Source organism: Phascolarctos cinereus, unplaced genomic scaffold, assembly GCF_003287225.1.
Source record: "Phascolarctos cinereus isolate Bilbo 61053 unplaced genomic scaffold, phaCin_HiC Scaffold_1;HRSCAF=81, whole genome shotgun sequence".
Lineage (NCBI taxonomy): Eukaryota > Metazoa > Chordata > Mammalia > Diprotodontia > Phascolarctidae > Phascolarctos > Phascolarctos cinereus.
The window spans coordinates 93,229,489-93,301,577 of NW_027555514.1; the positions used below are offsets into that span (position 1 = coordinate 93,229,489).

The 72,089-nt window shown below is 39.8% G+C and overlaps 1 protein-coding gene across 2 annotated transcripts; it reads left to right on the top strand.

Annotated features, from left to right (window-relative positions):
- The first annotated feature begins 3,134 nt into the window (after positions 1-3,134).
- Positions 3,135-40,809, top strand: PDIA4 (protein disulfide isomerase family A member 4). Of its 2 annotated transcripts, none has more exons than XM_020977504.2 (10): positions 3,135-3,646; positions 16,174-16,351; positions 22,381-22,586; positions 24,241-24,379; positions 25,643-25,848; positions 26,058-26,216; positions 28,222-28,373; positions 34,332-34,488; positions 38,026-38,259; positions 40,017-40,170. In XM_020977504.2, exons 1-10 carry the CDS (start codon positions 3,559-3,561, stop codon positions 40,073-40,075), a joined length of 1,578 nt encoding a protein of 525 aa, XP_020833163.1. In that variant the 5' UTR covers positions 3,135-3,558; the 3' UTR covers positions 40,076-40,170. The 2 variants fall into 2 exon arrangements, with proteins under 2 accessions (XP_020833163.1, XP_078009163.1); XM_078153037.1 differs by having other exon boundaries at positions 3,145-3,646; positions 40,028-40,809.
- The last annotated feature ends 31,280 nt before the right edge of the window (positions 40,810-72,089 follow it).

The window sequence follows — 72,089 nt, forward strand, 5'->3', positions numbered from 1 at the left end:
ATTGTTCATATTTGTTTGAGATGCCTCCCTTCCTTCTTCCTCACTGAAAGAGTTTCTGGCTACATAGTATTTTATGCAGACTTGAGCCTTTTGAGCCATCATCTCAGAATCATATCAAGCCTATCATTTCTCTGAACTTTTTGAAATCTGCTTCCCTAAAGTCTAAGGTAGGAGTTCTTAATCTAGAGTCAATGAAATTTAAAAAAAAAAATTAACTATTTCAGTATCATTGGTTTCCATTGCAATTCTATGTATTTAAAAAGTTAAAAAGTTAACTGCTGGTCTAATGTATGTGCATGACAATGCTCAGCCTTCCAACAAAACTTTTCTAAGATGACATTAATTTTGAAGTTCTATGATTATACTGTTAATTTTCCCAAAGGTTCCTATATCGCCAACCAGTTGTTGTTTTTCAAAATTTAGCCTATTTACTTCCTCAGTCTTCTGTAAGTGAGCTATGTATACCAGGAATTTAACACATCCTATTTGTTTTTTTAGCACACTAAGATTTCCTGCAGCTGTCAAGATAGCTGAAGGCCTCTCAGGGTTCCAATAGCTTGCCCTCTGTAACAGTATTGTGATTTATACTGGAATAATTCCTCTTATTTCTCTTGGCAAAGTTGGATAAAATAGAGGGAAACATTTCAGAACTTCACACATCTTAAAGATGGCTTTATAATATATTGATTCACAAGTCATCATGGGGAGAGGAGAGGACTAGGGGATCCTATTAAAGTTTATTCTTTAAAGAGTAACACTTGACAGAGCTTTCCTCCCACAATATTATCTGAGGTGTCTTTCCCTTCTCACAGCCAATTAATAAGCACTGTCATTCTTCCTTGGCGATGTCTCATCTTCCAATCTTCCAATTCCTTTAAATTCCCACTGTACTATCTTTGTTTAAGCCTGTATCACCTCACACAAGGACAAATGAAATAGCTTCATATAGTTTTCCTGCTTATGGTCCTTTCCCCCTGTAATCTACCAGGAACACCACCACCAGTTTTATCTTCCTGAGATTGACTTCATCACTTCACTCCCAGTGTCTTATCAAATAAAATCCTAACTCCTGAATTTCCATCTCAAGCTATCTTCTAGCTTAAAAAAAAAAATCCTCATGTTCCCATAAACCTTTGCTCCAAACTAGTTTCTTATAGTGCTAGGAATATGCCTTGCCCTTGTCCTCCCTAAAATGCTGTTCCCCACCCCCCCTTCTCAATCCAACTTCCTCCTTGATACTTTTCCCCCAGGCAGCCCTCCTGCCCTTCTTCATCCTTTTAACAGCTACAGCCCTCAGTGTCTATATCACTTTAGCATATCTCTCCTTGGCCAGAGAGGCTGCACTAGATTCATCTTATTATTCTTTCCCCAGCATCTAGCATAATTCTTTATCTATTATTGGTGCTCAATAAACATGTTGATTGCTTTATTTCTTAGCTGTCCTTAGGTTCCCTCCAGAGACTTGATGTTCTGTTCCAAAAATGCAAACTCCAAATGCTGCCTTGACGTCATGTGGGCTTCTCTACACAAGCTCGCTTTTTCAGTCATGTTCGATATTCTATAGTATTATGGCCCTAGTTGGTGACATTTTCAGGTTGTCTTAAGACTTAGCATTGGAGTCAGAGGACCAGGGTTCAAAAATTGTGGTTGTTACTACCTAACTTTGGACAAGTCACTTAACTTTTCTGGGTACCAGTTTCTTTATCCTTTAAATGAGGTGTTTGGACCAGATCTTTCTCCAAAATCCATGCCAGCTCTAAGTTCTTTGGGATCTGGGGATCTTCAGGGTACAGTACAAGCTCCAACCTTTAAACTGATCTTCCTTGATGAAATATTAAGACAACCAAATTTTAAATTTCCTTGGAGAAAAAAAATAATCTACATTTGGAAAATTAACCATCTCCCACTAGTTGCACTGAAAAATATGGTTAAAAATTCTCTAAAGGAGATCCATCTAAATAAGCTAAAGTAGTACAAATACCTCAGGTTAGAACCCAGACAATTCTAGAAGCTAATGCTGATTATTTCCTTCCTCTTACTTAGTACTTGGCACAAAATGCCTTTATTTGTTTGTAATCCAGTTCTTAGCCTTGGTATATTACACAGCTCCTTGGGACCAAGAATCCTCACTATCAGATTCCTTCAGCTAATGCATGCCTGAGCAGTATGTTCACTTCACTCACTCAACTAGCTACCATTTATTAATCTCCTATTATTTGGAGGCACTTCAGGAAGAGCTGAAGATACAAAGGCAGGCCAAAAAACTAAAAAACAAAAAAACCCACTCCAAACCCAACCACGGGTCCCAGCTCTCATGGAATTCATTAACTAACAGCACTATGACATTCAAGACAACGTTTCCCGCAGTCTTTCTACCAAGGGATTTAAACCATTAGTTAGTGCTCAAACTAGTTTGCCCTGGGAGCAGGTAACTCGAATTGGCCTCAGAGTCCCTTTAAACCATGCGGGCTTGGCTTGACCAAAGTTAAGTGGTTTTGGTCTTTTCAGAAATCCTGTTTCGCTGACTCCTTCTCCGCTCCACGTTCACCTCTATGCATCCTTCCTCCTGCCCAGGAACAGCCTTCTCCCCTCGCCACCACTGTGAGGCCGCTGTAATGGTCCCCTGCGCCCGCCCCGCGGCTTCATTTCCCTAATGCCTCAGGGTGTCAGTTATCTGGCCAGCACCCCGAGGCCGAGGAAGGACGCTTGATCAGCGTATCCTGGCGCAGGGACACGCGTTACTCGGGCATAGGGTACGGCCTCGGGCGGGGAGGCCCCGCGATCCGGCAGCCCGGCCCCCAGCCCTCCCCCCCAGCCCGGCCAATGGCCACCCGGGGAGTAGCCCAGTCCCGTGCGGCCCGGGGCAAGCGGAAGCAACCGCCGTGGCCGCTGTCGTCGCCGTCACCCCACCCCCAGCGCCCCTACTCCCGCTTTGTTCTCTCCCCACTCCTCGCGGACTCTCGGAGAGAACCGAGTGGCAGCCGCTGATTGGTAGCCACCAGGCAGCCAATCAGAGAGAGGCACCTCAGAGCAGGCTCGGGGCTTTTAAATGCCCTCGTTCAGCCCCGGGATAGAGACGAGGGGAGGGGTTAGTGCAAAACAGGAAAAGGAGGTGGGTCCGAGGGGCGGGGAGAGGAAAGAAGGAAGGAAACCCCGAAAGCCGCTCTGTAAAGTGGTGGCGCAAGTGCTGATGAAGCGGATTCGTGGAGTTGCGGGGTTGGCTCCTCCGAGTGGCTGAACTGAAAGGAGGGGGGGGAAGGTGGGCGTGGACCTTTTAAAAGAACTCCGCCACGCGCCGTTTCAGCGGACGCCTGCCTGGGATTGGCTGAGCTGCCAGAGCTTCCTTCCCTGGCTGGCCAATCCCCGAGGAGAACTTCCTGGAGGCTTTTTCTCTTTCTCCTCCACGCTGTTGTCTCTCCAGTAGGGTAGGCGAGAGGCGGGGACGCGTCTGAGCCAAAATACTCCGGAGCCAGAAACTGCAGGGCCAGGAAGAGAGCAAGAAGGAGGAGCAGTCGGGAGAAGTGACCGCACCTGGGCTGGTTGGCAGCAGCTTCCCCAATGAGGCTCCACAAACCCTGCCTTCTGGTCCTCCTCTTGGGACTGGCCCAGCTGCTGGTGCTGGCGAGCGCCCACGAAGCGGGCGAGGGTGAGTGTGCGGCGGGGACCCGAGGCCTGCCAGCCCTGTTGCGTGGGACGGGGCCTCGTCCAGGGGGGGCGGGTTGGAACCCAGGTAAGCGGCGGTTCCTCGGAGTCGATTCCGAGCTGCTCCTAGCTTGGTGCTGAGGGGAAGGGAGCAGTTTGTCGGGAGCTACAGCCTCCTTTCTTTTCCGACCGTGGCCTCTGACCCCCCCCCCTTTTCCATCTCTGTGGATCCTGGGGCGGACCAGGGAAGGGGGAGGCATCCTAGGACTTTCAGGCATCTTATCTCTTGAAGATGGAGTAACTAAATGATCCCCTAAGAGGCTGAGAAGAAAGATTCGGACATTTTTCTTCTCTCATGAGCTGCTGCCTTCCCCTACAGCAGGCATAAGGGACATGAAAGTTGGAGGAAATTCCCGTCCCTTGTTCTTCTCACCTGCCCTGTACCTGTCAGTGCCCCTCCTGAGTCCCTGAGAAGCTGCCTTAAGATTTCTTTTGCAGGGAGAGGGAGGGAATCGCTGTGTTTAAAAAAAAAAAAGCCATGGTTTTAAAGAGGATGAGCAAGGGAAAGCTGGACAAAAGAAGCAGGAATTACTAACAGGAGAAAGGTGAACGGAAGAGAAATGAGAGTTATTTGTCTATTAGATGTGCGAATGATTAACCCATTAAAGTGAGAATTGGGGACTGGTTTTTTTTTTTGGAAGGAAGGTAACTAGAGTTCTGTTAATTGAATAAGACAGACAGGTGGAAGTACTTTTTCAAATAAAAACGTTGTATAAATGTAAGAACACAAGTATTGCTTGCAATAATAATTGTTAGGTAAAATCAAAGTCTTTACCAGCACTCTCTGCAAAACCTTTTCCATCTAGACGCTTAGTTTATTCGCAGTGGAGGTTGCTGCAGTACAAATGAAAATCCTAGCATTCTACTCACTGTTAGCCATGTAGTGGAATTGGTGTACTTCACTTTCTTTCAGACATATCTTGATCACAGACTCAAGGTAGTCTTTGTCTAAATTGAAAATGATCTTAAAATGGACTTTTTAAGCGTGAAATTATGTAGTACTTTTTTAAGCTTAAGAGATATGTATCATCTTTGTGAGATTTTAAGTTGCATTTTTGGGGAGAAGTTAAGCTTAGCCCTGGATGGACCGACCATCTTACAGTCTGATGGGCCTGCTGACTACTGGGTTATGTAAATAATACAGATGGAGTATGTCTGACCATCCGCTTTGGTTCAGTGAGAGAATTAAGATAATTTGTCGAATGAAAAACAGGTAAATTAAAATAGGTGTCCAAATACCAGAAACAGTTCTTATCTGGCTTTGCAGAAATCGGGGTCATACAACATACAGTGTCTCGGAGAAGCAGGTAGCCCAGAATACTCTACTTTCACCTGATTCCTATGATCTAAATTTTAGTAGAGGAGATTAATGGAGTTAACAACTTTTGGGTAGTTCTCAAGGTAAGTGTTCACTCTAGAGCATGGGTTCTTAACTTTTTGTGTTGAAGACTCCTCTATAATGTCCTGGTGACAGGTGAAGCCTGTGGACTCCATCTCAGAATAAGGTTTTTAAGTACACAGAATGACACAGGAAGCCAGTTATATTGAAAGAGTTATCCAAAATTTTTTTTTAAGTTCATAGGCCCCAGGGTAAGAATCCCTGTTCAGTGTTAGCTTAGTCTCTTACTACTTATAATGAATTCACTCCATTTCAGAAAGTAGTGCTGCTCTTTGTTTTTCAAACTCCAATCTCAGGGAATTTAAGTTTTTATTCTAAATGCTTTCTTTTCCCTAGACCTCCTTTCCCCTGGCCAGGGTGGAGCAAAGTGTTTATTTTCCCCATTAATCTTTATTTTTAGGTCTAATATATCTTGAGATCCAGATAATTTAAATGCCTCCAAAGTATAATCACCAAATTTCGGCTTTATGCTCTGCTAACAGTTATGTATTAAGTGTCTTAGATTAGAAGGTAACCATCACTTAGTACTTTTTTTCATTCTGCAAGACAAATAGAAAAGGGGAAAAAAACCCTAAGCCCTTGTTAAAGTTGGACAAATACTTTGTTTTATTTGGTATTTAAAAGTACAGAGGTCTTGAAACTGCCAAGAGAACATTAAATGCTTTTTTTTCCTTTGAAGTGATACCTTTAGCAGCCAAAAAAAGTGGATGTCCAAGCATATACAACAAATAAGGCACCTACTATTTATTTGAAAGGAGCTGCTAGGCATGGAGGATACAGAAACAAAAGCATAACATCCACCTTGACCTTAAAATAGGTAATATTCTACATGAAACTGAACTTTTCATGGTTATGAGTAATACCTGATTTGCATTTGGCCTAAGAATGAACTAGAGAATATTCAGCTTCATCAAGTTAACAGTTTTTCCTTTCATGTGTTTGAATTTAAATTTTCAGGCATTGCTGTAAGACAATAATACATTCATCTCACAAATGGATGTATAATCTGGGAAACAGATTCAAATTATTTAGATTCATTTTTGAGAACTTCAGAATGATTATCTATTCCAAAAAGACCCCTTCCCAGCCCCAGAAGGCTGAGTAGTATAGGTGGAAGAACCCTGCACCTATGATTGTAAAGACCTGGATGCTTAACCTTTTCAGAACCCAGGTTTCTTCACTTGTTGAATAGGGATAATATCACACCACCTATCTCAGGATTGTTGTGAAGACAGTGCTTTTTAAAGCTGTAAGGGCTTTATATCTAATTATATAAGCTAATCCTAAAGAGGTTTACATTCTAAAAAGAGCTGCAGTGGTTGGTTGGGTTGATAGATGAGCAATCAAAGTAGAGAGAAAGTACTATGTTTGACTGGGAAAGCTGTAGAATTCAACAAGTTGCTTCCTTGGCCCTGTATGCCCTCTGTTAAAGTATAAGAAACGGTTTCTAACATCAGGGAGTTTACTGTCTCTTTAGGGGGTATTGCTTACCTCTTTGTTTTATAAGCTGCCTATTTCCTAGCTATGCCTCCTTCTCTGTGCTACCTCCTTGCTGGAACACCCCACGGAAACTTTTATACTTATAATTTTCTGGAATATAAACTTCTAGTTTTGAATATGATTGGAATTCTTCCTGCCTGTGACCTCAGGGGTTGGAAACCAAAAAGACTTATCTCACCCCAGGACCTTTCCCCATCCTGGAGTTGATCTAACTGTGGAAATGCCAGCTTCCCTGACTCCTCGTGGAACTAATTGCCTGAGTTCCTCTGAAGCATGGACTCTAGTCCGTCCAGCTGTGGTCTGAAGACCACTTTGCCGTTGAATCCTTGACAGTATCCCTATTGGTGTCCCTTCCCTTTACCTTCCAGTCTCCTTTTGGAGGTCCTCTTTGTTGGGAGGTACCATTGTCAGCCATTGTGAGGGAGTTGATGAGAAACCCTTAAATCAGAGGTGTAAGTTCTGGCTCCAGTTCAGCACTTCTTTGGGGATCTTCCTTTAAATACGAAAATAAAAAGGACCTATTCCTTTTTAACTTTTATTGGTTTCGCTAATTCTTCTGCAAAGCTCTTTTAGTGCCAGCACTATATCATGATACAGAGTTAAGACATACTTGTGTCTTCTTCCAAGCTCTATGTGTACTGTGGGAAGGGTACACAAACAATATATTCTTGTGTTGTTATTATCAGACTGTGATTTAGATGGTAGGTGCTGTATTCCAGTGGAACAGAGCCACCAAGAACTGGAGTAACGAGAGAAGAATTAGGACTTAAGCTGTGTCCTAAAGAATTGATCAAACTTAGAAAAGAAAATATCCTTAGTTTTTTTTTTTAAGAGGGAATGGACTTTGGTATGTTTGGAAGGAAAGGAATAAATAAATATAGACATATACATATATATATATATATATATATAAATACACACACACACATATGTACAGATAAATGTATGGTTTGTATTAGTTAGCTTAATAATGATGGCTAACATTAATAGAGCACCTGCTATATGCCGGATACTCTGCTAGGCACTTTACAAATATTACCTCATTTGATCCTCACAACAACCTTGTGAAGTAGGCGCTGTTATTATTCCCATTTTACAGAAGAGGAAACTGAGGCAAACAAATTAAGTGACTTCCCGACTGTGAGACCAGATTTGAACTTGGGTCTTCCTTGATTGTAGATTTACCTCCGTCCACTACTCTACAAAACTGCTCCCAAGAGAGAAGGAATATCTTCCTCTAAGACTATAGGAAAGAAGGAAAACAAAGAGGGAAGGCAGTAATTCATATTTTATAAAGTGCTTTATTCATAAAGTGCTTTAATGTTTACAAAGCTTTCTTCTCATAACAACCTAGTGAAGTATTATAAGTATTATTATGTCTGTTTTATAGTCAGGAAATTAAAGATGAGACTGGTTACATGAGTAGTAGTGTTGGCCCCAAGTTTTAAACCCAGATCTCCTAACTCCAAGCCCAGTATACTTTTCACTAGCTTCTCGTGGGCAGTGACTGTCTTTTGGCTCTTTTTGTATCCCTGAGACATAGCATAGTGCCTGGCTTATTGGTGGGTGCTTAATAAATGTTATTGATTGCTACCAGACACTCTCTAAAACCCTGCTAGCTTTTATCAGTAGAGTAGGTTGTGAAATTAACTGCCAGGAGTTGGGGTTGGTAACCTGGGCATAGATACAGCTTAGAAAAGTTGCATACTAGGGAACTAACAGAGTGGTGTATTTTGTTTTTGAATTAATCAGTAGCAAAAAGGGATCTGTCAAACTGAAAAATAAAAAACCCGTTTATACCATTTTGGATCTTTCTTCAGAGACATTCAGTGGTTTGGAAGCAGGAGGGAAGAAAGTAGAGGGTAAGAGTGATTTAGGGACTTGAGGAATATGTGAGCACATTATTCAGATAGCTGATTGGGAAAGTAGACACTCATGAAAAATGCTTTCCACCTCCAGAGAAAGAACTGATGGAGTCTGAATGCAGATTGAAGCATACTGTTTTTCACTTTATTTTTTTCATGTTATTTGTGTGTGTGTGTGTTTTCTTTCACAACATGACTAATAAGGAAATATGTCTTACATGATTCCACATATATAATCTATATCAAATTGCTTGCAGTCTAGGGTTGGGGGGAGAAAGGGAAAGAAGAGAGAATTAAGAACTCAGAAAAAAAAAGAATATTAAAGTTGTTTTTACATATAATTGGAAAGAACATATAGTATTTAAAAAAACCCTCAGCAACAACAACATCTACTTTGTAAAGAAAGAGAAGGATTAAGAGATTGCAGGCCCTGGCTCTAAAGGTAAATAACAGATTCAATAAGTGTGGAAGAACTAATGGGTTAGGACAGATAGGGTGAACTTTACTCTCAAAATCTTGGAGGTAAAGTAGTGACATGAGGTCCTTGTGGTCCAAGTGGTAATTCTCTTTCTTTCTCTCTCTCTCTCTCTCTCTCTCTCTCTCTCTCTTTTTTAAATAGTATTTTGTTTTTTCCAATTAGATATAAAGACAGTTTTCAGTATTAATTTTTTATAAAATGTTGCATTCAAAATTTTTTTCTCCCCCCCAATTCCCTTCCCCAAGACGGCAAGCAATCAGGTACAGGTTATACATGTGCAATCATGTGAACATATTTCCACATTAGTCATGTGAAAGAAGAAATAGAACAAAAGGGAAAAGCTTTGGGAAAGAAAAAAGAAAATAGTATTCTTCGATCTACATTCAGATTTCATAGTTCATTCTCTGGATGTGGATAGCATTTTCCATCATGAGTCTTTTGGAACTGTCCTTTGTCCTTGATCATTGCATTGCTGAGAAGAATGTGAGGTTTTTATGCCTTAGTACATGGTCAGTTCTTGTGTAGGTGCCACATACTGCTGAGAAAAAGGCATAGTCCTTTCTATCCCCATTCAGTTTTCTCCAGAGGTCTATTATATCTAACTTTTCTGAAATTCTGTTCACCTCCTTAATCTCTTTCTTGTTTCTTTTGTGGTTAGATTTATCTAGTTCTGAGAGGGGGAAGTTGAGGTCCCCCGCTAGTATAGTTTTGCTATTTCCTCCTGTAACTCACTTAACTTTACTTTTAAAGGAGTTGTTTTCTTCAATTTTTGTGCCTTCTTTTGCAAGCTATTGACTCTTTTTTCATTATTCTCTTGCATAACTCATTTCTCTTCCCAATTTTTCTTCTACCTCTCTTACTTGATTTTTTTTTGGGGGAGGACAATGCAATCAGGGTTAAGTGACTTGCTCAAGTCACATAGCTAGTAGGTGTCAACTATCTGAGACCAGCTTTAAACTCAGGTCCTCTTGACTCCAGGGCTGGTGCTCAGTCCACTGCGCCACCTAGCTCCCTCTCTCTTACTTGATTTTTTAAAATCCTTTTTGAGCTCTTCTAAGACGAAGTCCAAGAGGACTTTTTGGGCTTGAAACCAATTCATATTCCCCTTTGAAGCTTTGCCTGTAGGCATTTTGACATTGTTGTTCTCTTCTGAGTTTGGGTTTAGATCTTTTCTGCTACCATAGTAGCTTTCTGTAATTAGGGCTCTTTTTTGTTTTTTGCTCATTTTTAAAAGTTGAGCTCTGCTCCTGGGGTACTGGGGGTACTGTCCCAAGCTTCTTGCACTAGGGGTCAGGGGCCTGGTAACTGGATTTCTGCACTGGGGCCTCTGGGGTTGGTGGCTTGCCCACTGTGCTAGGGTGGCCTGGCCTAGTGGTGCCTCTTGTGTCCAGGGTTCCAGTACTGGCAGTTTGCCTGCTGAGCTGGTTCTGGAGGCCTCATATCTGGCCTGCTGAGCCAGGACTGTGGGGCTTCAGGAGCTGCTGTTGTGCAGTGGCTAAGAGCCTCCTGCTGGCTTGCTCAGACCAACCCTGGGTTCCACTCTTCTTTTACCCAAATGAGACCTTTCCTGAAGTCCTTCTGAGTTATCTTGGGCTGAAAAATTATTTCACTCTATCTTTTTGTGGATTCTCTTGCTCCAGAATTCTTTTAGAGGCTAGATTTAATGTTGTTTCCAAGGGAAGCTGGGGAGAGTTCAGGCAACTTCCTGGCTTCTCTAGGCCATTTTGGCTCTACCCCTCCTTTTTTCCCCCCACTTATTAGATGGACCTCTAATTTAATTTTTCCCCCTGTTAATAAGCCTTTATTTTCTCTCCCTCTCATCCAGTTCCCCCTTAAAAAAAAAAAAGACAGTCCTTGTAACAAATATTTATAGTCAAGCAAAACAAATTTCCATGTTGTTCTTATTCAGAAATCCGTGTCTCATTATGCATCTTGTATCCATTGCCTTTCATTCGGGGAGGCAAGCAGCATGCTTCATCATTGGTAAAATGGAATCTTGTTTGGTCATTGTATTGATCAGAATTCAAAATTCAGTGTCTTTCAAAGTTCAGGTTCTTCTCAGTTCTTTTCCAGAGTCTTTGAAAATGTTTACAGTGTTGGATATTGTTCTGATTCTTCACTCAGTATCCATCGATACAGAACTTCCCAGATTTCCCTGAAATCATCCCTTTCATCTTTAATGGCATAATGATATTCCGTTACATTTATGTGCCTTAATTTGTTCAGCTGTACCCTGCAGTTTATGGGCACACCTTTAGTTTCCCGTTCTTTGTCACTACAAAAAGAACTGCTTATAAGTATTTTTGTACATAAAAAGTCTCTTTTTCTCTTTGACCTCTTCAGACTAGAGATCTAGGAGTAGTATCACTGTATCCAAGGGTACACCTAGTTTAGTGACTTTTTGGACATATTTCTAAATTGCATTCCAGAATGGGTAATTGTTAGAATCATTCACAACTCAATCAATGCATCCATGTGCCTGTTTTCCTGAAGTCCCTTCAGCGTTTGTCATTTTCTTTTTTTTTTTTTTTTTTGGTCAGCTTTGCCAGTCTGTTGGTTGTGAAGTAGAAACTCGAGTTCCTTTAATTTGCATTTCTTTTATTAGGGATTTGGGGCATTTTTAACATGGCTTTTGATATCTTGGATCTCTTCCTTTTGAAAATCATCAGTTCATATCCTTTGACCATTTATCAGTTGGAGAATGGTTCTTGTTCTTATTAATTTGAATTAATTCTTTGTATATAAGAAATTCAACCTTCTAAAAGAGAAACTTGCTCCAAAGATTCCCCCCCCCAATTGTTTCCTCCTCATTTTAGCAGGTTAGTTTTGGTGTGAATTCATTCTTAAATGAATAATTGTAGCAAACATTTATGTAGTGCTTTAAGGCTTCCAAGAAGCTTTTTAATTTGATCCTCACTACAACCCTGGGGTCAAGTACTATTATTCCCATTTCACAGAAAAGGTGGAAAGAAGTAATATGACATTCAAGATCTTACAGCTAAGAAGTGTCTGAGGTCAAATTTGAATTCAGTTCTTCCTTACTCCAAGTTCAATGCTATATTCATTGTGCCGCCTCCTTGCCTAAATCACAGGATATTAGAGATCATCTAGTTTGATCCTCACAGATGAGGAAACTAGAATTATGTTAATAGCTATATTAGAAAGGCTCTCTGGTTAAAATGGAACAGCTCGTATTTCTATAGTGTTTTTTCATTTTATTTAAAAAATTTTTATTTTGGGGGCAGCTAGGTTGAGCAATGAATAGAAAACAGGCCCTAGAGTCAGGAGGACCTGAGTTCAAATGTGGCAGACACTTGACACTTACTATCTGTGTGACCCTGGGCAAATCACTTAACTCCAATTGCGTCACAAAAAAAATAAAATAAAATTTTTATTTTATTTTCAGTTTCAAATTTTCATTTTCCCTTCCTCAATTGAAAAGGCAAAAAATATATTCCCTGTTATTATAGCGTGTTTTTTATTCAATATTCTCATTTGTTTCTCACTACAAAATAAATTCATAAAAATCAACAGCATTTCTATATTAATCAACAGGTATTAAATGCCTATACTGACCACTCTGCTAGGTGGGGGAGGAGGATACAAGTACACACAGAACAAAACTTCTTACTCTGAAGGAATTTCCATTCTAATGGGGAGACAAGTACATTTATACATACATAGAGTATTATAAAGTGCATAAATACAGATAACGAGAAAGTAATTTGGGCAGGAAGGCACTAACAATTGGAGGGATCTAGGAAGGGCTTTCTGCATGAGATTGGTACCTGAGCTGTGTCTTAAAAAAGAGGAGGACTCTGGGCCTCAGAGAGGTAAGCAGGGGAATGTGATCCAGGAATGTGGGGCAGCCAGTGCAGAGGAGCAGAGGCAGGAGATGGACTGCCCTGTGTAATGAATAGAAATAAATGTGTTTTGACTGGGAGAGCAATGCCCATTTTGGCTAGAAAGACAAGTTGGGGCCAGGTTGTGTAGGGCTTTAAAAAATAAAGAGGAGTTTTTGTTGTATCCTAGAAGCATTTGGAGGCCAGTAGACTGTGTTTGAATAGATTAGTGACATGATTAGATCAGTGCTTAACATTTCTTTGGCAGCGGCATGTAGGCTGGACTGGAGCAAGAAAAGACTTGAGACAAGGCGATTCATTAGGAGACTGTTATAATATTCTAGGTAAGAGGTTAAAAGGGTATGAACTAAGGTCATAGCTGTGTGAGTGATGATTCAGATTCCAGGGATGTTGTGAAGGTTGCAGCGTCAGTGACTGATTGGATATGTGGGGTGAGGAAGAGGAGGGAGTCCAGAATAATGCTGAAGTTGCAAGTAACAAAATCAAGGACTCGATAATAGTAAGGGTAACTGTAAAGTACATGAGATATCTGGAAATCAACTATCAAAGCACTTGTAATACCTGTATCAATGCAATTACAAAACCTTTTTTAAGGAAAGAAAGAGCAACTTGAGTAACTGGAGGAGTATTTAGTTGTCATGGCTGGGTTCTACCATTTAAATAAATGAAATTAATTCACAGATTTAGTGCTGTGCCAGTCAAACTACCAAGGTGATACTTTACAAAGCTATACAAAACCATAACAAAATTCATTTGCAGGGAAAAAAAATCTAGGATATCAAGGGAAAGAATAAAGAAAGGTAGAAATGAAGGGAGGAAATACCCGTCCAGATTTCAAATGATATTATAAAACAGTCATCAAAACTATTTGATACTGATTAAACAGACAAGACAAGGAAGGATCCAAAATAATTGAATTTTAAAACTCAGGGTTCAATAAACATGAAAAGATAGATTTTGTACAGGAAAGTACTTCATGTCCATAGATAAGAATTTCTAGGAACACTGGAAAGCAGTCTGACAGAAGTTGGGTTTAGAACCATTAACTTATGCCCTATACTAAAATTCAAAATGTATACTAGAATGCTAAAGTTCTTACTGCTTATTTAAAAACAAACAAATTCAAAACCTGAAAAGAACCAGATCATTTAACAGCCCTTCACAACAGCTTGAGGGTGAATTTTTAACCCATCAGGGAATGATGGTGATTATAAAAAATAAAATAAATAATTTTAATTACACAAAACTTAAAAGCTTTTGCATGAATAAGATTAATGTGGCTAAGATAAGAAGGTATCTAGTCTGCTGGGAATCTTAATCTTTAATATCCGATCTCCAAAATATACGGAGTATCCCAAAAATCATAGTGCAGCTTCAGGCTTTCCTGTATAGAGAGTTGACAGAAATATAAAACCCAAATCCATTCCCCTACAGATAAAGCAGTCACATGTTTTACTAAACAAAAAGGTGAAGGATATTAAGTGTCTTGCTAAGATTTACTATGTGAATATTTTACATGTGAATAAAATCGCATGTAAAACTCATAATTTGCTTTAAAAAAGATGACTTTGAGTAAACTTTAACAATATTTATGTGTTCTATCAGTTCCTAGTTTTTTTCCTCTGTGTACTTACTGATTTTGTTGCTGTTATTTTCATTTTATTTTGTTTGTGAATTCATTGACTCTTAATAAGAAAGCTTCCTCTACCAGTGGAGATTGTCACCTCTGCACATTGAGAGGTTGTATGACTAGCCCAGGATCATAAAAGCCCAGGATCATAAAAGGAATGTATGTCAGAGGTGAGACTTTATGTCAGGTCTTTCTGACCAGTGGAGTCCAGTTCTAAAGGCGCGGTATGCTGTGGTGTCTCTGTTAAGTCAGTTTCCCGCAGTATGCTCCAAAGGTATAGCATGTAGAGTTTGTATTGGAATCCAGAATACAGCAATAAGACACTTGATTTGAGAACGTTGTTCTTTGGTTATGCATCTGGTATTCTCTGCTCTTCAGAGCATCCCTGTTAAAAACAAGAAGCAAAACAACCAAAAAACTAAACATAGTCAAGTTTAATTTATAACAGTGTAATTCAACCTGGTTTCATTTGTCTGTGGAGCTCAAGGTGTATTTGGAAGAGTTGGTCCATTTAAGAATAATACCTATTGTTTTACTTTCTCAGCCTCTTGTTTGCTGCGTATTTTTGTGTTTTGTCACTCTAAACACAAATAGTTAACACTTCATAGGTTGACAGTTACGGCACATTATGGCACAGGGGTTCTGTGAAGTCCACTGATGTTTGGGAAGGCATATGTGGCTCCTAAAAGAGTGAAATTTGCAAAAACTAAATCTTACCTTCCCAAACACTCATGTAGCAAATATTAGCAGGGATATCGCCTTTGGAGTGAATAATAGGGACAAAGACTTTCCTATCTTCCCTTGAGTTCTTCTAATAGCTCTGGCTTCTTTATGTGGCTTATAAGTAACCTGGCAACACTCTTACTTTTTCGGGTTCATCGTGCTTATGTAGCCCAGTTAATAGTTTGAAGGAAATCAGAATTTTTGTCTCTGGTATCCCCTTTTGTTGTAGCGAAAAGAGAAGCCGCTTTCATTAATATTCCCAAAGTGGAGGGAATAGGTAGTATGGCGAAGTGGGTAGAAAGCGGACCTTGAAGCCAAGAGGATGTGGGTTCAAGTGGAGCCTCCTAACTGTGCTAGACAGGGCAAAGGGTGTTATCCCTATTTAACACTGAGGAACCTGAGCCTAAGGTTAAGTGGCTTTCCCAAGGACATGGCTTGTTTACTAAGGCCGGGGTTAGGTAAATCCTTCAGATGCCTGCTCCCATGTACCTTCCACTCCTTCACACTGTTACTCATTCTCTTGGAAGAAAACATTATTTGCTGATGGAGCATCAGGTGAAGGCATGTGGACATGTAATGTCCACTGAGATTAATCGGCCTTGCAGATTAATGATCAAGACCATGAAGATCACCAAGGTACCAAATTTAGGCATGCCTCTTTGAGTAAAGAAGAGTCTACGTCTGAGCTCAGAGTTTTTCCCTAAAGATTTGTAAACCTCTTTTGGCTACTTTTAATGAGAAACAAAATCCGTTTTCTTAAATTTAAAAAAAAATGCCTGTATTAAAAAACAGATTAAGTGCTTGTGGTGTTGCCTTCTTTTTTCAGATTCTTCTGAAATTGAAACATAGTAGACACAATAAAAATGATTATTTTTTCCCTCTTATTTCTCTTGTTGTTTCTTCTTAGAATCTATTAAATTAGTGGCTAGTGACTCTTTTTGGTTGCTAATCTTTAAATTTATAATCCATTAGGTGATTTTTGTAACTAATATGAGTGGGGTTTTGTTTTCTAGATTCTTTTATTAAAGATGATGCCGTTGATGAAGAAGAGGAGGAGGAAGATTATGATGAAGATGAAGAAGATGATTCTGAAATAAAAGAAGATAATGGGGTCCTGGTCCTGAATGATGACAACTTTGACACCTTTGTGGCTGACAAAGACACTGTGTTGCTGGAATTCTATGCTCCGTGGTTAGTATACTTTAGCATTACGTGACTGGTGATATACCGTATGTCTGTTGTCCAAGGATCCACCTACCTTCTTTTGGAGGGTAACCAGATTGGCTAAAAAGCCATGAATTTTTCAGCCATAACAACTCCTGAATATCATTTCTTAAGTATCTTAGGTTGCAGTCTATGTCTCTGGAAGACTAGATCATTTCATTATAGTCAATGTTTATTTTTAATTCTGGTGGCTATAACACATTTCTTCCGTTCATTGTCCATACTTATTGACTTGAGACCTTATATTTCTTATCAGACTACCCAAGGCCTTTTGAGCCCTTTGGGGGAGAGTGAGAACATTTCTTTTTAACCAACATTTAAAAATATTTTTAATTTTGTGCCGTGCTTTTCATGGAGCTAGGTGCTGTGAATACAGAGGTGAAAACTGACATCATCCCTGCCCTCAAGGAGTTTAAAGTCTATTAGAAGTAGACACATAGACTAATCACTCTAATATAAATTAAGAGATAGCAGCTTAAAAGGCAGTGCCTAACAGGGGCACGACTGATATGTCAAAAGGAAATAAGATCCCCTCTAATTTGGAAAAGCAGGAATCGGAGAAGGCTTTGTGGAAGAACGGCCACGTAAGTTAGAACTTGGAATGGATTTTAGTAGGAGAAGATGTTGGGAAGCCCATTCTAGGATGCCTGAGAATAGGATGAGATCAGGAATCAGACCAGTTTGACTGGAGCATTGCACATATAAATGAGAAAGACATGTAAAATAAGCCTGGAAAAGAGGACTGATGATGAACCATGTATTAATGGCCTCCTGACAGAGAAGTAATAGATTTAAGATGCAGAATAAAGTAAGAAAGCTGTGAACCAGAGCACTGGAAATTGGAAAGATGAGATTATTTCTAGAGAGAAAATTAAAAGGACTAAGAAAGAGATAGGCATATGAGAAAGTCTTTAAGCATTACTATCTGTATTTTTCACATTTGTCATCTTATAACACAACAGCAGGATTTTCACACTGTAATTTACTCTGCCACTTCCCAGTTCCTAGTCATGAATGTAGTTTTTTCACACATCTAGAGCCTTTTTCCCTTTTAGTAACCTTAAAATAGGTAACTTTTCTTAGGTTTTGGGTTTTTTTTTTGAAATGTTTTCATGGCCATTTCTACATTGGGGACTAAGGATTGCTCTTGGATTTCTTTCAGTTCCATGTAAATACTGAATGTCAAGTTTTTAATTTTTCATAATTTCCATCTAGATCCCCTTATTTTGGAAACATTGCTTTTTGTCATTCATAATCCTTTTATTTTGTCTAATCCTATAAATTCTCTAATGATTTCCCCTACAGATAAAAATATTTCTCCTCTAAATAGAAATCAAGGCATGTCAAAGTTGGAAGGGACCTTAGAGGGCATCTAGTCCAGCCCATAACTGAACTGGAAGACCTTGAGGGAGGGGGCAACTTCTGAGAGTACCTCAGACCTAAATTTGTACCTCTGCAGCTTTTACTCATGGATCCTAGTTTTGCCTTCTGAAGCCAGGCAATAAAAGTGCGACCCCTTTTCCACATGACATTCCTTCAGATACTTGGAAGACACTTACATATCCTCCAACCCCATTTCAGATTTTTCTTTTCAAGGCTAAATCCCCACAGTTTCTTCATGTGACCTTCATAGGACATGATCCTGTCTAGTTACTCTCCTCTGGGTACTCTCCAGCTTATTGCCGTCCCTAAAATGTGGCACTGAATACCATCCTCTAGGTCAGTGGTATCAAACCCAAATAGAAATGGGAGCCACCAAATGAGGGCCACTTAAAACCACATATTACCATTATCTATATTCTGTTGGTTTTTTATTTATTGGGTTAAATATTTCCCAATTCCATTTTAATCTGGTTCAGCCTGCTGTGTTTGATCCCTGCTCTAGAGATCTAACCAGGATGGCGTACAGTGGAATGGTTCTTCCCTAGTCATGGATATGATCCTTTGCTTAATGCAGCCCAAGATTGTATTAGTTTTCTTAGCTATTTCACTCCAGCTCATTGATCTCACAAGCCACTAAAACATCTTTTCCCAAGGAACTACTTCCAGTTCAAAACACCTGACTTTGAAGTTGTCCCATTTAAACCACCCATGTGTACACATCTCCCTTTTTTATATTTATGAAATTGATTTCTTTTAAAAATCTGAGTAAGGGGGTAGCTAGGTGGCACAGTGGACAGAGCACCGGCCCTGAAGTCAGGAGGACCTGAGTTCAAGTCTGGCCTCAGAACCAAACACTTGACACTTACTAGCTGTGTGACCCTGGACAAGTCACTTAACCCCAATTGCCTTAAAACAGAAAAAATCTGATTAAGACTTTACATATGTCCCTATTGCATTTCATCTTAGTAGTTTTGGCTCAGGGTTCTAACTTGTCCAGATCTTTTTGGATCTCAGCTGTTATCCAGTGTGTAGCTGTCCCTTTCCCAGCTTTGTATCATCTGGATATTTGATAAGCTTGCCAACTTTTCCTTTTATCCAAGATAAAAATGTTAACAGCACAGGGCTAAAAGCATAGATCTTTAAGTTATATTTCATTGGAGGTCAGCTTTGTGGTTGACATCAAAAAAATTAATGTTTACCCTTTGCTCTATCTAAAACCAAAAAGCAAGCATCATACGCAGTGGGGATGCTCTAGAGTCTTTCCCAGTAAAAATGGTAGTAAAACAAGGATGCCACTCTTCACACTGTTATTTGATATAGTTCTGGAAATAGTAGCAATAGCAAATAAGATGAGAAAGAAATTTAAGGCATAATAAAGATAAGCGAAGATGCAATAAAACTCCCATTTGCTGATGCTATAATGGTTTATTTAGAAAATTCTAGGGAATCTGCAAAGATAGTAATTGAGACAATAGATTCAGCAGAATTTCAGGCTGCAAAATAAACCCTCAAAAATTAAGAGCATCTCTATATAATAACAAAATCCAAGAGAACCCAGTAATAGAAAGGTGAATATCATTCCAAATTCTTGGCATCTGACTAACCTAAACTCACCTTTTCTGTAAGACTTAACATAAGAAACTTTGTCAAATTCTTTTCCAAAATCTAGATAAGCTATATAGCCTGACTTGCCAGTATAGTGTAACCCTATCACAAAAGGAAATGAGATTTATTATTGATGAAGCCGCACCAGCACTTTGTGATCATAACTGCTTTTGCTTACTAAGCCTCCATTTAATGCTATATTTTAGATGAATTCAATTTTGTTATGATACATTCAACATACTTAATTGTTTTTAATATTCTTGGCCCTTTTGGAAGGGAAGAGAGTTCTGATAGAACTGGGCAAGCAGTGATATCTTGTGTAAGTTCTGTAGAAGTGAAGTTATATTGAAATACAATTATTAGAATATTTTTCCATTCAAGTTTATTGCTCTCTTCTCCCATCACAATGCAAAATCTATCCACAGACTTAAAGCTCCTGCCCCAAAGCCTTCTATAATACTTATAAGATATTGTAAGTTAGTTGTTGAGATATTACCCTTTACCAGGTCCTAAGTTCTTTGACAGGTTTTTAATCTGTAGTCCATGAACTTGTTTTTTTAAAAAATATTTTGATAATTATATTTCAATATAATTGCTTTCCTTTTTAATCTGATGTACTTGTTTTTATGCATATAAAAACTTTACTCTGATTTGGCTTCCATAGGTTTCACCAGACAGCCGCAGGAGCCCACAACCTTAAAAATGGTTAAGGACCCCTACTGCTCCCTGAGAAAAGAGGCTTTATTTTCTCTAAATTTTCTATCTCAAAATCCCTAGCACAGTGGTGTCTCCACAGCAAGGACTTATTAAATATTCTTGACTGTTCAGTCAATAAGCAGTGAAAACTGTTGGCTAGCTTAGGAACCATCTAATCCATTTTCTTCTTTATGTCTTCTTGCCTCCTCCTTGGGAAGCAGGCTACTGTGGGTCACAAGCTGTGCTTCTCCCCCTTTTTTCCTGTGTTTTTAAAAAAATAATTATTTTTAGTTTTCAGTGTTCACTTCCATAAGATTTTGAGTTTTAAATTTTCTCTGCCTTTTCTTCCCCCTCGCCCCAAGACAGCACACAGTCTAGTATAGGCTCCACTTATACATTCATATTAAACATGTTTTCCCATTAGTCATGATGTAAAGAAGAATTAGAACTGATGGGAGGAACCACGAGAAAGAAGAAAAAAAGCCAAGACAACACACAAATGGTCCGCTTCCATGTGCGTTCGGGCTCCGCAGTTCTTTCTCTGCAGGTGGACGGCATTTTCCATCTTGAGTCTTTTGGAGATGTCTTGGTTCCTTGCATTGCTGAGAAGTGCCAAGCCTATCAAAGGCATCGCACGGTGTGGCAGTTACTGTCTGCAGCATTCTGCTGGTTCTGCTCACTTCACTCAGCATCAGTCCATACAAGTCTTTCCAGGTTTTTCCTGAAATCTACCTGCTCGTCTTTTTTTCTTTTTTTTTAGGCAGTTGGGGTTAAGTGACTTGCCCAGAGTCCTCCTGATTTCAGGGCCGGTGCTTTATCCACTGCACCACCTAGCTGCCCCTTGCTCATCATTTCTTATAGCACAATAGTATTCCATTACATTCATAGACCACAACTTGTTCAGCCATTCCCCAACGGATGGGCATCCCCTCAATTTCCAATTCTTGGCCACCACAAAAAGAGCTGCTATAAATATTTTTGTGCATGTGGGTCCTTTTCCCATTTTTGTGATCTCTTTGGGATACAGACCTAGAAGTGGTATTGCTGGGTCAAAAGGTAGGCACTATTTGATAGCCCTTTGGGCATAGTTCCAAATTGTTCTCCAGAATGGTTGGATCAGTTCACAACTCCACCAACAATGCATTAGTGTTCCAATTTTCCCACATCTCCAACATTTATCATTTTCCTATTTTGTCATGTTAGCCAATCTGATAAGCGTGATGTGGTACCTCAAAGTTATTTTGATTTGCATTTCTCTAATCAATAGTGATTTAGAGCATTTTTTCATATGACTATAGGTAGCTTTAATTTCTTCCTCTGAAAACTGCCTGTTCATATCCTTTGACCATTTGTCAATCATACGTATTCTCATAAATTTGACTCAGTTCTCTATGTATTTTAGAAATGAGGCCTTTTATTAGAGATACTGGTTGTAAAAATTCCCAGTTTTCTGCTTCCCTCCTAATCTCGGTTACATTGGCTTTGTGCAACAACTTTTCAATTTAATGTAATCAAAATATCCATTTTGCGTTTCATAATGTTCTCTATCTCTTATTTGTTCATAAATTCTTCCCTTCTCCATAGATCTGATAGTAAACCATTCCTTGCTCTCCTAGTTTGCTTGTAGTATCAGTATTTATATCTAAATTACGTACCCATTTTTATTTTATCTTGGTATAGGGTGTGAGATGTTGTTCTATGCCCAGTTTCTGCCATGCTGTTTTCCAGTTTTTGTTAAATAGTAGCTTCTTATCCTAGAAGCTGGAGTCTTTGCATTTATCAAAAAGTAGATTATTGTAGTCATTAACTGTTGGTCTAACCTATTCCACTGATCCACCACTCTTTTTCTTAGCCAGTACCAAGTAGTTTTGATGATTGCTGCTTTATAATACAATTTAAGATCTGGTACAGCTAGGCCACCTTCCCTTGCATTTCTTTTCATTAGCTCCTTTGATATTCTGGACCTTTTGTTCTTCCAGATGAATTTTGTTATTGTTTCTTCTAGCTCTATAAAGTAATTTTTTGGTAGTTTGATTGGTATGGTACTGAATAGGTAAGTTAATTTAGGTAGAATTGTCATTTTTATTATTCCTGTATTTTTAAAAAACTGCTTATACAGTTAATTCTCTCTCAGGCTCACATAGAAAGATATCTGATACAACTTTGAAAATCCTTCTTGAATCAAAAAATGAGTTGAGATTCCTGACAATTACAATTATAGTACTAAAAATATTATTTTTGCATGTTTTTTTATTTGATCAGATCTTTAAGCTTAACTGTTTTTTCCTTTCTCCCCAAATCTTATCTCCCAGGTGTGGTCACTGTAAGCAGTTTGCTCCAATATATGAAAAAATAGCTAAGACCCTTCAAGAAAATGATCCTCCTATCCCTGTTGCCAAAATTGATGCAACAGCAGCATCTACCTTAGCAAGCCGGTATGATGTGGGAGGCTATCCCACCATCAAAATCCTGAAGAAGGGGCAGGCAGTAGATTACGATGGCCCAAGAACAGAAGATGGTAAGCTACTCCTTTGGTTTGCTTAGAGCCTAAGTCTGTGACCTTGCTCTTAGCTGGGTGCTGAAATATTTGGTTGAGCGCTTGAGAGAAGCTGTTTTCAGGGATCTAGAGCTGCAGCCTCCCCCTTCCCTTTTGAGGGTCATTTAGTTGACCTAGAAATACATGTTATTTTAGGAGTCTTTGTTTCTTTTTATTAATAACTCAAGTTTGTAATTCTTTAAATCAGTGTAGTCAAACCCAAATGGATCCCTACTGGCTGCATATTGTCTTAGAAAACCACAAATTAACGTGGTTTTTTTTTGTATAAAGTTGTATAAAAACACTATAATACAAATAAAAATATTGTAAAAGTTGTATAAAACACAACTTTTATTGTACCCCTCCCTTTTTTGTTTATTTTGTTAAACATTTCCCACATATTTTAATCTGGTTCAGCTTTACTTGGGAATTTTTCTGGGAAGGGTTTGACACCTGTGCTATAAAGTATACGAAATGTTTTCCTTATAACTCTCTGAAGTAGGTAGTACAGATGTACTGTTGTCCTCATTTGATGGCTGAGGCCACTGACCTAATGAGCAAGTATCCAGTTGGGACTGGAATTCAGGTGCTTGTATTCATACTTACTCTTTTTTCATCTTTTGGATTTGTGAAAATCGAAGCCTAGAAGATGAATAGTGAATGGGACCCCTCAGCCTAAGAACTGGTGGGGGCCAAAAATGTGGTATCTTCTGTCCTCGTACAAGGGAGTAGATGTGAGATCGTGTCCACTAGTACTTGTAATAATAATAGCTAGTATTTGTCGTGCTCATACATTAATTCATTTGGTCCCCATAACAACCCTGAAAAGTTAAGTGCTGTTATTCTCTTTATACAAGTTGAGCAAACAAGTTGAGTCTAATAGAGAGGTTAAGTAAGTGTTCAAAGCAGGATTTGGATTTATCTTCTGCCACCCATCTGCTCCTACTCACATCTTAAAGAATAAGAAAATTTATTCTTTGAAACAGCTCTTTGGAAGTCCAGACGATAGTATTCCTTTATGCCATATGGCATCAAACTTGGGAGGGAGCATATCAGAGGCAGAACCAGATTTCCTAGTTCTTTGGTCTGTAATGATCCATTTGAAAAACCCATATGAGAAATGTGAATAGAAAGGATTTAAGAAATGTGATTGTATGATATTTCTGAGTCTAAGGGAATATGGTTAAGTTCCTCTTGGGGCCATGTAAGCAGGTGATTTAAGGGTCATTTAGGGACAACTAACAGAACCCAAGAGACATAACCTTCTTGGCTACCGAAAGCTGTGATTGATTAAAGTAAATAAGATGTAGAAGTTAGTAATCAAATTCAAGGCTGAGGGTAGGAAAAGATAGTCAGTAGTGGTAGCAGTACAAAGCCAGAGAATTCAAGACCACACACCAAGAAGAGAGATTTGTCTCCCATCCTTTGGCCCCCTCACATAGCAGTTTTCTAAGGCAGGAATTTCTGTTATGTCTGGCCCTGTGCTTGTCATCTCCTGCTCCCATTCTTTGGTCCTTTTCAGATGGCTCCAGACACCCCTGACATAGAACCTTCTTATTCTCCTCAAAGGGATTCTTCGCTGGTGTCAAAGAAAGGAGCTGAGAAATTTGATCATTCTCATCTGGTTTTCTTTCAGATATTGTTGCTAAAGTCAAAGAGGTTTCTCAGCCCAGCTGGACCCCTCCACCTGAAGTGACCCTGGTGCTCACTAAAGATAACTTTGATGAAGTAGTAAATGATGCCAATATCATTTTGGTGGAGTTCTATGCTCCTTGGTAAGAAGAACATCACCTTGATTAATTAGTCCTGGTTTGCTGTTAAATAATTATTAAGCACCTTCACCTTGTCTGGCCCTGAGTTAGATACAGTGGTGATCAGGCTCTGAAAGAAAGTAGCTGACAGATTCATTGGGAAAAGAAGAGGCACAATAATGAGGATGAAAAAAAAATAACTGAACAAAGCACTATAAATATTGGTCAGTATTGGGGGGGAGGTATTGTAAAGGTGGTCTAGGAAGGTGGGCATCAGCTAAGTCTTAGAATAAATTTGCAGTTTGGAGTTAAATGTAATCTTTTAAAAAATATAGTAGACTCTTCTACTTTGAAAATTCTTATTGATAGTACAAATTAATATAAACCAGAGAATGTTTTAAATACCTCAGAGAATTAATACCTATTTGCATGCAAACATTTGCTACCCGACTGATTTGAGTAGTAAGTCATCTAATGCCCTCATCTAGGCAACAAGTATTACTTATTGTATGCAATTGAAACTAATGAAATTATCTTTCTTTTAAACAATATTCTATAAGTTTTTCTGCTAATTCAGCTAATCAATTTGTGACATTTTTATCATACATTAATTCTTATGCATAAAGTAACATGATAACATATAGCAGCCTTAAATATAGGTACATCAAGCATCTTCCTCTGATGAACAGTAAATTTTTTTTTTTAACCAGATCCATAATTTTATTGGAATAGGAAGATCCTGATGAGGCAGTTACCTTTGATATAGCTAGGCAGCTGTAAAAACTAATGGATAGTCTCTAGAGACTCTGTTAACCTGAGGCATAGACTAAGTTCAGTGACTTCCAGGATCACTCAAGCAATATATGACAGAGCAGAAAATTGCCTGTTCTTAATTGTAGTTGATTAAGATAAACTCAGTATCCATTATTTCCTTGGTGCATTAATCTGAATTGCTAGGTAAAGGAGTCAGGTCTTCTTTTTGGGAAAACTGCCAGAATTTCATATGTTAAAGAAATATAAATCCTTTTCCCACCTGTCTTAACTGTGCAGCACTGAATTTTTAAATAGAGACCCCATCTTGACTTTAAGGGTCACAGTCAGGATAAATCCTAGATACATAGGTGCTGTTCATCTCTGACTTTGTCTTCTTTTTTGTTCTGTGAATGGAGGATTAGTTTTCCCATGCACTGAATTGGCTTGACTTTATGAGGTCCCTTCAGAAATTCTGTGATTCTGTACATCCTTGTTGAAGTTGTTCACCTGAAAAATATGCTTCTCCTTTGATAGGTGTGGACACTGCAAGAAACTTGCTCCAGAATATGAGAAAGCTGCGAAAGAACTCAGTAAGCGTTCTCCACCCATTCCCTTGGCTAAAGTAGATGCCATTGAAGAAACCGACCTGGCCAAGAGGTTCGATGTCACTGGATACCCAACTCTAAAGATCTTCCGCAAGGGGAAGGCTTTTGATTACAACGGCCCACGAGAAAAATACGGTATTGGCCTTTTTCCTAAGACTGTACTGGGGAGGAATAGCACCAAGATTTGGGAGTTGTCAGCAGGAGAAGCTTGAGTAAAAACCTGCTTCTAAGATACACCTGCAGCAGGGATTGGCCTGCACAGAGGCCGAATCTGTCAGTCTGGAAAGAGACAGTTGATCTGTTTGAACTGAGTTACCCTTCTTAGACCTGTTCTTTGGTTCCAGGTATTGTGGACTACATGATTGAACAATCTGAACCTCCATCCAAAGAAATTCTGGCTGTGAAACAAGTCCAGGAATTCCTGAAGGATGGAAATGATGTCATTATCATTGGCATCTTCAACAGCGCTGATGACCAAGCTTATCAGCTGTATCAGGAAACTGGTAAGTTGCATTTCCATGAGTGAGAAAGTGCTCTGAGGTTTGCTGCCCTGGGGCATTTGCCCAAATTAAGTATGTTCCTCTCCCTACCCCCCCCCAACCCTGGAACTCATTTATGTAATCATTTGAGTTTTAACAAAATGCTTTCCCCACAAAAACTCTGTGAGGCAAGAAGTACAGATAGGTCTCTTAGAAAATGATCTATTCCATACCATTTCTTTTATGATGAAGTGGTTCCCAGAGATAAAGTGACTTGTCTAAGTTCAAGCAAGTACATAGTCATAGGGTAGGAATTTGAACCCAGATCATATCACTCCAGATTCATTATTTCCATTATGACAGGCCCATTCAAATCAAATCACTATCACTGTTTTTGTTGATTTAAAATACTCCAACATAAGAAGTTAATGAGAACACTAAGCACAATTTTGTCTTTCTCCCACCTCAGTTTTGCCTCCATCTTGCCCAGAATCTTCCTTGCTCTGTGACTGATACTCTGACTACAAGGCCTTCTTCAGGCCTGCTTTCCCTGTTCCCATGAATAGAACTTCTTTGTGCTCCTCCTAAATTTCTGCTCCTTCAGTACATTTCAGATGATTTAAAAAAAAACCCGTCTGAAGTAATTCACAAAGGTCTGACTAGTGTTTCTCCTCTCCTCTGTCTAAATATCCACTGCTCTTTTTGTAGTAAAGACCCAAAATTCTGTTCATGTATGCTTAGTGCTCAGGTTGGTTGTTGTCACTGTAGGTTATCCACTCACAACCTGGAAAAAAAATTAGATCTTGATCTTGACCCTGAAGGAACCAATAATTAAAAATCTAAAGAGAAAAACACAATACTTTTATTTTGGCAGGGGGGAAGGAACTATACAGACATAAGATTTTGTCAGCATCTCTTTTCCAATTAGATTCTTAGCTGCTTAGGGGTCACTGAGGGATTAAGTCACTCGCTCGTGGTGATAATATGGCTAGTAGAGTGCACAGGTGAGAGTCAAACCCAAGAGGTCCTGACTTTAAGTCCTATCCCAAACTGCCTTTCAGATAACTCAGACTCATAGTGCTAACGAACAGATAGGTTGCAGGGGAATTTATAGACACATATAATTAAATGTGTGGATAACTTGAGTTACATATGAGTAATCTGTGTTCCAGGTAGTGCTATGAGTGGAAGCTGATATGTACCTCTTACTCCCAGGAAGCTATTCTTTGTGCTTTAAGGGGAGAAGAGCAGGGGACAGGTTTTGGCAGAAGGAAACACAAAAAGTGCCAAAACTGTGAATCTGTTTAAAGACTTGAAGGTCAAGAGGAGAGCAACATCCACACGTGTGGGTTAGGGAGACCTGTGTTAAGAAGCAACAAAGGGTGAGGTTTTTGAGGCAGCTCTGCACCTCATCATAGCAAGTAGTATTAAAGTAATTGGAGGTATCTGGAGATACGGTACATTTAATTTCCCACTGACTCAGGCGTCCATTTTAATTTCTTATAAAACTGTTAATAGAAATATTTGACGCCAAGTTTATAGAGATCTGGTAGAGTCCTATTAAAGTGAATTTCTCTGATTACTCTTCCCTGGAGTGGTCTCTGTCAGATTATGACAGGCTTTCATTTCTGGGAAATCCTCTTTAGAATAAAAAATAAATAAAAGAATGGAATAGAAGTCTAAACTGTGCTTTGAAAAAGATTCCTACCTTCACAAGATAGATGACTCAAAGCCGGAATTGTAGGCTTAACAAGTATCAGATACAGATGTTTATTTCATTTTACGTAACAGAGGTACAAGTTGCATTTAAATTACATTCCATTTTTTCACCCACTTGCTTTCTCAGTTAATTTGCTTCATCTCCATTTACCATTGATTGTTGGTAACAGCTAATACTTTTAAGTTTTTCTTACGTGGGAAAGATTCTCTTGTGTTTTACAAGTTCCAGTACTTAGGATTTAAATATTTTGGCTGACTCGAGTAATACATTTCAGATTCTTATTTTCCCCCTCCTTCCTTCATTTCCCAGCGAACAACTTGAGGGAAGATTACAAATTTCACCATACTTTCAACAGTGAAGTTGCAAAATTCCTGAAAGTCTCTTCTGGAAAGTTGGTTGTAATGCAGCCAGAAAAATTTCATTCTAAGTATGAACAAAAAATCAAAGTTTTAGACATTAAGGTGAGTGATATTTCCCAGGCATCTGAATGAGACTGAAAATTCATTCATTGTTAAGTAAAACACTGATTGTTGAGCAGTTCACTTCAATGGTCTGGCTTTTTTTCTGTTTAAAAAAGTGAAACTTCCTTCCCTGGCATGTCATCAGAGCCACATTTACTAGTCTGTGTTCCAGGAGTAAAGGCCAAAACTCCAAAACTGTCCTTGGTTTCAGATTTGCTTCAGCTTATAAAACACAAACATTGCCTATCAATTTGTTTTTTATCGTTTACTGGAAGACTAGGCATTAGGTTATTGATCTGAATTGTGTGCATGTCAGTGGCTGGCTCTGGTGGAATGCCAGAATCCCAGAGGGCAGCTCAGCCACCCTAGGGCAGCTGGCAAGACTGCAGCTAAGCCAGCCAAAATTAATAATTATTTTTTCCTGCCCTTGACACTATAGGGGAAAGTGTTGCCTTTCGTTACCCATTCTACTGTGACATTTCTTTTTAGTCCTAAACTAAGACTCGTGTACCAGCTGGACTTTGATAATGATAACTCATATTTTTGTGGTGCTGTACTTTCCAAACTACTTCCCTCATGTAGGTAGTTCTCTGTACACATCAGTGTGGATAATCCTTCCACTTGTGTCACTCATAATCCTACCATCTCCTAATAAATAAAGTCTGGGGGACTCCTTCACTGTGCCAATCTTGGGATGAATGTCTCCACTTTGAGAGAGGCCGGTCTTCATCCAGCATATTCACAGGTCACTAAAGGACCTGCCCGAACCAAGGTCATCTCCTTGCTGTAGCTAGGCATCAGAGTGGGACTTGAGTGGAGGTGGAATGGCACAATGCCAAATATAGTCATTGTGTTTTGTATGCTAAAAGGCCTTTCTGTTTGTCATCTAGCAAGTTAAGGTAAGTGAATTGTCTTCTAATTAAACTTTTTCTCACAATTGATGTATTTATTTTTGAATGAAACAAAAGTTGTAGACCTCTTATAAATCTAGATTAGCCTTGTGGCCTTGAGAATAGAGAACTGGACTTGGTATGAATCCTCCTATGTATACTTATTAGCTGTGTAATCATGATTACTTCTGGTAAAATTATGGGAGGACATGGGCAAGGGCTTTAGTAGGATGGTGAGGTTATGATCTGCTTTGTTGAAGGGCACTTCTGAATAAGATCAGGGCTTCATCTGAGTACCTACCTCAAAGGCTGAAATGAGATAATATATACATAAAAAACCCTTTTGTTGTTCAGTCATTTTTGGTTGTGTCCAATTCTTCATGACCCCATTTGGGATTTTCTTGGCAAAAATATTGGAGTGGTTTACCATTTCCTTCTCCAGCTCATTTTACAACTGAGGAAACTGAGGCAAACAGGGTGAAGTGACTTGTCCAGGGTCACATAGCTAGTAAGTGTCTGAGGCCGGATTGGAGCTCAGGTCTTCCTGACTCTGGGCATGTGTTGCTCTATCCACTGTACCACCTACCTGCCCCCATAAAAAACCTTAAGCTCTGTGTAAATGTCAGTTCTTATTATCTTATTCATCCCAGTTTTCGATGGGGCTCAAATAGAAACTGTCCTGGGACAAGTCACTTTCCTGTTATTCTCTAGATTCAGTAATCTACACATACTGCATAGGTGGATAAAATTGTTGCTTTTGATAGTTGAATAAGCATATTAAGATATAAATGCATTCTTAAAGGCTTATTTAAAAGCATCTGTATTAAAACTCTAATGTCAGATATGGCAACGAGGTTAGTAGGTTCCCAGTCCGGTTCCTGTGTTTTTCCTGTCTTTGACCAGGTGTCTTTACTTAGATCTGTGAGCATTTGGGGTCATGACATCTATTAAAAACATTGTTTTTAAGTTTTTCTGATTCGTTGGGTCATTGTGGACTATATTTCTGCCATAATGGTCCAGTTCCAATATGATTTATTGATTCAGTTCTCCAGGATATTTTGAGATCTGTATTTGTCATCTTTCAGTGATGAAAGATAGCTTTCCATAAATATATATAATTTTAGCTACCAGGTAATGCCTTACTAAGTATTTGGTAGGTACTAAATTTTTATAGCCTGAATTAGTAGATAATCTTCATTGAGCATTAAGACCAGACTTTTTCAGGATAAGCTTTCTATAGTATTTGGCAGGAGTGACCTGGGGCTGAATTCCAATGAAAAATTTCCCCCTTTCTACAAACATCTCCTTTGACTTGTCCATTTTCTTCTTTAAAAATATATTGGCGACCAACTTCTTTAGTAGTGTCACCATCCATTCCATTCTTGATCTTACTGTTAGATTTGACAAGTCCAATAGCACACACCTCTTAGCAGCCTTAACAATTGCTCCATGAAGTGATGTCTGCTTATTCCAGAAGTATTTCTGTAAATTTTTTTTACCTGCTTATCATCTTCTCTAAGAATGTCTGTCTTCCTCATTTTTGGCATGGAAGTGTTAATATTTCTTTAGCTGCCTTAGGGTGATAGAGTGATATGCTATATGTTTTATTAATATTATACAAGATTTTGCCAAGATGTCATCTAAGTATTTAATTTTACAGTTTTTATGTTTTGGAGTTCCCCAGATGTGGTAGAAGCAAAATAATATCTTAACCCTTCTCTCTCAAGCAAGTTGGGCTATTTTTCCTTAAAAGGTATTTAGACAGTCCTTTGTTCTTGATTGGCTCATTAAGTTCAGGCTATTGACATCACTTCCTGGTTGCTGAATACAAAGCAGCCATGAGGAGCTCCAGGGGCTCTTGGATGCTTGGCTGATGGATAGATCTTGATGGACAACTCAGGCAAAGGCAGCTTTGCTCAACTAAATTAAGTCACATTATCTTCACTGCCTATTCTTGTTGAAGATCTTTTTCCTGCTATGGCTTAGTAAATCTGTTTCTGTTAACTGTTCCAATAGCAAACCTAAATTAACAGGGACTAGACTGAGTTTAGTCTAGCCCCCCCCCCAAAGATGATGTACACATTAAAATTGGTATTGTGTAGGTGTTAATTGGTTTAAGCTTATTCGACTTGGATTGCAAAGTGCTACTAAGATGGTGGTGGTGGTGGTGGTGGTGGTGTTTTTTAATGTATCCAATCACTGCCTTCTTGATTTTTTTGCCCAGAGAAGACCAAGGTGTTTCTAGATAGCACCTTAAGTCTCTTATCTTTCTTTAGTGTGAGTTAAGAATTTAACACTTGTTAAGTCAAAATGACATTTTGTTTTCATTGGGAAAAAATTCCACAGGTTGAAGAAGCTATTTTCTTTTTTTTAGTGGGACCTGATAACTTGATATCATCCATATACAGTTGTTAGGAAGGTATTTTGGTTCATTTTCTTTAATTCAGGGGTCATACTTGGCTCCATTTAGGAGAGAGATAATGTATTTAAGGGTATGCAGATCTATAATGGACTTAAATGGTCTCCCTGAAAAAAATGCCACTTTAAAAAATGAATTATTTTTTAACATTGTTGTGGGCATGTGTTAAATAGATAACATTTTTTTCATGTGGGCATCAAATCCTTTATCATTCCCCATTACACTTGGGTCTTTTTTATATATTTATAGTGCATGAAAAAATCATGAGTAAGGAACTGAGCTAAAGGCTTTGCCTTATCAAAGGCAGCAAGTGTGTTATGGCATTTTCTGGGCAGCTGGTTCAGTAATTACAGAATTAGAAAGCTGTTCTTTAAACCCTTTGGACTTCTTGGTATACTCAGGGGTCTGCTGGAGCCAACTTGAAACTGCTCAGGACAGCCCATTGTTAAATTTTCAGTGTGAACAATTTATACCTAAGAAATCAACAACTGCTACAAATCCCTGCTTGATTTATTGTTTTCTTAGTTGTCTAGGCTTAAGAAAGTGTTAGTGTAGATTAAACTTTTTTTTCCCCCAAGAGAATCTGGTTCTTGAATATTTTTTAGGACATCCCCATATTGCTCTATAAACATTGCTTGAGCTCAGGAGTACAGTACAAGGGTCAGGGTATGAAGTCATCAGCAGATAGGCGGCCTGCTGAATGGAGGCTAAATAGCGATGATAACTGGCATTTCCATAACACTTTGAGGTTTGCAAGGCGCTTCATATACATTATCTCATTTGAGCCGTGCAACACTGCTGGTCACAATCCTATTGCTCCTTAGCCAGTACCTTTTTGTATCTATAGAATTCTTTTTTCATGATAGAAGTTGTGAATACTTTGTATAAAATGCACAAACACATAATTGGCCTACCTATAAGAGGTTGTAAGTTTTCTAGTCCTTTGGTAACAGATGCAGTACCTTTCTTAAGAAAAGTGCAATTGAGGGGCAGCTAGGTGGCGCAGTGGATACAGCATCGGCCATGGATTCAGGAGGACTTTAGTTCAAATCCGGCCTCAGACACAATAGTTACTAGCTCTGTGACCCGGGGCGAGTCACTTAACCCCATTGCCTAGGCCAAAAAAAAAAAAAAGTGGAATTGGTCTATATGCCTAGTACAATACCTTGCTAATAATTCATGTACCACTATCAAGCATTTAAGCTAATTCTTATGGGTCTTATCTGGCCACTTTGTAGTTCTTCAGAGAAGCTAGCAAGGCTTTTTGATCACCTCCCCGATGTAACTTTTTTCATTGATTATGTTAACGGTGTTCAAGGTTTCTGTTTCTTGTTTGACCCAACTGCATAGATGACCAGAAATGTTCCACACTCTACTTCAGGGATTCCCTCTTGCCCCTGATTTCTTTACTTCTCAAACTTCTCTAGTAAGGTTTTTGATTAATGTTAAATAGCTGATTTTGCTCTTTGTGCTGCTTTGACTTGACTTTCGTTTTCAGTTTTGCTGATTAAAGGAATCAAAGATTTCTTATTACACTTTTGTTTTCTGGATTTTCTTCTGCATGTTTATTTTTTGTTGCCTTTTATTGGACAATATGGCATTCAAATTTTCTGCTCTATGTGCTAGCTAGATAATTGATGCAATGAATTGTAGCTTTCATAATATTGCTATAATCAACCAATGTGCCTTTCCTCAGATCTTCTGTAGCTTTCTTTAAGTTGCTTCTGTCATGGTGGTTTGGTTGCCTGTCTTTGAGAGTATTTGTTGATAGTTCCACATTTCCTCCTATGGTTCTTACTCTGGCAGTAGCTGACCCATATACTGCTGTGTGCAGGACCGATAGGTTTTTGTACTGTATGTCAGATAATTGTGGAAGAATATATCTATTCATGGTGGTCATAGGTCTTTTGACATATTCTCTTGGTATAATTGGTCTACTCAAAAAGGGCTTTTTGTAATTCCAGTAAAAGTATGCCCAGCTACTTTTCAAAATAATTTTAAACTTCCATGACATTTTTGTCAACTGTTTTTCTTCTTTGGTATAATTTCTGGAATTTGTATTAATTGAATTTGTATTAAGTGAAGTATTTGTATTAAGTGAAGACTTTCAATGAACTTGGGGTCTTCAGCTTTTTCCTATTTAAAGTTTAGTAGTTCCTCTATTCAATATCTTATTTTGGATGCAAATGAATAATTATGATAGATGTCTAGTGTTATTACTAATAAAAATAATGACTTGTATCTACCCATCTAAGGGATTTTAGCCCATTCCCATAGAGTAACATCAAAATTTTAGAGCTGAAAGAGACTTTCTTTAGCCATCCTGTTTTAAAAGATAAGTTTCCTTTGCACAATCCCTTTTGTGGCTTTTCCTCTTTCAGTAAGGGCAGATGGGATCCAACTTGTTGAATCTTATTTTAACCTAATAATAGTGCTGTTGTGAGCATGGTCACTATGCTCTCTACATTGGGTAATTTTTCTGGCAGTAAAGTCTTTTGGAGTGAGCAACTTTCTATCATATCACCCCTCTCTCTGTCCTTTGTTGGCTGAGGACTCTGCTAGAGTGATGAAATCTGAGTCTTCTTTTCAAACGTAGCTCCCCTTTTCTGTTGTACTGTACTTCATATCAGTCATCTGTGTTTGAAACAGGAATCCACTGAAGGAGCTGCCATCAGGGATCACGTGGTAAAGCATGCTGTGCCATTAGTTGGTCATAGAACAACTTCCAATGATGCCAAGAGATATGCTAAACGTCCTCTGGTGGTTGTCTATTACACTGTGGACTTCAGTTTTGACTATAGAGTTGGTAAGTGAGGATATTTGTCCTGCAGCGGGTAACCCATTTAATTACTTCAAATCTTTCTTCAGAGGTCTTTGAAGGTTAATGACTTCTATGGGAGTGGGAGTGACTGAAGCCATGACTCAACTTTTGCGCCTTATATATGTTTTCTGTTGTGACATTCCACACCTTCAGTATCACTCCTTATTATGCCATTTCCATTCTGCATAACAGTTTGTTTTATTCTCCTCAGAAATCATCCAGCATAGACTAGGATTGGAATCATGTTGCCAGAAAACACCATAGGAATTTTTTGCAAATGAGGAAACTTCCCCTCTTTGAAGTGACTTGTCCAAGTGCAGGGGTATTGAGCTAGAGCTAGTGGCAGAAAGCGTGGACTAGAAGCCAGGTCCCCTGGCATCTAGCTCAGTCCTCCAGTATGGCTTTTTTAAAAATTTATTTTATTAATTTATTTTGATTTATCAACAATCACTTCATAGGCTTTTGAGTTTAAAATTTTTCTCCCGCTTCCTCCCCACCACCCTCCCCAAGACAGCGCACAGTCTGATGTAGGCTATACATTTACATCTCTATTAAGTATATTTTCACATTGTGAAGTTGTAAATAAAAATTAAAACCAATAGGAAGAACCATCAGAAAGAGGAAACAAAACTCAACAGAAGAGAAAAAAAAAAAGATAGTGATTCAACTTTCACAGTTATGATTACTACCTGTGTCTTTCTCTCCATCCTTTTTTCCCCCATTTATGTTTTTCTTTCTCCTTTCACCCCCTCACTAGTGTTTTGCTTTTGACCACCGCCTCCTTCAGTTTCTCCTCCCTTCTATTATTCCTTTCCCTTTTCTTTCCCCTTTTCCCTCCTATTGCCTATAGGGTAAGTTAGATTTCTATACCTAACTGATTATGTTATTCCCTTCTTGAGCCAAATCTGATGAGAGTAAGGTTCAAACAATGCTCACCCCTCTCTCTTCTTTCCCTTTGCTGTAATAGGATTTTCTGTTTTTTTCCTGTAATGTAATTTACCCTTGTCTGCCTCCTCCTTTCTCAGTACATTTTCTAAGTTCAGACTAATCCACTTACTTGGATCCACCACATGATTAGATTTTTTTTTTATCATTACATCAAAGTCAACTAATATCCACCTCCTTTATGTGTACTCCTTTAACATGGTGTAATAATAATACAGTTCTCGAGCTGTAAGTGTCATCTTCTCTTGTAGGGATGTAAACAGTCCACCCTTATTAACAATATTTTGTATCTTTCTGTCCCATTTACCTTTTTATGTCTTTCTTGAATCTTGTACTGGAAGATCAAATTTTTTGTTGAGTTCTGGTCTTTTTATCAGGAAGATTTGGAAGTCCCCTCTTTTGTTGAATATCCACCTCCTCCCTTGAAAAATCAGGCTCATTTTTGCAGGGTAGTTGATCCTTGGCTGCAATCCAAGCTCCTTTGCCTTACGGAATATCATGTTCCACGCCCTGCGGTCTTTAATGTAGAAGCTGCAAGGTCCTGTGTAATCCTGACTGGTTCCATGATATTTAAATTGTTTCTTTCTGGCTGCTTGCAGCACCTTCTCTTAAATCTGGTAATTTTGGAATTTTGCTATTATATTCCTTGGTGTTGTTAATTTGGGATCTCTTTCAAGTGGTGAGCGGTGGATTCTTTCTATGGTTATTTTCCCTTCTGGCTTGAGGACTTCAGGGCAGTTTTCCTTTATGATTTCCTGAAAGATGCTGTCCAGGCTCTTTTTTTCATCATGATTTTCAGGTAATCCAATGATTTTTTAAATTGTCGCTCCTGGATTGATTTTCCAGGTCTGTTGTTTTACCAGTGAGGTGTTTTATATTTTCGTCTATTTTTTCATTTTTTTTGTTTCTGTTTGATTGATTCTTGCTCTCTCAAAGGGTCATTAGTTTCCATTTGTCCAATCCTAGTTTTTAACAGATTGTTTTCTTCTGTTAGTTTTTGTACTTCCTTCTTCAATTGGCCAATTGTATTTTTAAGGGATTTGTTTTCTTCAGTGCACTTTTTTTCCAGTTTGCCAATTGTGTTTTTTAGGGACTTGTTTTCTTCAGTGTACTTTTTTTCCAGTTGGCCAGTTGTATTTTTTAAGGACTCTTCTACCTCTCTCATTAGACTTTTAAAATCCTTCCTGAGCTCTTCTAAGAAGGCTTTTTGGGCTTCAGACCAGTTCATATTCCCTTTTGATGTTGCAGATATGGGTTTGTTGACACTGTTGTCCTCTTCAGAATTTCTGTCTTGATCTTCACTCTTCTCATAATGTGAATCTATGGTATGTTTCTTTTTACTCATGGTTTCTTTATTCCCTGGCCTTTAAAGAGATTGAGCTCTCCTGCTGGGGAACAGAGGGCACTGACCCAAGCATCTTGTGTTGGGAGCCTAAGTCTTGGTCACCGGCTTTGTGTCCTGGGGCCTCTTATGTTGGCAATTGGAGGCTGTAGGGTTTTGGCAGCTTACCTCGTGTTGGGCTGGAATCAGCAAGGCTGGAACTTTCAGGCAATGCTAGGTTGCCTGCTTTTCCTTTCCTTTAGCTTTCTTCAGCTCCTTTTAGATGGGTGCTACAGGTTGTTTATCTGCCTGGGGCCCTTGCAGTGCTGCCTCCCTTGTCTCTGCTAATGCACTGGGAGATTCCTTTGTGGTAGGGCGCCGAGGCACCTGGTAGTTTTCTGAGCTGGTTTCCACCGGTTCCCCCACCCTCACTGAGGCACTCGGAGGTCCAGGTGTTGGTGTTTGCCTGCTCTACCACCTGGGCTTCAGGATCTCCTTCTGGTTGACAGTTGGAGGCTGTAGGGTTCTGACAGCTTACCTGGTGTTGGGTTGGAATCAGCAAGGCTGGGACTTTAGGAAGACTCTAGGTTGCTTTCTTCAGCTCCTTTCAGATGAATGCTGCAGGGTGCTTATCCGCCTGGGGCCCTTTATAGTGCTGCTTCCCTTATTTTTGCTGAGGCACTGGGAGACCTGTTTGCTGGGCTGCTGCACTGCTGTTCCCCGTCTTTCTTCTAGTTCAGCTGTTCCAGGGATTTTTTTTCTGGGGTAATATTTTCTGGGTTCTCAGAGGTTGATCTTCCAGTATTGTTTTAGTACATACATGGTTCTCACCAGACTTACTTGGCATGTGAATTTATTTACCTCTGCTGAAAAGTTTGGGTTTTTAAAATTATGAACTTAAAATCATCTACAAATGAAAAATATTCTAATAGGTAAAGAATCAGAGGATTATATATAAAATGATGAGTTTTGTTATGCAGTTTGTTTTTTTAAAGGCATATATTAAATTTCACAATTGCCTTTTGTGTCCCCTTCTGATTTTTTTCTTCTATGTGTTTTTAATTCTTTTTTAGGGTCTCTTTTATTTTCAAAAGTGTGGTTAAGCTTTTTTTGTCTTGACATTGTGTAGAAAACTCAGAATTTGTGCCTCATTGGTATATATTCTAAGCAGAACCTTAAACATTTCATAAAGCTTGAACTAGAAACATTCAGTGCAAGCTCTTTCATTAATTGCCATGTATTCTGATTGGTTTCAGCTACTCAGTATTGGAGGAACAAGGTCTTGGAAGTTGCTAAGGACTTCCCTGAATATACCTTTGCCATTGCTGATGAGGATGACTACTCTTCTGAAGTGAAGGACTTGGGACTTAGCGACAGTGGTGAAGAGATCAACGTAGCTATCCTAGCTGAGGGTGGCAAGAAGTATGCCATGGAACCAGAGGAATTTGATTCCGATACTCTCAGAGACTTTGTGTTGGCCTTCAAAAAAGGTGAATTAATAGGGATGACAAAATTATATGTCAGGACGGCCTTCATAGGTGAAATCTTGGAGGCCATTGAAGTCTTTACAGGCCAGGTCACCATTAATTCTTGATCTGTTCTGCATGAAGTAGAATTACACAGAGGTCTTTGGTGCTTATTATTTTCAGCATACTGTTAGTCCTACCCTCTCCTTTTTGAGAAAGCTCTAATATAAACTTAAGCCTGTTCGACCTACACCTTACTCCCTTTTTTCCTCCTATGGTCAGAGAACTGAGGCAGCACCTTCATTTACTTGGAAAGGAAAAGAAAGGAGGTGAGCATGATCCTAGGTTCCCCTGAGTATAGAGAACAAAACTAAAGCAGAAAAAAGCAGCAACAATTAGAACAAAACCATCTGTATAGCCTCCAGCAAGTGCCTGGCACATAATACAGTAGGGCTTAATAAATGTTTATTGAATTATGTGGTAGGTTCCTAAGCTTTCCCTCAAGGAATACCATAATGAAGGACTGATTATAGTCTCCATTATATTCTTCCCTTTGGTAATGCATATGCATTAATTTCTTCTTAATCTTGCTTTAAAATGTAAGATTCATTATCCATTTTACAGTTATAATTATTCATGCATAGAATGACTATTCAGGCAATCTCAGCTATCCAATAAATAGTCCAAAAGGAAATAAGCCAAAAAGTCCCCAGAGCACACCAGGCCAACACTAAGAGCAGAATAAAACAAACAAAAAAACACCTGTGTGCTTAATTTTTTTTAAAATAATTTTTAATTTTTGTTACTCTGGACCTAGCAAACATGAATATACAAAGAATAGATACAAAAGGATTATATATGAAACCATGAAATTCTGTTATATACAACTTGTTTTCATGCACTTTACTTGGAAAGCCCCTTAACCTCTCACTTAGTCTTTTTACTCTTATTTAAGCTTGTTTAGATGGTATATGATTTGTTGTTGTCTATGGGGGCCAGATTGAGTACAGAGGCAGGAATATCTTTTCTGCTGTCAGCTGGCACTTGTCAGTGACAAATTAAAAGAAGCAGAAAATAGCAGTAATTCTCTGAGAAGACTAGGTGTGATATTTTTTAAAAGACTTGAGTTTATTAGATCTATCCAAAAAATTTTAGAATAAAACACATTTTGTTGTTTATACGTGCCTTGAAAACTCACTTAAGGTGGCACATCCCCACCTGCACTGCCCCAGTCCCTAATAGAACTGGATAAATGAAGTGTCACATAGCATTTTATCTCTTTGATATCAGGTCAAGAAGCACTGTTCTTGCCAAATAGGTCCATCTCCAAATATCTCCATGTTATCTTCAGTGCTTTCATGTTAGCCATGCCCCTTTCTAATAACCAAGTTGCCAGACCTGGTCCATATGTGGACCTGCTGCTTCTAATCAGGATGTTAGAGTAAATCTGATAATTTACCTTTAAGGAGTTAATGAGATACCTTTCTAAGGGATATTTTCGTTTTAAAGAGGAAGGGGTGGCTGGTTAAGGCGTGGTGGTCCCTTAACTTACAGAATCAACTATCAAGGATAGAAACCGCTCAGCAGTCCTGGCACAGGAGTTTAGGGTGGGCTTATGGGAGCTCAGGGTTGGAAGGAACATCAGAAGCAAACATACTGCACAGTTTTGGATGGCCTCTAAATAAGCCTAGTCATGCTTGCCAGGTTGAGAAGCTCCTCCATTTGGGGCCATCGCAGTGGGACCTGTAGAATACTGATCGCTTCTCTCTTTTTCCCTGTAGGAAAACTAAAGGCATCATCAAATCCCAGCCTGCGCCCAAAAACAACAAAGGGCCAGTAACAATTGTGGTGGGTAAGACATTTGACTCTATAGTGATGGACCCCAAGTCAGATGTCCTCATTGAGTTCTATGCCCCATGGTGTGGACACTGTAAGCAGCTAGAACCTGTGTACACCGATTTGGGGAAGAAGTACAAGCATCGGAAAAACCTGGTCATAGCAAAGATGGATGCCACCGCCAATGATGTGACCAACGACCACTACAAGGTGGAAGGATTTCCTACCATCTACTTTGCTTCTCGCACTGACAAAAATAACCCTATTAAATTTGAAAATGAGAAGAGAGATTTGGAGCACTTGAGTGCATTTATAGAAGAGCATAGCACAAAACTGAGCAGGACCAAAGAAGAGCTTTAAAGGCGAAGAGGAGGAGGGGAGAGGCCATGGATATACACTGTAGTTTTCCAATGAAAGGTTGTTGAATGGGGAACCAAATGAGCCTTGTGGGCAGAAGGGGGTTTGGGTGTTAAAGCAGTTGCAGTATCTGATTTTTTTTTTTATTTCACATTGTGTTACAGACATGGAACTGACATAAATGCCTCATAATAGTATGGTTCAGATATTTAAGGAAAATACATCTATTTTTGCCATTATTTGGGCTTGATTATTTTCATTTTTTAACCTTCTACTCTTTTTAATACTTCAACAACCCCTCAAGCAGATAAGTCTCTATATGTGGATGTTTTTTTTTTTAATTTAAATTTTAAAATAGAAAAAAAAACCTTTGCCAAATCACTTTGGTATTTTGACTTTTTATTTTTAATCATCGTCTGAAGTGTTGCAGTTTATGGTGAACTTAATTGTTGTATTTTTTATTTTTGTTGCTTTATTTCAACGAAGCTTGACCATATAAAAATTTGTTAGGAGCAGAGGCTGCAGGTCAGAACCATCACAACTGATACCCAGTCATCCAAGGATGACAGTATTTGCCAGTTCCTTTTCTGCCTAAGACATCTTAAGGATGGGTGTACAGTGAGGACCATGAGTAGATGTGACTTCTGTGGTATCTGGGTGTTTATAATTGTTGGCTGTGTTTGGAGGAACAGTAATTGTAGCATCTGTGATCCCAGAGATGCCTTTGTAAGACTGCAGGAGAGGCATCTTGGAGACAGTCTAGTCCAAAGCCTTCATTTTATGACTGAGGAAACTAATGGCCCAAAGCAAAGCTAAATGACCTGTCCAAAGTCACACCAGATAGTAAATAGTAGTAGAGCCAAGATTTAAAACCTGGGTTCAAATCCAGTATTCATTGCACCACAACGTTTTTCTTCCAGGTCTCTCCTCTCCTTAATGCTTCCCTTCTACCCCCTCAAAAAAAAAAAAAAGACAGCACTTTATATGATACATCATCTATCAACGCCAGGATGCATTCCAAAAACAAAATGTGCAGTTGGAAACTTTATTAACAGAGGTAAAAAATATATATAGTCTATAGTGATAGAGATGTGTGCTAAGACATATCATATGCAATAGGAGCTGGGGCTGTGCTATGAAAATATCAGCTGTGCTGGAAAACAGACTTCTGCCTCTGAGAGGCTTGAGAAAGTTGTTGGGGAAGAACTTCTGAGTGAAGTGGAAAAACACTAAATTAGGAGACCTGCCATTATCTGGGAGACTTGGTAAGACACTTAACCTAAATAAGGGAGTTTACCTAAGGTCCCTGCCAGTCCAAAATTCAATGAAGGAAGGTGGAGGTAGCATAATAACCTTCATGGTGTAGATTTCTGCTAAGAAAACTCCAAGTACTGAGGGAAAGCTCCTTCCAACTCTAAGTCTGTGAGATACAGGTGCTCTTTTGTTTCAGAAAAGAAATACAGGTTCCTCACTCCCCCTGCAGCTAGAGAGTCCTTCTGTAGGGAGCAGAGGGCCTTCTGAGCATTGTAGTTTCAAATCCGTTTCCCCATATTGCCTTCCTCAAAAGTATAAATGACTTATTTTCCTGTTTTGAAAGGAAGGAGAGGGTGAAGAAATAGGGTAATTGGACACCTAATATGAACATCTGAATCCACCATGTGAGGGCCTGCTCTGTGTAAGGAAAGGGCACTAAAAAGGGGATCTTGAAACAGACTGCAACCTTGTCTGTGGCTGACCTTATTTACCTTCCACACCAGAAGTAGAATGTAAGGTCCTTGAGGACCCGGAATGTATCATTGGAGCCTGGCATCAAAAATGGTCTACTTATTAGTTGATTGTTAGAAATTTTGCCTTGGAAGCCTTTCTGACCTGCTAACCCAAACACATTAATTATATGATTTTTGAAAGTTTTGGAAGTTTTTTCTTTTCTTTTTTAAAAACTTGAATGTCCTTATGACACCTTTCCAGAACCATCATCATTAATTCAACAATGAATATTAAGTATATGTGTGGGTGGGACAGGGGTTGGGGGAGGAGAAGGGGGTGTCATGTGCTTTGCTAGGCACTGGGTATTATTCACTGGACTTTGTAGAAGTCAATCAGAGGGCACTCCAGCTCTAACTGAACTTGGAAGGTGAAGGGGAGCCCGTGTTTTTTCTTCAGGCAGTAGCAGCTGTTGTAGAAGGGACTGCTGCCACTCTATGGCCCCAGCAAGGAAAGCCAGCAACCAAGGATGATCCTGAGTCTGAAATGAGCCGTGTGACTATGGGTAAGTTTGGAGTTAGGGAGAGGAGGAGAGAGTACCCCACCAACCTCTCAGGGTGGGTTTGTTAAGGCCTTAAAGTAAGCCTTAAAACTTTCAGTAATTCAAAGATTCATGATTTTACTCTTAAGGATACTCCTCCCTGGATGGAAGGCCACTGTTTCTTAGCAGGTGTTCTTCATGAATTCCTGTGGCCCCATAGGTGATTTCTAGTTATGAGCTAGACTTGTGGTTTCCCAAGGATGGAAAGGTTCTCTCCATCCTGCCCCTCACTCTGATATGGGATGTTGTCTCCAACACAGCCACATCTCTCCTGTTCCATCTCCCGTAGCTGTTCAAGCTCCTACTTATTCCCTTACTGAGGTTTTTCAGGATGTACTTAACCAGACTACCCCCAGCAGTACCTGTGCAGGTGCCATTGGGAAAAATCCTTTCCTGCCTCCCACAGAAACAAGAAAAAAATACTACCGATGGGGGAATATGGTCAAAAAAATTTAGAAACCATTGGTGCTGAGAACTCCCTGTGAGGGAACCTTTGACCAGTGTAGTTCTTGTGACTTGTCTCAGGCACTGAGGTTAGGGTCACAGCTAGTATAAGACAAGACTTGATCCCAGGTCTTCCTGACTCCAAAGCCAGGACTCTATCCACTAGGCCATGCTGCTGTTTTTTATTGTAATGAGAGTATATACAATCTCATTTCTTAGACTACTGGAAAGGGCATCTAAGGCCAAGTTTAAATTCGGGTCTTTCTGACTCCAGGCCCAGTAATCTCTACTGTGGTGTCATGTAGAAGCTCAGTAAACAACTGTGTGCAAGAGTGGTTGGAAGGGGAGGTGGGGAGTGAAGCTTGCATTGCCTTTACTCTCAGCTTGGTTTTGCTTAGGAATGCTCAACATTTGTAACTTCATACCATTTTCCCTGGGCCTTTTGTCTCTTCATAGTTACTATAAAATGCGGCCCTGTTGGGGAAAATAATGCACAATCTTTATTTTTGAATATTTTGTCTTCATAAAGTAGAGTGATAAACTATGATCATTAATCCCCATTGAACAGAAGAAGAAACTGGCATAGTTTCAAACTCAGTTTGGTGGCAGCCATTTTTTGAGTCCCATCACTTGTGTGATTTCAGTTAGTATATTCTGGTGATTCAGTTGCCCAAATACCCAGAGCCAGCTGGAGCACGTTTGGTGGGTACATGTATCCCCAGGAGTGGGAAGTACTACAAAATCCATTCTGTAAATCATCAACAAATCTCCAGGCCACCTATCTCACCGCATACATACATTCATATGTACATACATACATACATACATACATAAATACACACATACATGCATACCATGGTTCTGCTCTGTACCTCTGTACAAGTTCCAGGATATGTGATTTTGATTTAGGGAGTGTATTTTATGATCTCGGGGGTTCTATCCTTGGGCTTCTAGTACCCAACCTTATAGCACTACCTACTGGCCCCTTTTCCTTTGGCATGAATCAGTTTTCCAAACCTACTAAGGTTAGATTGACCAGGCACAGATCACTTTCTCTGGCATCACTCCAGATTTTAATAGGTCACTGAACCTAGCCCACATCTACCTAAGTTGGGTCAGAACTGGACTTTGAGGATGGGTGAAGAGGCTGCTATGTCTCCCAGCAAAACTGTTTGTTCAATGTAGACTATTTTGTTTGAAGAGTATCTTAAAATAGGATCCTGTTTCAGGGTAGCACCTATTGCTTTGTGCATAACACCCTTAACCTGACTCCTTCGAAAAGACCGTATCTGACTGCCTTTTCCCTTCCACTTGCCCCTTTCAAGGCATCTGTAATGTAAATTCTCAGAGCACTGCCTAGATTACTAACATATTCTAAGATAAGGGTGTGGAGGGGAAGAAGGAAACAACATGCATCTGTAATGCACATTCTCAGAGCTGCCTAGAGGTTAAGTGATAAAGGAGTGTATAATCTAAGATGGTAGGGGAAAGAGAAACACCATATGCATACAAGATACATACAGTATTAATGGAAGGTAATCTCAGAAGGAAGGGGGTGGGGTGGGGACAGTGGGCTTCCTTCAGATAGTGGGATTTGAGCTGGGCCTCAAAGGAAGCCATGGAAGCTGAGGCCGAGGTGAGGAGAGGGCATTCTGGGTGTTCTAGGGAGCCGGCCAAGTGCAAAGCTGCAGTCTAGACATGAATATCTTGTATAAGGAACACCATCGTAGCTGAATTGTAGAGAGTATAGAGTGGAAGCCCAGGAAGGTAAGCACCAGGCAGTAAAGGGAAGTCCAACAATCTTCCCAGTGTAGTTACTTGGTCATTCGTTTGCTGCTGCATCATCATCATCATCATCATCATCATCATCTTCAGCGAGTTAGTTAATAGACCAAACAGAGGGCTTACAGAGTCAGAAATGGGATATGGGGGCAGCCCAGTAGAGTTCTTACAGTGAAGGAAGGGGAGAGAGCAGATGGGGAAGTGAGCCCTCAGGCCCCATGTAGTAGAATTTTGTTTCGCACTGCCTCCTAAACACTTAACACATAATATGTTTTGTAGTCAACTGGGTTTGTCTCATTTCTGTGGCACCCCCCTCTCCTAGACTGGAAGCTTCTTGAGTTCAGGGATTTTATTTTCTAAAAACGTTGTGCCTCTCCCAGCAACCAGCACAACACACTTCATGCCAATATAGTAAACATCTGTTTTTAAAAGTGGGGGAGGAGACAGGGCACCCTGATTTTGTTGGAGGGTGGGAAGTCAGCAATTCTTGTGCCCTCCACTCTCCAAATGAGGCAAGACCAGGTGGTGGAGATCATTCAGCATCCTTCCATAGCTTGTCACTCCAAACAGCTGCTTTTCTCGCACTTTCTTTTTCTGGCTATCATTTTACATTGGTGCTACACTCCCAATGTAAAAATAAACCTGGTTCCCTCATGTACACATCTAACTTTGTAACCTTGTAAGCTTAGGTTACAGAGGCACCATTAGGAGGGAGATGAGGGCCATCTGTTAAGTACCCACAGAAGCCCCTCACACCAAGGCGACAGTGGGATAAGAGAGGAGGCAGCAAATGGGCAGAGAAAGTGATGGCTGAGTCAGCTGGTCAGCCAAAATCAGGACCAAAGACAGCAAAGACCCATGATGAGAACTCCCTTTCTCCCCTCTGACATAAAGTATACTTCAGTGTTTTTTTCTAACTCAAAAACACCTGTTGAATAGGTTCTGTCTCATATCCCCCAAATGCTTCTTTCTCCATTCATCAACCACAGTAGTTGCTAGGCAGTGGATTGCAGCTTAGTATAAGGAAGAGCTTTTTTTTACAAAAACAAACAGCTGCCTAAAAATGGAATAAGTTATCTTGGGAAATCCTAAATTTCCCATCACTGGAGGTCTTTGGGTATAGCCAAGATGACCACTAGTCAGGCGCATTATAGAATAGTGGTATCAAACTCAAAAAAGAAACAAGGGCCATTATACTGTATCTAAAGGTCCCTGTAGGCTGCATGTTGACTTAGTTTCAAAATGTAATATCTATGATTTACTGCATTTTTACTCAGTCTGTTAAATATTTCCCAATGGGTAGCACTGATGGATATTGTGGGCCATGCAGGCTATGTGATTGATGCCTCTGTTGTAGAGGACATTCCAAATCACTTAGGAGTCAGGCTGAATGGCCTCTGAGGTCCCTTGGTTCTCAGAGATTCTGTAAGTCTGCTAATAAAACAGCTGGCTATACCTCTCTCCTGTTTTCAGAGATAATGGGTCTAAGTGCAAAGAGCCCTCAGCAGGGAATCAGGAGATTCCCAAGGGTTCCTGGGCCTCTCCTGTCATGTTCTGTGACCCTTAGCTAATCACAGCCTCTCCGGACCTCAGTTTCTCAGCTATTAAAAGTAAGAATTGGACCAGATGATATCCAAGACCTGTAAGATTGCATGATATCCTCTCTGTCCCTCCTCTGTTTCTCTGTCTCTCTCTGTTGTCTCTGTCTCTGCCTCTCTCTTAGCACTGTGGTGCGATATCACTGTTTTTGTTAATCTATTGCTGTTTTTCTCTTGTATGTCTTTAGCAGAGATTTGTAGATGGAGGTTCTGCCCAGAGTAGTTTTCTATCCTCTGATATTGTAGTTAGGAGCACATCCCTGAGAAGGGGTTCTCTTTATCCTTTGCCTGTTTGCTAAGTCCAGCATGATGCTTTCCCTGCTGGCACTTCTTTGTTCTGCGGGTGCTGGCTCTTGAGCCTTCTAATTCCTCATATTTAAACCTGATCATCATTACAAAGTACCAAGACGTACTAGAGCGAGCTACGTGGAGTCAAAAATGGCTCCCTCTGTTCTGCCTGGCCCCAGGTGTTCACTATGAGAGTCTTGATTGTGGGGTGGAAAAGAAGCAGTGATAGGGAGGGAAATATTATCTTTAGGAACCTACGATTAAAAAAAACCCCAATTACATAAAGAGTTCAGGTTACCTCCTGGGGGTTATTATACCTTTCAAGACTCTCCACGTTCAGTATGTCCCCAGGGAGAGCCCTAATGAACTATGTGTCTGCAAGTGCCCACAGCTCAAGTGTTTAATCAACAATTCTACAATTACTAGTCTTGTTTTCAGCCCTTAGGATACTGGATCATAGATGGAAAATTGGAAGGAAACTTAGAAGTCATTTGGTCCAATCAGCATATTTAAAAGATGAGGACACTGAGGCCTGGAAGAGTAAAGTGATTTACCTAAGGCCATAAAAATAATAAGCACAGGTGAATTTGAACCCAATTCTGACAACAGCCATCACTTTCCACTGTTTTCTGCTGCCCTTTCCCTGCCGTGTTTCTTGCCTTCTCAGTGAATGGGGGAGCAGGTGAAGGGAAGGAGAGAATTTGGAACTGAAAATTTTTTTTTTTTAAAATTTCCTCAAAAAGGCCAATCAAGGGGAATGTGGGGTGGGGAAAAACGAGGGAGAAACAATGAATTCAGGTGCATACATTTTGGCCAATTAATGCTATTGAAGTCATCAAGAACACTTGAAAAGCAGGACCTTTCTGATAAGGAATGATACCAGAATCAGAGCTTTTCTCTCTAAGCAAGAGAAATTCATCTTCAGAAAGCGTTACTGCTAAAGACAATGGATACTGGTGTTTATATTGGCGTGCAGAAGACTGGTAGAGGACCAGGAACTTTGCAGTCTCAGAAGAGCATGCCCCTCATCTGTATGTAACCATGGGGGCCTTGGTAGCTTTCAAGCTTCTTGTATTTGGCTGTTCATCCAAGATTTCGCTGTTAACACATCCTTTGATAAACTCTATGGAATTCACACACACACACACACACACACACACACTCTCTCTCTCTCTTTCTCTCTCTCTCTCTCTCTCTCTCTCTCTCTCTCTCTCTCTCTCTCTCTCTCTCTCTCTCTCTCTCTCTCTCTCTCTCTCTCCCCCCCCACCTCCTCCCCAAGGTTCAGACTGAGATACTTAATGGAGGTCCTTCACAACAACACCCCTTCTCCACAGGTACCTTCTTTTTTTTGGGGGGGGGTTTCTTCTGCCTCACTGAAAACACCTGGGTGGTTAGGTTATTCGCATAATGTGGGTGAAGGTGAGAAAGCCCAAGGTTGGGAGAATTACATGGCGATGAGACAAGGCATAGCTGGTGAATTTGGAAGCATCTGGGAGCCAAGGGGACAAAACCAGCTTTCTCTTCCCCTCCCATCCCTTCTCTTGATACCCCTCTTCATATCTTCCTTTCCCCCTCAGATTTCTCAGCCAGGGAATGAAAAGTAGTTAAAATTAGCCACAACAATGGGCTCTCTAGTGGACTCTAAAAAGAGTGGTTTTAAAAGTCATATGAAAAGCCACCCAATCAGGTGAATACAAGGTGCATAAAAACAACTTCCACCTATGTGAACACACATATACACACATTTCCCCCCCACCTGTCTTAGAGAAAAAAGAAGGCATTATCTTTTTATCCTTTATTTCAGGTGATTGATAAGAAGGAGGGGTAAAAGGGAGATAGAAAAAGGGGCAAAGAGAGGAGGGAGAAAAGGAAAAAGAAGGGAGGAGAGGGAAAGAGAAATATGAATGAGGATAGGTACTTTCAGTGCTATACCATAAGCACCGAGGAATTTAAGGTGCTGAAAATAAGACAACACAAAGCCTTTTTGAGGGATTCCCACCCCCACTCCCCCACTTTGAAATAGAGATGATAAGGGAAATCATGGTGCAAAAAAAATGGCAGAATTTGATTTAATCTTCAGAGGGCAGGGAGGCAAGAGGCCTTGCTTTGGTTGGAAAGGGATGAGGATGGAAGGACCAAGGAAGAGATGGCTAAAGACAGGGTTATTTTTTAGTTTGCTTTGTTTTGTTTTGTTTTTTTGCCAATTGACCGTTTTATTTCAGACTGTTCTAACCAAAAGGTTGTATAGGCTGGTGGTTGGTCACATCTCTTCCTGGCCGCTGACTGTTCTCTTCTAACACCCAGGCTATGAAAAGCAGGCAGGAAGCGTCCCCTGCTGGTAAAATGAGGTGGCACAAGATGATAGGATTCTCTGGTTTCTGTGGTGACCAGGTCCAGAGCCTGCCAGGCTGCTGGGAGGAGCTTTCTATTAAGAATATGGGGAGAAGGAGAGGGAGGGAGGAGGGGGTTCAGTTTCCCAGACATGAATGATGATATGCTTGAGCCAAGGGGAGGGTGAAAAGTCACTTGCTGTTGCTTCTCATCACTGCTGCCGAACAACAAATAATAAAAACGGGAGCCAACTTAGATACATACAATTTCCAGGCATTTTAAGAGTCATTGTAAAAGGGTTGGGTTATTTTTTTTAAGGCATATCCGTATTGTTATTGCCATTCTTCCCTCCCCTATAAGGAAAAAAAATTTGAAATTGTAGAAATGGAATATTTGGGGGAAGTGTGGAAATAAAATGCAGTTTTGGAGCAGAAGGAATCTTAGAACTAAAAATAACCTAGTTGGTAAGGTGTATAATGTTTGTAAAGTACTTAGCATGGTGCCTGGCACACAGGAGACCCTAACAGAAGCTTTGTTCCCTTCCTCCCCTTCCCGTGTCCAGTGCTACAATTTTAATAGTGCCTTGCAGTTATAGCCCACTTTTCATTTTCAGTACCTTGGCTAGTAGATCCCCTGGTCACACTTCCCCCAGTGACATAGCCAGAGACAAGTGTCCTGACTCGCCCCACTCCACCACAAGCTGCCTCAGTATGCAGTGCTTTTTGTGATTTTTTTTTTTAATGCTCCCTGTAAATCTGAAGGCCAGTTTATGTTTAACTTGGTTTGCTCATAAGCACTGTCATAGACCCTTAGACTTGGGAGGGGCCTCAGAGACACACACACAAAAAAAGGTGTACTTACTCATTCAGTTTATCTTTCATCCTCCTATCTCCATTCAGGTTGTTAATAAAACTGTTAAGCAGGGCAGGGCCAGCATGGGGCCCTGTGGCAGACCACTGAAGACCTCTTTCCAGGTTGAAACCAGTGTGTTTATCAACGTTCTTTAGGTACAGTGTTCAGCCAACTTCAAATGTACCTAAATACTGCACTTCAATCCAATCCAACCCATATCTCCATCTTGTCCATAGAAATATTAGAAGAGACTCTTGTTTACTATTTTGGTAAAAGCAAGACACAATAGTAAACCTCTCACAAATGGGCATGAAGTTTGGCATGACTTGTTCTTAGGGAATTTGGCTCCCAAGGATTGCTGCTGTCTCCTCAAAATACCCCAAACTGTTTTATCTAATCTGTTCTAGAACTTGACTGAGAACTAACATCTAGGGTTTCCAAAATCCATAATTTACCCTCCTCTATTGAAAATTAGAGCAATATTTTTCAGTGTTCAGATTTCTTACACTTTACCCCTTCTCTAGGATTTCGTGAAACTTATTGCACTCACGTCTGTGAATTCATTTTGTTTTCTTGGGTACAGTCTGGACTCAGAGACCTAAACTCGTCCAGATCAGCTAAGTCCTAGCTGCTAGGTGCTCTCTAACCATGTTTTCACTTGTTTTTTTTAACTTTGATTCCCTTAAAAAAAACCAACCCAACAATAACAATTAAACAATATTTATTCTACAGTTGGAAGGTCATTGTCCTTGATATAAAATGGAAGCTTAGTTCTATTTCTTTTTGTCATTTGTTGTAATCTCCCCCAAATAGCAAACCCAGTTCTTCCTTGTTATTTTTCTTAATCTTAACATAATTTATAATAGTATTTAATGATTTTAAAAGGGTTTTTTTCTTTCCTTAGATGTCACCTTAACCTGTTATTAGCCATTCTGATATTACTCTTCCAAGTCTTTTATAATCATTTACATGACATTCTTTTATATTCATCCTTGGTTGTGCTCTTCTTTGCTATTTTTTTGTAGCTATCTTTTAAAGATCTCAGCAGGCCAGCCATTTTCCTGTGATTCCACACTGCTTTTGGTTGTTGTTAGGGTTTTTTGTTTGTTTGTTTTTTGGTGGTATCCCCTTTTTCTTTTATTTGTGATTGGGAAGCAATAAGGGTTGGGTAGGAAGATGGTCTCACGCAAAGGGAATGCTTGGGCTCCCTTGCATATCTGATTCCAGGGGCTACTGTGTCAGCTGTGGGTTAGAGATAGGAGCGGGATTTAATCCGATGAGATGGACAAATAGTAACATTTAGTAGATTCTCCAGTTTCAACAGTTTTTATATCCCAGAGGATATAAAAAGATAAAAGGGAATAACAGCAGTGACCGGACGGCCTTTGCAAAGCTGATTCTGGCTGAGTGCCTTCCCCACAATGCACCCCAGGTCTGCGTGACCAGCTACTGGTTTTGCATGTCAATTTCCCAGCATGCTCTGCTAGAATTTTGACTCCAATTCTAAAGAAATCTATTGTATTTCTAGCTATGTGTATTTGTCTGCGAGCTTAAAAGGTATATATGTTTGTTGTGAACGTTTTTCTAACCAATTTGTTCACAACCAAAACAACACTATAAGGTAAAAGTGATTCTATCTACTGAGCTTTAAATATTGCTAGGTGCAAGATGCATCTTTGGCTGGTCCGAAGGTAGTGAGTTATCTCAATTGATTGTTCACAGTCAGTTACAGATCGATCTCCTTGTTCTCTCTTTCCCTCCCTTCTCACTACTGCACTCGACTAGTCTTTTGCTGTTGTTGTATGTCACGTATTTGCTTTTTTCCTCTTGATTAGCTTTCTAAGATTAAGTCAGAACAAGAGTTCTTAATGGAGGGGGTGCCTTTGACTTTGTTTTTAAAAATATTTTGATAACTATTTCAATATAACTGGTTTCCTTTGTGATTGTGTGTGTGCATTTAAAGACGTGATTCTGAAAAGGAGGTCCATAGACTGCCAAAAGGGGCCACGACAGTCTCACACACACACACACACACACACACACACACACACACACACACACACGTTGAGAATTCCTGATTTAGAAGTTTGTAAATTCATAACCACTACCAGTCATTTACTGGCATATGCTATGTGTTGGCTTCCTGGCACTTTGAATGAAAAATAAAGAGACCCTGCTCTGGTTTTCAAGTTAATGAGAATACACAGGTATTAAAAGAGAGCTAACAGGCAACATGGCATGCTATGTGCTAAATGAGGGTACAGGCAGTAATTATGTAGAGGAGAGAGACACAGGGAGGCTGGGAGATAGGACTAACAATGGAATGGGGGGGGGCTAAACAATGGAATTTTCAATTCAACTTTTTCAGCAACAATTTTTTAAAAAATATTTACAAAAGGATATGAAGGTAGCTAAAAAGCATTTTGGAAACCTTGGACTCGGGTCCAGACGATTTGGATTAGGCAGAATCCGAGGGAAGATTTGAAAGTTTAGGGTCCAGGTCCATATAAGATGACTGTGAAAGGATGATTTGTAGAGAGAGGGAAACATGGGATACGGGACAGAGAGAAGCCTAACAGCTAGGAAGTGTAATTAATCAACCCCTAGAATGTCTATTAGGAAAATAGTAGAAACTTAATACTGAAAGATAGGTTAGGAATCGCCCAGTTCAGCCTCTCCTATTTGGATTTGAGGCAGAGAACTGGCTGTGTGACCATGGTAAGTCACTCTCTGTTTCATTATCTGTAAAATAATTTTAGTATTTTGTCTTGTGTCTCCAGTGCCTAGCATAGTGCCTGCTTGGGACATGGAAGATCTTAAATAAATGTTTATTAAATAAATGAATAAATTCCAATCCCACTGTAATGTTCTTGATATGTATATTTAAATTTCTTTAGCATGTAATATTGGAGATTTCAAAGCATCATTTCACAGCCTCTAATTTCTCTTAGAACATTCTTGGGCCACATCTTGCAAGTGACCCCACTGAGGCACAGAGACCAGAGTGGTCAGTCTGGAACAGCCCTTTGAGAGAGCATAGAGCTGGTCTCCAGGCTCTACCACTAAAAAGGGAGAGGGAGAAAGTACAAAGATGGCCCATGTGTAGGGAGGCTAAAAGTTGAGATTTCTATAATGGTTTAAGGTTTGCAAAGCACTTTACATACATGATCTTATGTAAGCCTCACAACAGCCTATATGTCCTATTATTCCCACTTCACAGATCAGGGACCCTGGTACCCCAGAGAGGCAAGTGATTTACTCATATAATGTCAGGAAGAATTTGAACTCAAGGCTATATTTTCAGGACTCTAGCTACTGCACCACTGCCAGCTCAATGAGAGAAGGCAGAACTTTGGTAAAGGAAGACATATACTGGAGGGTCATTTCTTTCCGTTCAGGAACCTCTGCCTGGTGGTCTCATCTTCACAGTGATCTGTACTCACACATGTCATAATAAGAAACTGTCCTTGGAGGAACAGCCTTTAGGTAGATGAATAGACAACCCCTTAAGAAAGAGATAGGTGGGGACAGCTAGGTGACGCAGTGGATAGAGAGCACTGACCCATTAGTCAGAAGGACCTAAGTTCAAATTTCATCCCATCTCAGACCCCTGGACAAGTCACTTAACCCTAATTGCCTTGCAAAAAAAAGAAAAAGAGAGATGTGATACAGGAGATCTGGTATTGTCTTTAGAGCCAGAATAATTGTTGTTCAGTTGTGTCTGACTCTTTGTGACCCCATTTGGAGTTTTCTTGGCAGAGATACTGAAGTGGTTTGCAATTTCCCTCTTCAGCTCATTTTACAGATGAGGCAATTGAGGCAAACAGGGTGAAGAGACTTGCTGAGGGTCACACAACTAGTAAGTATCTGAGGCCCAATTTGAACTCGGGTCTTCCCGACTCCAGGCCGGGCACTCTATCCACTGTGCCACCTAGCTGCCCCTAGACTTATGTTCAAATCCAGCCTCAGGTGTTAACCTGGGCAAGTTACTTGCTATCCATTTGTCTCAGTTTCTTAGCCTACAAAAAATGAAGGTGATAATAATAGCATCATATCTCTCAGGGTAATTATAAGGTGGTATTTATATAATGCTATAAATCATCATCATCATTATTATTATCATTATTATTCGGAGGAATAGCTCCTTCCATCTTGCCTAAAATTCTGCCAGTCAGACACTTGTTTTATCCGTTCTCTTTTAAACTGAAAATAGCCCAAGGTACTATTAGGCCTAGGATGGGAAGTGATTAGTCACCTCTATTTAATTGTTAATTAGGTCAGTTATAGAATCTTGGAATTAGGAGGAAACTGAGAAATCATCCAGTCCAACCTCAGAAACACAGGGCAGTAAACCCCTCTGCACTATTCCCAGCTGGTCATCCTATAGCCTGAGTTTCCAAGAGGCAGAAAGCCCACTCTCAATTCCTTTGTTGGACAGCTCTAATCCTTAAGAGAGTCCTTTGAGGTAGTATGTGTAAGTGTATGTATATTTGTTTTACAAATATTAAAGCACCATATAAATGCCAGCTAGTATTATTATTATTGATGTTAAGCCTAAGTCTTTCTTCCCATAATTTCACCCAGTGATTCTAGTACCGTCTCCTGGGGCTGCACAGATTACGCTGGCTTCCTCTTCCGTATCACAGCCCTTCAAATATTTGAAGAAAGCCAGATTGGCTTCATCCCCCGTGGGGATGAACATTTAAACAACCTTGTCCTCCATGAACAATTTGAGCACATTTGTGGTCTGCCTTAAGAGAAAATGGATGAGATTATGTGGGGAAATTGAGGGTTAAAAGAAGAGGGAAAAATCTACACAAAGGGGTATTTAAGGCTATTAAGATGGAAGAAAGAGAGGGTGCAGAAGGGATAGTCGTGGGCAAATTCCAAGGCATAGCTACAGTCTCTGGAGACTATGCATTTGATAGAGGTTTGTTGGCTCTAAAGGATCCTAAGAAAACATGCTCCAAGTCATTAATAAGAGAATTGCAAACTAAAACAACTCTGAGACGTTACTCTGCCCTGCAAATTGGCACAAATGATGAATGCTGGAAATAGTCAAGGTTGGAGAGGTTGAAGCAAGGCGGGTACAATAATATGCTGGTTCTAGAGTTGTTTATTTGGTTGGACCACATTGAAAACAATTTGGAACTTTGCAAGGAAAAGCGTCTAAATTGTCCAAACATTTTGAGGGAGAGATCTCACAGCTGGGACAGATAAATCCAAGGTGGGAAAAATGGAAACAAAGACAATGGGGGGAGCAGTGAGAGAGGGAAGGGAATGAGCATTTATTAAGCATTTACTGTGTGCCAGCACTGTGCTGAGAACTTTATAATTATTTTCTCATGATTCTCACAACAACCCTGGGAGGGAGGTGTTTTATTATCCCAGTTTTACCATAATAGCACCTACTTCCCAGGGTTGTTTTGAGGATCAAAAAAAAATCATTGTAAAACAATTAGCACAGGGCCTAAGACACAGTAAGTGCTGTAATGTTAGCTATTATTATTTTTTCTCCTATTAAACATATTTTCACATTAGTGATGTTGTAAGTAAGAATTAGAACCAATAGGAGGAACCACCAGAAAGAGGAAACAAAACACAACAGAAGAAAAAAAATAGCAAATAGTATGCTTTGATCTGCATTCAAACTCCATAGTTCTTTCTTCTTTGTGGATAGCATTTTCCATCATGAGGCCTTTGCAGGTGTCTTAGATCCTTGTATTGCTGAGAAGGGTTAAATCTATCAGTATTAGTCATCGCACAATGTGGCTGTTATTGTGTACAACATTCTCCTGGTTCTGCTCACTTCGTTCAGCATCAGTCCATACAAGTGTTTCCAGGTTTTTCTGAAGTTTGCCTGTTCATCATTTCTTATAGCACAGTAGTCTTCTATTACATTCATATACCACATCTTGCTCAGCCATTCCCTAATTGATGGTCATCCTCTCAATTTCCAAATCTTTGCCACCACAAAAAGAGCTACTATAAATATTTTGCTATACGTGGTTCCTTTTCCCATTTGTGTGATCTCTCTGGGATATTAGCTATTATTATTATTGGGCAACTAGGTGGTGAAGAGGATATAATACTGGCCTGGGAACTGGGAAGACTTATCTTTCTGAGTTCAAATCTGGCCTCAGACGCTTACTAACTGCGTGACCCTGGGCAAGTCATTTAACTCTGCCTCAGTTTCCTCATCTGTAAAATGAGCTGGAGAAGGAAATGGCAAACCACTCCAGTGTCTTTGTCAAGAAAACCCCCAATGGAGTCACGAAGAGTTGGGCATAACTGAATAACACAATGGAAAAGAAAAGATCATTCAAAGGAAGTTGTACTGGGTATAAGATATCTCTGTTGTAGTGAGTAACTGAAAAAACAGTTTGCCCTCAAAAAACAATCTTCCCCAAAAGAGTAATATATTTTAGTATTTTAGGGGTTTTTTTGTTTACCATTTAAGATATGAAATCTTAACATCAGTAATTTGACCACATTCCTCTGAGAATGGACTTCTGCTGTTTTCCATCTTACCTAATCACTGTGGTGAGTTAGGGGGTTTAGAATCTTCCTGTAGCATGTCTGACAAGTTCATAAAATGAACAGTTGCACAGACCCACTTTACTATTAGATAAAATAAGTAACTGTCTCTGTAGTGGGATTTCAGGGTTCCTGAGAAAGCCCCTTATTTTTAAAAGAACCCCCCCCACTATTTGCCACCCTCCTCCATACCCAATTTTCACCATCAGAAATGAATTCATTTGGCTTAAGACTTTATAAATCCTTGGAGAGGTAATTAATTCATCCTTATTATATTATACCTCAGTATGAATTAGTTTGTTAGATCCTTTCTGGCACAGGTTTTAGTAGTGAGAACTGTGAAAGAGGGAAAGGGAAAGGCAGGATGTGGACCCTTAAATGGGAGAGCAGAAACAGGGGAAAGGATTATTAAAAGTGGAAACTTAAAGGTCACTGATGCCAAAATTTCCCTTCTCCACAGTTTGACCTTAGTCCAGCCCTGGTGGGCAGGAAATGTTTTGTAGGAGGAAGCTGTTCTGAGAGCATCAGAAAATAGCAACAGGAACAGCACCAAGAAATCAGCCCATTTTATGGGACCTCACTGATCGTACACCTGCCTTTTCTCTTCTTGCCGTCCAGTCCCGCCTCTAAGGAGACACCCTTCTGTTCTTTGTTTCTTGCTCTCCCCATGCTCCCCATTCATTGTCCACAAAATTACTCTCCCCATATGGTCACTCTATTCCCTTCTTTGTAACTTCCCTTTGCCTGATGGCTCACTTCCCATGCCCTACAAGCTTTCTCTAAAGTAGGGTGGGGGAACCCTTAAGAAATAGCAAAACCCATATAAAGATCTCTTTTAAAAATCAGTGGAGGCAGTGTGGTTGTAGTGGAAGACTAGGTTCAAATTCTAGCTCTGGGGGGAGGTGGCAGAGAAAGGAGGGGTAGGGATAGGGTTAAAAAAGTGGGGAAAGAGAAGGCCAGAAGGAATCACAGACAAGCAGGACAGCATTGAAAGTCACATATTGAATTAGATTTTTTTGTTAGATATTTAAAAAGAAACACAAGCTCTGCATATTGATAACAAGCCACCATTGCATGTACAATCCCTCCTACGGTATGTTCTACAACATATATAGGAATGCTTATTTTATTGGGTTTTGGTTAAGTTCAGAATAAAGAAAGTAAAAAACAAAAACAAATCCTAGTGTTGCTACTTACCGTCTCTGTTACCTTGGGCAACTCACCCTCTGTGGGCTTCAGTTTTCTCATCTATGAAATGGTGAGGCTAGGCTCTGTGACTCTTATGTCCCTTCCAGCTCTAAATAGATGGTCTTACAAATGTTAGTTGGGAGCCTTTAGCCCAAAACCATAGTGATGGGTTATCCGTTGAGTTGCCCTTTTCTTTTTTAGAATCATGGAACCCCATGTCAATATATCCACCCATCTGAGAATGTATGTGACTACTTCACTGGGGAAGAAAAAAAAAATCTTTGCTTTCATTGCAACTAGGCGGCATCATAGATAGAATGCTAGACTTGGAGTCAAGAAGACCCGAGTTTGAATCCTGCTTTAGACACTTTCTGCTTTGTGAATGATCCTGGCCTAATTCAGCCTTAGTTTCCTTATCTGCAAAATAACAGCATCTCCCTCACAGGGTTGGCATGAGGATCAAATGAGATCTTATATAAAGTGCTTTATAAACTATAAAGCACTTTAGCTATTTATATAGGTTTTCTAGCCCTCGGCACTTGATCACCACTCAGTAAAGGAAAAAAAAATATGTATAATAAATGCTTAGTTGAAGACAGGAGTTCGTTAGTACCAGCCCTTGTGGAGTGAAAATAAAGGAGTCCTCAGTGCCAGCACTTACAACATGCAGGACACTGTATTAAATGACAGCTGGGTCCAGATGTGGCTGTTAGCCAACGGAAGTTTTCAGGCTAGTTTTAACTATAAAATGCAGGGATAAAACACTGGAATGAACAGAAATTTGTCCTCAACACTAGAATTTACTTCCACTTTTCTATCCTCCAAAGGATTTTGGATTATGACTTTGAAAGATCGAATGATCTATTGATTTAGCCCTTAATGAACAGCCAGGGACATGCTGTTTTCATTATTGATGTACAAGAGACATTGCCTTTCACATGGCATGTGGCTTTGTATTCAACAACAGATGTACAGTCCATTGGCTTCTTTCCAGGCCATTCATTACTTTCCATTTTCCCTGTTATTGCTTCTTTCTCAGTGTCTTAAATTTGAAGGAATAAGGGGAGAGTGAGTCCTGTAGCCTTTGGCAACAAGTGGCAAATTTTACCCTTCTGAGCTAACACTAATGAAGCCTTTGTCATAGATGGGTGTTTAATATCTCATTAGCTCTCAAGCAGATTTAGAATAAAATGTCCATCAATGATCACAAACTTCTATTATGCTATAACCTGGGTCATCAGTAGAGCATGGTGACCCAGGAGGACTTTAGAGTAGAACATGATACCTGACTCCAAAAACTCTTAATAAATTCACAGCCCTGGTATGAGTAGGGATCCTGGGGTTAGAAATGACTGGCAGAGAAAAGCTACCTTATGGGGAGCTGGCATAGGGTTTTTTGCCTGAACCTAGATGCACTGAGGCCTGCTCACCACGGATCTCTATAATCACTTAATTCGTTTGTGTCTTCCCTCCTTGCTCAACCTGCAGGTTTTCCCCATGTCCTCTGCCTCATTGGCCCTTACCTCTACTGTTGCAATAACCTCTTATCTGGTCTCCCTACCTTGGGTGTTTACCTCCTGTGATCCATCCCATGCATGGTGCCACACCTCAGACACAACTTTCCTCCCTAGTTTTTCCTCCTCCTCCTTCCCTTCATATGCTCCTGTGTCACCCAAAAGGAACTTATTCCTTATTGTCAGCTCTACTTTCCCCAAGTTGCTCATGCTGTTCCATCTACTGTGACACCCTTCCCTCCCCCTTCCCACCTTTTGGTGTGTCCATTTCCACTCCAACCTTCAAGGTACAGGTCCAATAGCTTCTCCAGGGAATCCTTTCCTGCCACCACTAGCCAGAAGTCATCACTCCCTCTCCACTACTGTGACCCACTCTTATTTGGTTTTTCCCTTCTGCCTGGTATTTGTTTATGTGTCTTGTTTTCCCCAACTAAAAAGAAAGCTCTATCAAGGCAAGAATAATGCTTTAATCATCTTTGCCTCTTCACCATTTAGCACAGTGCTCAATAAGTAGATTGGTGAATGAGTGAATAAATGAATGAATGAATGCTTTGGCCTGGTCTTGCTCCATAGTACATGGTTTTCCCACTGGATACAGTGGCATCATTACTTATCTCATTATTGGTACCAATGATAACATATGTGCCCTTCACCCTCAAACACATCTCACCAATAAAATTATAGCCGTATCTTCAATATCCTGTGGGGTTTATGAAGTCCCTTGGTAGAAATGAAAGGTCAGGAATTAGCCTGTATGCTGGGGCAAGCACAAGTTTATTACCAGAACCCAGGCTCAATGCAGAGTGCTCAAGGTCAGAGGATCTTGGCGCGGTGGGCGGGTTTTTGTTTACACAGGCATCGTTCTTGTTTTTGCAGTGTTAATTACATGCCCCTTTAAATCTCCAAGAGCTTAGGAAGGTGTTGGTCTCTGACACAATGAAGCTCCATCTCCCTGCAAGAAGCCTCTGCCTGGGGGTCTCAAGTGTACCTTCACAGGGATCAAGAAAGGTTTGGAATCTTCGTGAAATGGATAGAGTTGTAAGGCCCACTATACCATTAAATAAAATAGGCAATTATTTATGAAGTATGATATCAGAGGTACTAAAAAAAAAAGGCCCCCTATCTAAAAAACACTATTTCCTATCCCTCCTCATATTTGAATTTTCACCATGAGAAATTCATTCCTTTCTTTTACCACCTGTTAGACTATAAATCCCTGGGAGAGGTAACTCATTAATCTGTTTCATTATATTATACTTCAATGTAAGCTATTTCATTAGTTAGAGCTACACTCCACAGGTGTCTTCAAGTTATAGCCTCCCAGAATCCTTTATGTAAACTGTTTGAGTTACCCTGATCTTGGTGTCCAGGTCATAGGGTCAGATCTTAAGCCTGCATCAGAGGTTAGGTTTGGGGGGCTCACCTACCTATCAACATTCCAGAAAGCGGGGTGTACTCTACATTTAGCAAGGTGCTATTGAATGCTATGCCAAACTGTGAAGATGATAAAAAGTTGCAGAAGAAAAATTTTCTGCCTCAGTGGAGGTTCCTTCCTAGCAGGGGAAGAAAAGCTATGTAAGCAATTTAACAGTGTACAAAGACCAGCAAGGTTATTTCTAATTATAGCTTGTGGACATGCTCTGAGATGTCAGGAGTTTGGGAAGACGGATCCATGGGACATTGTGCCTGTCATAATATCCCAATCTCTGGTTCCTTGAATGGCTCATTGGGCCATCAGAACACAAACTGAGTGTGTTATAAGCTGTGATTATCTTGGAAACATCTGGTCACTTGTAAAGGGATGAACCAGTCATCAGGTTTCCAATAAGTAGACCTGTTAGGAAGCTACATGTAGTCGCTAGCACCACCTTGTGGCACAGAGAATTGTTAATGGTTCTCACTACAGCAGCAGGGCCTACATTATTTAGAATCAGCCAGGGTAGAACTTGTGTCAGTGCCATTCAATTTTTAAAAATCAACAAACATCAATGGGTTGAGAGCTGTCCTTGCATCTGAAAACAATGATAGCCCCAGTGGAACCTGTGAACAAAGAGGAGCCCACACACTACTTGAGGAGACCAAGTCAATTCGATGATTCAATAAATATTTCTTAAATACTTGTGGTCCATAAGGTTCCCTGCTAAGTCCTGGGGATGCCAAGAAAAGAAGGGTAAAAAAATGTGGTGCCTGCCCTTCACGGGGCTTCCATTCTACTGGGAGATGGCGATCAACAAACAAGTAAACAAACCAATAAATAAATGGGTGAAATCCTAGAAGGATGAATGGATTGACAGAGAGGCAGAGCATCTATTAAGTGATTGCTGTCTACCAGGCATTATGCTAAATATTGGGGATAGAAAACAAGATGGTCCCTACTCTTAAGGAATTCACATTAAGAGGAACTGGAAAGGAATTTGGGAAGCAAGGAGGAAAGTAACCACTTGGAGATAGATAAGGGTACTATTGGAGAAGTGGAGCAGACCAGAGAGTGAGCTAGAAGTGAAGTGAACGCCCTAGCTGGGGCTGTCTTTGACTATATACCTTTGCTTTCATAGGCTTTTCAAATCCAAGCTCATCAGAGAGATAGTAATAATAACAAACATTCATGTCATGCTTATTATGGGCCAGATGCTATGCTAAGCAGTTTATAATTATTAACTCCATTTTACAGATGAGGAAACTAAGGAAAATAGGTTAAGTGAATTGCCTAGGTTTGAGGTCAGATTTGAACGTGAGTCTTCTTGACTCCAGGCCTGGTACTCTCTCCACTACACCACTTTGCTATAGCCATTTTGTCTTCTTTAGACTCCTCCTTTTTTCCTTGTCAAGGTAGTTTGTAACTGAGTTATGAGAGTTTTGTTCTTAATCCAATTTCCCTCTTAGAGTCTCAGGCTATGGAGTATACCAGTCTTTTCTCTAAAATTTCCAAAATTTGTTCTCCCCAGCATTCCCTCTTTGGTTGTGACGAGCTCAAAGAAATCTGCTTCTATCTTTTCACCTTTTCCCACCAACCTTGTTGTAAGAATCAGGTCTAGAACAGATGTTTCTTTAACTATTTGCTTGACTTTCTGAAGGATGATCGTTGCAAAGGCAAGTCAAGAATTGATCTGATGCTCTGCTTTTAGCAGTGAGAGACCTCCAGTATCTCTCAGGGAACTTAACATATAAGTGGAGTAGGTGCACCAGACATGTTAAACGTGCTGACTACAACACTCCTGAATGTTGCCAGAACCAGATTAAAATGTAATGAGGAAATATTTGATAAAATAATAAACAATACAATAGACCACAGATATTGTTAACATGTGGTTTTCTAAATCAATATGCAGCCTACAGGAATCCTTATGTCTGAGTTAGTGGCCCCTGTTTCTATTTGAGTTTGACACCGCTGGGTATACACATAGGCCAAATGAAATTATATATTGTATTATTTTTATTTTAAAATACATTTTATTGATGCTTTTTGTCATTACATTACAGTCATTTCTAGGAGAGAAAAAAACCTCTTCTCGCTACCAGCTTGAACTTTTTTTGTAACCCCTCCCCTCCAAAAAAAAAAAAACCCTAAGAAAAAACTCCCAATACCACATAGGATAATACATAAATCAAAGGGATTCTGTGGGGTCCACACTCCTGAAACTATATTTTATGAGCCACCACTAGAACATTTATGTTTAATAGTCAGACGGTTGACACAGTTAGCTTAAAGCAAAGGTGTTTGCTGGAATGAAATGGCATGAACAAACATTCCTCCCCATAAACTTAGGAATCACAAACATAGGCAGTGTCAATGAGAAGAGGGGGCACACCCCTAGAGATCAGAAGTGGAGAGGCAGGCACACACACAGGGAGTGCCTAGGACCAAAATGACCCACCCTTCAGATGCAGCATCTCTTCTTAAGCTCCTTGGGCTGTGCCTTATTGGGTTTGTTGTCTGCTACTGGACTCACCCCAAGAATTGAGGAGCCAGTCTTTGAAAGAGCTAGGCTTTCCTTTAGTTGACTCTCTTCTCAACTGCCAGAGCTCACACTCCTCAGAGATGCCTCTTGTCTAGGATGACCCCCAAGATCTTGCTTTTTAAAGTCCACCATGTCTGTGGCTGATCTTCCACCAGCCAAAGGGTGATCTTTTAATTCTAACAAGTTTGATTGAAGAACTTCAGTCCTTTTAAAGGACACAGCATGAGGATTAAGACCTTAACATTTCCTTGTCCCTTTCACCTGTCCTTTACATTCTATAATTTCATCAAATAGAAAGTCAATCTATCAGTGATCCCTTTATCATCCATTCCCCACCCGGCATTATGTGGAAGAAGGAATAGACTTATTCTGTGTTGATTCAAACAGCAAAACTAGGATGAATAGGTGAAAGTTCCCAGAACAGTCAATAAGCATTTGTTAAGGTGCCATCTATGAATTAGGGGAACAGAAGCTCCAGCCATACTGGCTCATACTCATCCTTCCTCTCATCAAGTGCATACTTTCCCACCTCCAGACTTTTATTCAAATTTTGCTTTATAAGTACACAATCAATTCAATTCAACAGTGAGTATTTTTTAAGTACCTATTATGTTGGGTGCTGAAGATACAATGTCAAAAGCAACAGTCACTATCTCAAGGAACTAGAGAGAAACTGCATGTACATAGATAAGAGTATGTACATAGCTATGTACATATATATGTTTAAAAATAAAAAATGTAATTCCTCATGCCCTTCCAAACCAGATAAGAAGTTACTCTTTTCTTTTCATCTATCTTCTTCTCTCTTTCCTTTTTCTCCTTTCCTATCATCTTCTTTCTCTCTCCCTTTTCCCCTTCCTTCTTTCCTTCCTCCCTTTTTTCCCACCCTCCTTTCTTCCTCTATATTTCTTCCTTCCCTCACTCCCTCTTTCCTTCTTTCTTCCTCTTTCTCCCTCCTTCCTTTTTTCTTTTTTTCTCTTTTTTAAAAAACTAGATCTTCTTATCTTACCCAGACTGGAAATGCAGCAGCCACTGATGGGGCTGACCCTACTACTGATCAGCATGGGATCTTTGACCTACTCTGTTTATGATCTGGTCCAAATCATCTTTCCTTAGGTAGCCTTGTTGGGATGGAACTTCCTATATTGGTGCTGAACTTAGTGCTGGTATGTGATTAGCCCTACTGTAGCTGAGGACTCTAGAACTCAAGCAATCCATCAGCTGCAGCCTCCCCTGGTGCCAAAGATTACAAGCCTGTGCCACCACATTCAGAGAAGCCACCATTTTCTTCTTTAATTGCCTATTATTTGCTTATGCTGATCTATTTTTAAAAAGTGGAATTCAGAAAAGAAGTATGTCTCATAGGGTGAAAACAGCTAAAGATGATGAAAATGATGTTGGTAGCAAAAAGCAAGCAGCAAAGACTGTTTCAGAGGAAAAGGGGGGAAAATGCTTTCAGATGAGAAGACTTTTGGTATGAACAAGGATGAATGTGGGACCTTTAATGTAAAATAATTTTTTTTTGGCTAACAAGTCTGAAGATTATTTTTCATCATTAATGTTCATTAAATTAACTCAGTTAATTTATGATTTACATAATCATTATGCAATGGTTATGGCTAGGGATCAGACTAGTAATTTCATTGATGATTCCCTATTCAACTATTTCTGACATAAAAAGTCAAACATATCATAATTTTTAGCGATTAGGTGGGCTTGGTCCTGTGAGTTCATTAATATAAAAAGCTCTGAGGTGAGAAAATCTCCTCTACCAAAGCAGGTTAGCACTTTCTCTGCAATTCGTACTTTTAGAGAGGTGCCTAGCCCAGATCACAAAGTTGGGCAGCTTGCCTAGAGTCATACCCCAACAGCCCTACAGGATAGGTGCTATTATCATCCCTATTTTACAGATGAGGAAACTGAGTTTGTCTAAGATAGAATTCAATTCAAGTTTTCCTAGATCTGATGCCTGCTCTTTATCCATCACACATAAACTTTAAAATATAAATTGGCTGAGAGAGAAAAGCTTAATCAAAAAATAAACTATTGCACTTCTTAGAACTCTTCTCTTCAGAAACATATCCATATGCCCTCCAGATTCCTGAACAAGAAAAAAAACCTACCCCTGTCCACGGAAGATTTGGGTTTAACATTCATAAATAAAATCAATCAACAAGTATTTATTAAGCACCTACTATGTGTCAGGCACTGTGGCAGATACCAGCTCAAAGAATGAAATAGTCCCTACTTGCAATGAACTTCTGATCTAATTAAAGAGGAGAGACAAGTACATACAGCTATAAAAACAATGCATATAGATGCACATAAATATATATTATATATTAATACATGTAAATAAACTTGTACATAAAATATGTATAGTATAAGTATAAATTTAATTATGAAGGGAGAAACAGCAAGATTTGGCTACTTACTGGATACAAGGGGTGAGATAGAACGAGGAGTCCAGGATAACGCAGAATGCACGAATGTGTGACCGCCAAGGCAAAGTATCCGATTCATCTCCACTGGACCCAAGTGTGTATTCTAAAAGGAAGTGATGCATTATATTTAATTCACTGGAAAGGATAGATAAGAAGAATCTACTTTGGTTTTCCAGGCTTTATTGACCTAACAGCTTGGGAGTCAGTGAGGCTCAGTCTGTTTTGTTTAGTTAATACTTTTTCCTTCTGATAATGAGATGACTCATGAGACAGAAAACTTCTCCCTCCTGTCTGGAAAGGTCACCTGGACCTCTGCACTCCCACTTCAGCAGTGCTGGTAAGGGAGAGCCTGGCAGCCAGAGGCAAAGGGCAGGTTTCCAGGAGCTGTGGATGCTCAGGTGGGTGGACTCAGGCAGAAGAAGTAAAGAGAGTGTGTGTCTGGGGGGACATGTTGTAATGGGGAAGTGATGGTGCATTTATTCACATGGATTTTTCCACTTTCGTTACAGTGTAAGTGTACTACAGTGTGACTGTAGTAGGTACAAGTTAGCTTAAAAAGTCAAAGAAAAGGTAAAAGGAGAAAGATGGGAAGTAAATCTGGTGAAATGGAAGCCCAGTTTGTCATGGAGGCAGAACCTGGGGAAGAGGGTTATGGGTAATGGGTAAATCACAAATTCTCAAGCAAGAAAGTGATAGTGTGGTCAGTCGTGGCTTTTCTCCTCCAAGTATGGCTCAAGATGGATTTCCTATATCAATGTCCCACCCTAATGCTGGGCTATCTCTAGTTGTCCTGATCTATATCTGGTCACTGGACCCAGATGGGGTCCAGATGGAGGAGAAAGTGAGGTTGGTGACTTTGCACAGCCCTCCATCATTCAAATCCAATTCACTCGCAAGTCATGGCATCATCTTCCTGATGTCATGGTCTTCTTTGAGTGTACTTTTTTCCAATTGACCAATTGTATTTTTTAAGGACTCTTCTACCTCTTTCATTTGACTGTTAAAAATCCTTCTTGAGCTCTTCTAAGAAGGCTTTTTGAGCTTCAGACCAGTTCATATTCCCTTTTGATGTTGCAGGTGTGGATTTGTTGACAATGTTGTCCTCTTCAGAATTTCCGTCTTGATCTTCACTCTTCTCATAATGTGAATCTATGGTACGTTTCTTTTTACTCATGATGATGTTTCTTTATTCCCTGGCTTTTAAAGAGATTGAGCTCTCCTGCTGGGGAACAGAGGGCACTGACCCAAGCTTCTTGTGTTGGGGCCCTAGGTCTTGGTGACTGTCTTTGTGTGCTGGGGCCTCTTATGTTGTTATTTGGAGGCTGTATGGTTCTGGCAGCTTACCTCGTGTTAGGCTGGAATCAGCAAGGCTGGAACTTTCAGGCAATGCTAGGTTGTCTGTTCTTCCTTTCCTTTAGCTTTCTTCAGCTCCTTTTCGTTGGGTGCTGCAGGGTGTTTATCTGCCTGGAGTCCCCTGCAGTGTTGTCTTCCTCGTTTCTGCTAATGCACTGGGAGATTCCTTTGTGGTAGAGTGCTGAGGCAGCTGTTGGTTTTCTGAGCTGATTTCCACCAGTTCCCCCTGCCCTCACTGAGGCACTCGGAGGTCCAGTTTTTGGTGTTTGCCTGCTCTACCACCCGGGCTTCAGGATTTCTTCACAATTGGAGGCTGCAGGGCTCTGACAGCTCACCTGCTATTGGGCTGGAACCAGCAAGGCTGGGGCTTTGGGAAGACTTTAGGTTGCTTTCTTCAGCTCCTTTCAGATGAATGCCAAAGGGTACTTATCTGCCTGGGGCCCCTTGTAGTTCTGCCTCCCTTACTTTTGCTGAGGCATTGGGAGACCCGTTTGCTGGGCTGCTGTACTGCTGCTCCCCATCTTTCTTCTGGTTCAGTTGTTCCAGGGTTTTTTCCTGGGGTGATATTTTCTGGGTTTTCAGAGGTTGATAGGGGAGAGTAAGAATGACTACTTTTTCACTCTGCCATCTTGGCTCCTGGAAGTGGAAGTCCCATGGTCCTCTTTGAGTAAGAAGGACAAACCCCCCTCCCAAGCACACATGTAAACTCCTTGAGAGCAAAAACCTACTCATTTTTGTATTTGTCTCAATTCTCTACCATTGTGCCTTGCACAAAGAACTTAACAGTATGCCCTGATTAAGTAATTGCTTGATCAGGAGTAACCCATATAGAAGAAAGGAATCGGAGAACTATATCCAAGACACCCATCACATCTTACATGTGAGAACCAGTGCAACATGTCATTCTAGGGTCTTATATCATTGACTGTCATGCCTTCTGGATACTTCATCCCAGTTCCTAATGATTGTAACCAGGGTTATTCTAGAGCCATCTTGTACCAGCATCAAAGAGCCAATTATTAAATTTATAATGCAAGCATTTGTACCTGAGAAATTCACAAATCCTACAGATCATAACTTGATTTATTGTCTCATTGATTTCTAGACTTAAGAAAGTAATAAGAGAAAATGTTAATAATTTAGATTGAACTTAAAAGTATGCTGTGCATGTATTTGGCGGAGGGGATAGGGGACCAGTTGTTAAACATTTACCATCACACAGGTGCCTGGAATTTATTCCTTTTCTCACTCTCTTGTCTCAGAATCCCTAGTGTTTTTCAGGTGAGGGACAAATGCCATCCCCTATAAGAAGTTTTTCCTCCTTTCTTAAATTATGAAGTATTACATATTATAGCTCGAGAGCTGGAAGAGACCTCATCCCAACTCCCTCAATAGAAACTGAGGCCCAAGTTAAGTGACTTGCTCAAGTTCAGGTATGAGTTGAAGCTAGGAATTTTACTCTGGAGGCTTTCCATTATTCAATGCTTCCTAGGTGTGTCATATGAAATTATACATATTTCCGTATTTATAGGTATCCTCCAATAGAATGTAAACTCCGTAAGGGCAGAAGCTGTTCTTTCTTTTTGTCTTTGTATTTGCTGACCCAGAAAATCAGCAGGTATTTAATAAATGCATATTGGATTGGATTAGAGAATACCTTTAGGTGGTTGGGACTGAAAGGATATAATTGCTTACCTATTTTGTGCACAAAATTAAAAAAGAGTATAATTGCTTAACTGTTTTGTGATGCAGCAACCCATGCACAGAAACATTTCATTGGATCTGGTTAAGACTTTATAGGGCAGCTAGGTGGCACAGTAGCTAGAGCCACAGGCCTGGAGTCAGGAAGAACTGAGTTCAAATCTAACCTTAGATATTAGCTGAGTGACCTTGAGCAAGTCACTTAACTATGTTTGCCTCAGTATCCTCATCTGTAAAATGAGCTGGAAAAGGAAATGGCAAACCACTCTAGGATCTTTGCCAAGAAAACCCCAAATAGGATCAGGAAGAATTGGACTCGACTGAACAACAAAACAACAAAACCTCATAGACTAGCTTTTCCCAGTTAATCGGTTCCTCTAGGGGGTGTTGAGAGAACAGGGAAGACAGGATGACTTTAAGTCATCTCATTAAGTACTTAATCAGCCCTTTAGCCAAGCCAGGGCTCTTTAGGTTTATTTTCATCTACTGCAGCAGAAAAGAGTTCTCTTTCTTTGACAGGTGCTTGCTCTAAGGAAGTTCACAAAAGAATCGGAATTCCCCAAAGGGGGGAAAAATGAAAGTAGAATTATCAATTAAACTGGCCTGAGCCTCGTGATGGAAAATACTCTTCACAAAGAAGAAAGAACTATGGAGTTGGAATGCAGATGGAAGCATACTATTTCCTATTTTTTTTTCTCCTATTATATTTTGTTTCCTCTTTCTGGTGGTTCCTCCTATTGGTTCTAATTCTTACTTACAGCATCACTAATATGAAAATATGTTTAATAGGAATGTATATGTATAGCCTATATCAGCTTTCGAGCAGTCTTGGGGAGGGAGGGGGAGAAAAATTTAAAACTCAAACGCTTATGGAAGTGATTGTTGAGAATTCAAAATAAATTAATTAAAAATAAATAAATGCAGAGTGAAATGAAGCACTGTGAAGCCACAAAAAAATTTTTTTTAATAAAAAAAAATAAACTGGCCTGAGGAACTTTCCTGAATTAAAAAAGAAATGTCATAGGAAGCTATTGAAGGCTGAGAATAGCTTTTCGTGGGAGTTTTCTTTGGAATGAATGAATGAATTTTTCACAATTTTCAATAGTAGACCTTTTAAAAAATTACCCATTGCAAGCTTTTGTGTATGTTTTCTTCTGCACAATTTCCTACGTGCAGATATAGAAAAGGAAGCCTCACTTTAGCAAAAGCCTTTTTTTTTTTGCAGAATATTTCTCTTAAAAGCAAAAGAATTATTTCCAAACATTTGATAACAGATGGATTTGATAACAGATGAAAGTACAATGTCAGTTTAATTTTCACAATATCCTTGCCAGGCATTCTTCCTGGTGGGGAAAATTAAATAAAACTGATAGGTGCCCAAATCATCTGGTACCTTGAGGAAGAAGCAGAGACCAAAAGAGAAGCAGATTCCCAAAATCCAGGCTAGTTTTCCTAGCTTAAAGAAACTTAAAGAAGTCTGAAGGATTCCGGGCCCCATATGGCCAAAACTCCTAAAAGACCATGGCAATTCTGATGTGTGACAACTGTGTCCTGGGGACTGGGAGAGAATTCAGGAGGGACTGTAGCTAGAGATATATGTGCTGACCAGTCATTGATATTAAACACTGACTTCCCTATTGTACCAGTACTTCTTTCTCTAGTAATCCACATGTGATCAGAGGTTAGAGCTCTTCTCAGGTTGATGGTGCCACTCTGTGCTTCCTAAAACTAAATTGCCTTACTATCCAAAGTCCCGCCTTATAGTTAGTTAAGGGGCATGAGGAAAGGGAGGCTATTTTGCTTTCATATTCAGTTAGTCATTACCCATAATGCATTTGTAGAAAATGCAGTTCAAAAGAATATATTATTTATATAATGTCCACTAACATAATTGTGGATGCATTTAAATAATTTTATAACTGTTCCATAGTCCTATTTTTTCCATATTTTTGCTTCCTCGTGACTTTCACTTGAACTATCAAGCACGTCCTAAGTTAGAAAAGAAGAAAAAGAGGGGTTTTATATTTTTAGAAAACAGGTTATTAACATAGTTGGTCCGAGAGTGGTGGGTTATCGATTGTTAATGTCCTTTTCCCCCCACCACTGTGTTTGACTATGTTTCCCCCCCCCTTTCAGGTCTATATAAAGCTTGGTTAAATAAAGGGCTTTCAAATCCATACAAAAACAAACCTCTAAATCTTTGAAGAAGAGAAGCTATTTCAAGTTCTTGCTCCACACCTGTGAAAACAAACAAGCAAACAACAACAACCCCCCCCCCCATAATCTTGCTAAGACCATTTCTGTTTTAACCCAGAAACTTCAAGGTAGAATCATCTTGGAAGAATTCTAGGGAACATTTTAGAAATCCCACAATTTTCTACCAGGACATGTGTGATACAAGTAAAACTACATTTTCAATAAGTACATTCTTCTTTATAAATCAGATAGAAGATGGGAAAAAGGAGAGAGAGGGCTGCTTTCTTCTGGTTCTAAACCATCCTCAAGAGATAATTAACATTCAGTGGAGTGTAGGAGAAAGGAGTAAGTATATATACAGATGAATTCAATTTTGGCAGAGATTTTTGACTATTTCAATTTGTCTCAGATGTGCTGCATATGGGCCAGCTGACCTGACCCAATTTCTAATCCTAAATCCTAAAGCAAAGTTTCTTAACCTTTCTTGTGTCATGGACCCCTTTGGCAGTCAGGTGAAACCTATGGATCCCTTTACAGAATATTTTACAAGCTTAAGATAAAATATGTAGGATTATAAAAGGAAACCAAGCATATTGAAATACAGTTATCAAAATATTAAAGAAAAAGCAAGTTCACAGACCCCAGGTTAAGAACTCTTGCACTAAAGGGAAAGGAAAAGCCCACTAAACTAACTGCATGGCCAGTGTCCTTCCCTGTAGAAGGTGTCCGTTCCACCTTTGTCTGAAGGACCTTGGACAGCTGCTGGGCACTGTCGGTTGGCTCTCATATCATCAACTTTGCATTTAAACAGTAGATAGGATTAACTTTTATGTTGACATCAACTTCTTTGTGGCTGTGTTGCTGAAAAATGGGTATCTTGTATTGGCAGATTACACCCAAAGCCATGGGGGAAAAAAATCAAATGAGAGATAAGAAGGGCATTAATGATGCTATAGACAATGACCATTCACTGTGTTTGAGAGTAGATTTTGCCTTCACCAAAGATATGTAAAATTCATTCACTACCATCATTGTTTTGAAATCTATTAGGATATTTGTTGGCAGAAAGACAGGGGCAGAAAACCCCAGTATTAACTTTTACTGATGCTTTTTTTAAAACATTGTAGTTGCTTCCCAGTAATATCTCCTCTGCTCCAACAGAACCCTTC

What these genes read in the sequence shown, in the direction of transcription:
- PDIA4 (XM_078153037.1), top strand. Translation starts at nt 3,559, where the DNA reads ATGAGGCTCCACAAACCCTGCCTTCTGGTCCTCCTCTTGGGACTGGCC. An exon ending in CGCCCACGAAGCGGGCGAGG is followed by an intron (nt 3,647 to 16,173) that starts GTGAGTGTGCGG and finishes TTTGTTTTCTAG; the next exon opens with ATTCTTTTATTAAAGATGAT. An exon ending in CTGGAATTCTATGCTCCGTG is followed by an intron (nt 16,352 to 22,380) that starts GTTAGTATACTT and finishes CTTATCTCCCAG; the next exon opens with GTGTGGTCACTGTAAGCAGT.